The sequence below is a fragment of the Jaculus jaculus genome, chromosome 1, assembly GCF_020740685.1.
Source record: "Jaculus jaculus isolate mJacJac1 chromosome 1, mJacJac1.mat.Y.cur, whole genome shotgun sequence".
NCBI lineage: Eukaryota > Metazoa > Chordata > Mammalia > Rodentia > Dipodidae > Jaculus > Jaculus jaculus.
The window spans coordinates 333,133,078-333,204,131 of NC_059102.1; the positions used below are offsets into that span (position 1 = coordinate 333,133,078).

General features: G+C 48.9%; 1 protein-coding gene and 1 long non-coding RNA gene across 3 annotated transcripts; both read right to left on the bottom strand.

Moving 5' to 3' along the window:
• Positions 1-19,063: 19,063 nt before the first annotated feature.
• Nek2 (NIMA related kinase 2) lies at positions 19,064-33,485 on the bottom strand. Its single transcript, XM_004671291.3, has 8 exons — positions 33,370-33,485; positions 32,623-32,840; positions 31,655-31,895; positions 28,492-28,574; positions 27,424-27,550; positions 26,458-26,677; positions 24,637-24,762; positions 19,064-21,612 (listed from the first exon to the last, which is right to left on the bottom strand). The coding sequence occupies exons 1-8, from the start codon at positions 33,463-33,465 to the stop codon at positions 21,389-21,391; spliced, it is 1,335 nt and encodes a 444-aa protein (XP_004671348.2). The 5' UTR covers positions 33,466-33,485; the 3' UTR covers positions 19,064-21,388.
• A 9,920-nt stretch (positions 33,486-43,405) lies between these two features.
• Positions 43,406-52,353, bottom strand: LOC123459200. 2 transcript variants are annotated; one of them, XR_006636104.1, is made up of 4 exons: positions 52,175-52,353; positions 50,885-50,985; positions 48,761-48,906; positions 43,406-43,542 (listed from the first exon to the last, which is right to left on the bottom strand). It is a non-coding gene; the product is annotated as an uncharacterized LOC123459200 (long non-coding RNA). The 2 variants fall into 2 exon arrangements; XR_006636103.1 differs by lacking the exon at positions 43,406-43,542 and adding an exon at positions 45,550-45,682.
• Between the last annotated feature and the right edge of the window lie 18,701 nt (positions 52,354-71,054).

Sequence of the window (71,054 nt, forward strand, 5' to 3'; positions counted from 1 at the left end):
TTTGCCTCCACCTTTATGAGTGCGTTGGAGAATTGAACCTGGGCCAGCAAGCTTTGCAAGCAAGTGCCTTTAACCACTGAGCAATCTTGCCAGCCCCAGAAGCATCTACAACATTTGAAGAACTATTCTGTCATACCACCTCCCTGGTCAGGCCCCACATGGGTCCTGAAGCCTGTGATTGAGCCTAGAGGCGAAGTTTACTAGGGACCCTCTTCTCTCCTTCCTCCAGGGCACACAGGCTTTCTCACTCAGGTGGGCTGTCCGCCTCTCTGCTTTTCTCTGCCTTCCTCCTTCAACCACTTCACCAAGGAGCCCACAAGTGGGACATTTTCTTTTTAGGTTCTCTGACATACAGGAAATGGCCATCAGTGCTGAGGTTGCAGAATTCCTCTCCCTAGAATGTCACAGCAAAGAGCCTTGCATGGACCTGCTCACAGGCTGGGGTTCTGGGAGGCACTGCAAGAAAGCTGCAAAATGTTTGGAGGCCTAAGCTGAACCCCTACACCCAGAGGGTCCTGAAGAGGAGGAGCTGTTGTGTGAAGAATCCCCCGGGGGCCACATCCTCCACACCATGAGATTTACTGCTTGTAGCAGTCTTTATTTGTCTCCTCCCAACACACACAGTTTATTATAATTTATTTTATTTACTAACCCAGGAAGTTGGCAGCTATCGGCAATTCCAGTGCAGTTTCAGGTGCCAGTGGGAATTCAGAAATCTTGCTGGAGCTGACAGCACAGCGAACTTTGCTAGGAAAGTGCACGCGTGCTTTTGATAGCACATGTGAAGGGCTCGCTCTAAAACGGACATCACTGCTTCCCTTTGCAGCAAACTGACCTGGCCCGCTCAGCACACTCTTTACTATTCCCGGTGTTAGAGCGAGTCTTGTTTTCACCATAAACCCATTACCATCAGAAGATATGCATTTGACACAGCATCAGCACCTTCCCAGCCACCACGGATCTTCTCCTTCCATTGTGCTCTTTAAAATTCTACTTGGAAAGTCAGGCATGGTGACTCCCAACACTCAGCAGGCTGAGGTTGGAGGATGGCCTTGAGTTTGAGGCCAGCCTGGGACTACAGAGTGAATTCCAGGTCAGCCTGAGCTAGAGTGAGACCCTACCTCAAACAAACAAACAAACAAACAAACAAAAAAGAGTGGAGCGACAGAGAGGTGGAAACAGAAAGCACGAATGGGCACACCAGGGCCTCCTGCCACTGTAAACAAACTCCAGAAGCATGTGCCACTTTGTGCATCTGGCTTTACATAGGTACTAGGGAGTTGAACCTGAGCTATCAGGCATTATAAGCAAGCACCTTTAACCACTGAGCTGTCTCTCTAGCTCCTCTCTACCTTATTTAAGTTTTTCTTTTTGTTTGTTGAGGGAGGGTCTCTCTATAGCACAAGTTGACCTGGAATTCACTATGTAGTCTCATGGTGGTCTCAAACAGCAATCCTCCTACCTTAGCCTCCTGAGTGATGGGATTAAAGGCATGTGTCTACATGCCTGGCTTAATTTTTATTTATTTGAGAGAGAGAAAGAGGCAGACAGAGGGAGAGAGAGAATGGGCACACTAGAACCTTCAGCCACTGTAACCGAACTCCAGACACGTGTCACCTTGTGCATCTGGTTTTCGTGGGTCCTGGAGAATTGAACCTGGGTCCTCTGGCTTTGCAGGCAAATGTCTTAACTGCTAAGCCTTCTCTCCTCCTTATTTTCTTTCTAGAGAGAGTGAGGGAGAGAAACAGAGGGAGAGAGAGGGAGAAAGAGAGAGAATTGGCATGCCAGGACCTCAGCCACTGAAATCAAACTCCAGATGCCTGCGCCACTTAGTGTGCATGTGTGACCTTGTAATTGTGTCACCTCTGTGCATCTGGCTTACATGGGATCTGGAGAGAGATCGAACATGGCTCTTTAGGCTTTGCAGGCAAGTGCCTTAACCGCTAAGCCATCTCTCCAGTCCATCTTCACAGCCCATCTCCACCTTAGTTTTGAGACAGGGTCGCTCACTAAACCCAGGGCAGGGATTGCCAATTTCTGATAAACTAGCAATCCAGTGACCCTTAGGACCCTCCCATCCCTGCGCCTCAGCTCTGGGATTGCAGGTGTGTGCTGCCACACCTGGCTCTTGATGTGAGTTCTGGGGATGCAAACTTGGGTCCTCAATCATGCTTCAGTGCCTAAGAACCTCCTGTCTCCACATTTGCTGTTTTGATGATTGCTGCCCCCATTTCTGAGAAGGAAACAAGCCCAGAGAAGCCGGAAGAGGAGTCCATAAGCTTGTGTTAGAAGGAGAAAGGGGAAAGTCAGCCTGCTGGCCTGGGCCATGCCCTGTCTGAACAGTGTTGGCAGTCTGCACAAAGTGGGCTCACAGAGGCCCTGGAAACTTACACACCAAGGCAAGGCAGGGTCACAAGTGGCCACTGGCTCGTGGCGGCGCTGGGGCTGCAGCTGAAGACGCATGGCAGGGTCTGGGCCTTGGAGAACTGAGGACAATGAAAACAGTGCAGCTCAGGCATTTCACAGCTGTGGGCGTAACTCTCTCTACCCCATTGGGCAATTGCCTCACCTTATGACTTTCTTCTGTCTCTACTGAGCAGTTCCGAGCCTTAGTTTCCTCATCTACAAAAGAGAGAGCAATCTTCCCACAGGGTGAGACGTCGGATGCCTACAGCTAGGGCCAGTCTGAACCAGAGGAACTCATCAAAGCCCACTGGTTGCTCAGTGGCCTCCTGAAATGTTGCTCTTCTAGCAGGATGACTGTCCTCAGACTTTCTCAGAAAACAAGGTGGAGGATACAGGCGACAGGGACAGCAGAGCCAGCCTGCAGGACACCACGGCCACACACACGTCACCTGAGGGAGCCCAGGGCTTTGTGTGGGCTCTACAGCCAGATGGCCAGGGATGGGTTTGCATCTGGGCACCCACTTTTTTTCTTTAAATATTTTATTTATGAGGGAGAGAGAAAAAAAGAGACAGAGAAGGAGAAAGAGAGAATGGGCATGCCAGGGCCTCCAGCTGCTGCAAACTCCAGACACATCTGCCACCATATGCATCTGGCTTATGTGAACCGGGGAATCAAACCTGAGTCCCTAGGCTTGGCAGCCAAGCACCTTAAGAACTAAGCCATCTCTCTAGCTCCTTGGTACCCACTCCTCAGGATCCTCGTCGTCTTAAGGTACAGGTGGCCCTGGTGATCTGCACTATAGACATCCCCCAGGCTTGGCATCATGCCAGCATCTGGCACAGCTGAGCCTCAGCCCTGCTGTGTCTGCCAGCCTCCATGTTCATGTCAGCTCTCCTGGACAGGCTGCTTTCACACTTTCTTCAGCTCCTCCTGCCCAGGCGAGCTGGCCTGCTGGAAAAGGAGCTGTTCCGACAGGCCCCTGCGAGGTGAGGTCTCTTCCGGGCTCATGCCACCGAAGCCTGGCACCCAGCCCCACGCTGGCTGCCTGCCAGCTTCTCTTGGCTCACTGGCTTATCACTGCTGTTCGGGAGACTTCTGGGAAGCCTGGCTCCACCTCAGGGAATCTTTGCCGATGGGGACTTGAGACACCTGAGACTTTGGACTTTCAAGAAAGCCCAAGACACAGTTGCCTGCCACAGGCCTGGGTGTGGGGATAAGTGTCACCTGAGTGCCCTGGTTGGCAGCAGGCTCCTCCCACCCCTTGCCAGAACAGCCTGGGCATAGCTTGTAGAAGAAAGCTTCCGTGGGAGGTGAGGGAGGGGTACAGGGCTGCCAGGTCTCTTGCTCACTACTTTAATTTTTCCAGAACCTGTCTGCTCTTACTGGAAGAGTAACATGCAGAGGATTAAGGTTGTCCTGGGTTTCGCGATGGGGTCATGTGATGGCCTGGCTGCTGGCAAAAGCCCCCAACTTAGTGCAGTTTGAGAAGGAAAGAGGGAGAAACACTCTTACTGTGCTCTGCTCTACAAGTAACTTTTCAAAGCACACATTACCTGGCAAGGTTCCCGTACTTTAAAATTGTAAAATAGGCTTCAAAACCCCTTATTAAATCTGGAATAGTAAAATAAGTAGGTTGGTTGTACAGAGATCGAAAAGAATGAAGAAAATCACACAAATGACTCCCATCACATGGGTACCAACAACAGTTCGGTGTCCATGTCACTGTGTTCAGACACACCAGACCCACTAGTTTGTCTTGGGGTGCATTCCAGCCTGAGCGGCTCCCCCACATTAACTTGTGGTAAGGTGATTTTCAGCTCTTTTTGAGACAGGAACTTCTTTCTTCTTTTTTGTTTTTGTGTTTGTTGTTCTATGTAGGGTCTCACTCCACCTCAGGCTGACCTGGAACTCACGTTGTAGACCCAGTCTGGCCTCGAACTCACACCAATCCTCCTACCTCTGCCTCTCAAGAGCTGAGATTAAAGGCATGTGCCACTATGCCCAGGCTATGCTATTTTGTTTGTTGTTCTTTTTTGTTTTGTTTTGTCATTGAAACTCTTTAATGGATTTAGAGCACAACCATATTTGGTCCCAGATATTTTATGTCTCAGTTCTTACATTTTTTTCAAGAGAATTGTTCCAAGATGATTGTGTGGCTAAAGGCCTGTGCTTGCAAAGTTTGATGGCCTGGGTTTCGAATCCCTACAATGCACATAAAGCCAGAGGCACACAACGCCTGTCTGTATCCGGTGCAGAGTCACAGTCATCCCTCATGTGGAAGTCTCCTGTCTACTCAGACTCAGGCCTCCTCATTTGATGCCTCCACTGCAGCAAACCCCCAGGCCTAACCCGGCCACGACTGTGTCCATGTGACCCGAACCTGACAAGAGGGACACTGAGTAGGCCCAGCAGGACTTTGACACCATCTAAAAGAAGTTGCTCTTCCAACTTGGGGTCAGAGAGTCGGATAAATGCTATAAACTCTCAGAAAACTACCCTGGAAGCTGCCAAGCCTAACACTGAGGTCAGCCCATGAGCATTTCTGACTTAAACCAGTAGTCCACGCAGTGATGGGAGCAGAAATCCTTGGGTCTCTGTGATCTTGAGTCAGCCCTTTTTCCTGTCTGAAACTTTATTTTCTCCATGGCAACAGTCTCCACCTAGGCCAGTTACAGCCTTGTTTGAGGGTGGTCAGAGGTGGCTGCTCTCAGGGTGACAGCTAAGTAGCACAAAGATAAGACAGAGTCACGCCAGGCTCCGCTCTGACAGGTGGCGACAACACCTAGGATTCTTAGAGAGCGTTATCAGCTCTCGTGCCGCCAGCTGCACCCAGGAAACTCGGCCTTCGCCCCGGGGAGGCCAATCAAGACCTTCACCAAGCTCCACTTCTGAGGTTATGGGTTTGCTGTGCTGATCCAGCTGAAACCATGATTAAGTGGCTGGATGTCGGAAAAGAAGTGTGGGGTATACAGCAAAGGACACTGTGAATAAAGCAAAAAGGCAACCTACAGAATGGGAAAAAAAATCTTTGCCAGCTATACATCTGATAGAGGATTAATATCTAGGATATACAAAGAACTCAAAAAATTAAATAATAAGAAATCAAACAATCCAATTAAAAGATGGGCTATGGAACTAAATAAAGAGTTCTCAAAAGAAGAAATACGAATGGTGTATAAGCATCTAAAAAAATGTTCTACATCCCTAGTCATCAGGGAAATGCAGATTAAAACTATGTTGAGGGCTGGAGAGATGGCTTAGCGGTTAAGCGCTTGCCTGTGAAGCCTAAGGACCCTGGTTTGAGGCTCGGTTCCCCAGGTCCCACGTTAGCCAGATGCACAAGGGGGTGCACACGTCTGGAGTTCGTTTGCAGAGGCTGGAAGCCCTGGCGCGCCCATTCTCTCTCTCTCCCTCTATCTGTCTTTCTCTCTGTGACTGTCGCTCTCAAATAAATAAATAAATAATTTAAAAAAAAAAACTATGTTGAGATTCCATCTTTACTCCTATCAGATTGGCTACCATCATGAAAACAAATGACCATAAATGCTGGCGAGGATGTGGAAAAAGAGGAGCCCTTCTACACTGTTGGTGGGAATGCAGTCTAGCCCAGCCATTGTGGAAATCAATGTGGTGGTTCCTAAGACAGCTAAAGATTGATCTACCATATGACCCAGCTATAGCACTCCTAGGCATATATCCAAAGGACTCATCTCATTTCCTTAGAAGTACGTGCTCTACCATGTTTATTGCTGCTCAATTTATAATAGCTGGGAAATGGAACCAGCCTAGATGTCCCTCAACTGATGAATGGATAATGAAGATATAGCACATTTATACAATAGAGTTCTACTCAGCAGTAAAGAAAAATGAAGTTATAAAATTTGCAGGAAAATGGATGGATCTGGAAAGGATTATACTAAGTGAGGTAACCCAGGCCCAGAAAGCCAAGTGTCACATGTTCTCTCTCATATGTGGATATGAGCTACAGATGACTGGGCTTCTGTGTGAGAAGGAAAAAACTCAGTAGCAGAGGCCAGTAATCTAGAAAAGAGATAAAAAGGGAAGAGAAAGGAAGGGAGGGGATACTTAATAGGATGGCATTATATATATGTAAGTAGAAGAACAGATCAATGGGGGTGAAAATGCCCAAAATGAGGTCTGGGGAAGAGATTGAGTAAAGGAAAAGTAGAAGGACAGCTAATCAAAATCTAAGAGGATATAAATAAAACATATGTAATCCTACTTTTTTGGACAATGGAACACTCAGGAGCTGTAGATTGTTGCTAGAAAATTTTCAGTGCCAGGAATGGTATATCTTCCAGTGAGTTGTTGGCCAGGGAGATCCCTGATGCCCCCCAAAACATTATAGGCCATTACCGAGGCCCTTGGTATCCCTCCATGAATAGATGGTAAGACCCTACTGCTGAAGATACCATATACTTGGGCTTCAAGGCCACTGAGAAATCTTGCTTGATCTGAGCTGATAACCTCCTCCATGTAGACCAGCTGACAGAAAGCTGGGAGAAGCCATTCTGCATGCAGTTCAATGGGAGAAAGAAATCACCAGTTAAGATACTCATCAGTGGACACTGCAAGCCTTATAACTGGCCAGCCAGGCCAAATGAGCCAATGGGTGCAATAGTGGCACATCTGTTATGGGGGAAACCAACTTCCCTCCAATTGGACTGGAGGCCCACTCCATGGGAAGGGAATACATCCCTGATACTGAAAACTTAAAACAGGGGGAGTCATGAGACCTAGGGGTGTAACATTTGCTGTTGTCTGGCCAAATGTATATACTATGCTTATCAAACTGTCCAGTAAGCACTTCTGTTAATGTTCATACCCTTATATTAATGCTACTCTCACTTTTGGTTGAGAACCTTCTCTTTTCAGATGGCAGTGACCTTGGGACGACTCAGGAGGTATCATAGTGATGGAAAGAAATGATCGCAGTGCTCAGTACTGCAATATCTGTATCACTTCCAAGGCTCAGGGAAGAGGTGGCAGAAAGAATGTAAGAGCCAAAGGAAGGGCAGGACTCCATACAACATTCTCCCTCCAGACACAAAATGGCCTGGATATCCATGGCCTCACAGTGCCTGATACTACCTGCGAAAGACCATCATAAGAGGAGGAAAAGATCAAGACATCAAAAGTAAAAGAGAGACTGATTGAGATGGGGAGGGTGTAAGATGGAGAGTGGAGTTTCAAAGGGGGGAGGGGTGGTATTACCATGGGGTATTTTTTGTAATCATGGAAGTTGTTAATAAAAAAAAAACTGAAAAAAAAGAAGTGTGGGGGCTTGTGATCACAGATAACAGCCTGGGGAGTCATAAAAATTAATAATTAATCTCAGCCTGTGTGAAGAATGGCCAGGAGCCTGAGCGTGGATGGGAGCAGGGACTGGCTATCAGATGCCCAGACAGCCACGGCTTTGTGTGACCATTCACCACCCTTGTTCTGCCCTTATGTCCCCACTGCAAAATAAGGACTAGGTTTTCACAAACTGACTTTGTGACTGAACAGCTCTGCAGATGGTTACAATAAAGCCACATCCCTCACAAGAGACTTCGAAAGTCTTCCAGGTCACCGGCTCCCAGCACCTGGTGCCGCCTGTCCTCACAGCCTCATGTGCTGAAAGACTCTAGAGTCTTGACATGCCAGCCCTTGAATTCGTGTGTGTGTGTGTGTGTGTGTGTGGTGGAGTTTAAAGAGAAGAGGGCAAAACAGCGCCCTCTTGGAAACGTCCTTCCAAACAGAAATGGCTTCTTCTTTCTCCCTAGGGTCTTCCATCCTCACACATCCTCATCCTCAGACCTTCACAGGCAAGGGCAAAACAGGACTACAGGGGGATTAATAGCACTGTTGCTTTTTAATTTTTAATTTTTTTTGAGAGAGAGAGAGAAAGGGATAATAGGCAGGCCAGGGCCTCTGGCCACTGCAACTGAACTCCAGACGCACATGCCACCTTGTGCATCTGGCTTACTTGGGTCCTGGGAAATCAAACCTTGGTCCTCTGGCTTTGCAGGCAAGCACCTTACCGGCTGAGCCATCTCTCCAGCCCTACAGCACTGTTTTGAACACTACTTTCAACACCAAATGTTCCCCCAAAGGATCACGTGCTTGAAACGGACTGGTTCCCAGCCTGCGGTGCTATTGAAAGGTGGTGGAACCTCTAAGAAGTGGGGTGCAGTGGGGGAAGTGGGGTCATTGGGGGCATACCTCTGAAAACCATCACGTGGTTCTTGCTGCTATGCACTCCCATGGTGATGCCACAGGCCCCAGCAGAGAGCTCATTTACCCTGGCCTGCACCTTCTGAAGCCGCCAGCCCAAAGCAACCTTTTCTCCTTATCAGCGATTCATCTCCAACCCCTGGTGTCACTGGGAAGCCGACTAACAGCCACCTCCAGAACTCTGAAAGTGGGGAAAGGAGAGTCACATCGAGTGCTTTTCTCACTTCCAAATTCCCGAGGGCAGACATGAAACCAGTGTTCAAAGACTCTTGGGCAGGGCTGGGATCATCAGAAGTGCTTGCTTCCCAAGCACAAGAACCTGAGTTTGATCTCCAGCACCTGTGTCAAACGCTCCGTATGCCACACGTCCCTGTCACCTAGTCCTGTGTCTGCAGCAGGGGGAGGGGTGTGGAGAGAGGAGAACTGCTGGGGCTGGCTGGTCAGCCAATCTAACTGAAAAAAAAGGCAGCTCCAGGTGAGTGACCTGGTCTCAAGGAAACAGAGGAGGAAAGCGATAGAGGAGGGCACGCAAGGTTCTCCTCGGGTCTCTGCACCCAGGGGTTACACACATGTGCATATCCACACATGCATACACAGGTCACACATACCCCCCACCACACACACAGAGCCAGGCAACTGTAACCTTAGTGCTGGGAATGGGGAGACCAGAGGACGCCTGGACTAAATAGCGAGCTCCAGGCCAACAAGACACGCTGTCTCAAGGGAGATGGCGAGAGTCCTGAGAATGGCATTCGAAGCTGTCCTCTGGCTTCCACACTCATGTTCACACATCTGCATCCATACAAACATGAGCACACGCAGCGTGCACACACATGAACACGTGCACAGATACAAAAGAGTCTCAGACAAATAAATGAGATCTCCCATGCTTTGCTTAAACCATTTCTTCTTTCCTTCCTTCCTTCCTTCCTTCCTTCCTTCCTTCCTTCCTTCCTTCCCTTTCCTTTTCTCTTTCTTTCTTCATCCCTTCCTTCTCTGTCTTTTTTATTTTTGCATGGTGGTGGGATCAAACCCAGGTCCTTACACATTCGGCAAACACTCTACCATTGAGCACATCTCCAGCTCTCTTTAACCCTTCTCACATCACCTTCTCTTTTCTCTCTGCCAGTGGAGTCTTTTGCCACCTCGTGACACTGCTATTCCTCAGGATGTCCTCAGTGAAGTCCTGACCCTCCCAGGTTGGCAGTGGGCAGCCCAGTCCTGTGTTCTGTGTCTTTATGAATCCTATCAATAGTAGCTTGGGTACCAGCTCTCTCCAAAGACAGCCAGGACTGTTGAGCAATACTGCAGATTTGCTAAAAAAAAAAAAAAAAGGGCATCCGCTCTGCCCAATGAGCAAAGGTGTGGCTTGTATCCATGATCCCCACCTGGTTAGTGGGAGAAACATCTGATACGCTAATGAATTAACTAGTTTGGGGTAAATGTTCATTGAATTCCAAAGTTCAATTCTAGTGAGGCATTTTGCCTCTCCCCAGGTCCCCTTGGGGATGTGGCCTCGGGAAAGCTGTGTCATGGCTCAGCAGTGGCGTGCTGGCTTCTCAATGGGCCTCACACAGCTCTGTGCTCTAGGTAACTGTCTTCTCCCTGAGCTGGACTGGTATGTTCTGTCCCTGGTCATTTGGGGGATATCTGCTGTTGGCATCCACAGTGAGGGTGACCTGTGTGTGGAGGTTTGATTCAGGTGTCCCCCATAAACTCAGGTGTTCTGAATGTTAGGTTCCCAGCTGACAGAGATTTAGGAATTAACGCCTTCTGGAGGCAGTGTATTGTTGGGTGCGGGCTTATGGGTGTTATAGCCAGTGTCCCCTTGCCAGTGTTTGGCACAGGCTCCTGTGGCTATTGTCCATCTGATGTTGTCCAGGAGGTGATGCCCACCCTCTGCTCATGCCATCATTTTCCCTGCCATCATGGAGCTTCCCCTCGAGTCTGTAAGCCAAAATAAACCTTTTTCCCCACAAGCTGCTCTTGGTCTGGTGTTTTCTGCCAGCAATGCGAACCTAACTGCAACACTGTGTCTGTTCTCTGGCATAGATGAACCACTGGCCTTTTCCCCTCTTCCTGAAGGATCTGGCACCACCTGAATCATGGCTGTGATTCCTGCTCAGTCCCCAAGCCCTGTGCCCTCTTGACAGGTGTGCCTGGAAACTCCTGGGACATGCACAAATCTGGATCTTTCTATTCCTTTTGTACTATGTGATGGCAAGGGCTTCTTGTCAAACCAAGAGCTCTCTTCTATCCAGCCTCCCACAGCACCCTTCTCTGCCCCCGACTCCTCACATACTAAAGTTCTAAGTGGGGTGGGGAGTCAGAGCACAAAAGAACCTCTGCTATTGCCTTTCTTCTTGAGTTATCCTGTTTGCCCCACCAATGCCCAGCTCCGGGACCTCAGCCTGGAACAGGAAGGACAGCACACGGAACGGTAACCATCACATATCCAACTTCAACCTCCCCGCAATTCCCTGGGCCTGGACGGGTGGGCTCGTATTCATTCTTAACTTAGATGCCATTCTTACTGATGGATAGTTGCCCCCCCACCCCCCGCAGCAGCAGTTCTACCACCAACTTGCAAGAATGCAGATTCTCAGGCCCTGCCCTGGACCCTGGGTTGGATTTGCGCTTCAGCAAAATGCCCAGGTGGACCTCCCACATGCACGGAGAAGTGAGAGAAGCAGCCCTGGCTGATGTCACATCTTGGACACTCTCCTGTCTTACCTCACAGCAATGAGCTCCCTCAGGGCTGGCGCTTGATATAATTATGCCCAATTATCACTTTGGACTCACTCCTGCTTTCACCATTCATTATTATTATTGACATTTGCATCTTATTATAAGCCACTTCAAATCCTCCCTAAAGCCAAGTAGAATGCATTTCTGGGTAGGGACTAGTCTAGGTCTTGAATGCAATTTATCCACTTAGTCTCTTTCAGGATCACTGCTCTTTTTTTACAGGTGAGGAGACGGAAGCTCAGAGAGGTCAAACAAATGAGCTAAATACAGTTTATCTGCTGGCTGTCCTGGCCAGGGGTTCTCCACACTTCAGCCAGTCTGGAGACAATAGAAACCACATGGACATTGCCCTCGTGGCAAACAGACCAACACAGCCAAGAGATACCAGAAGGAGTGTGGACCAGATATGTAAGGTGATTGAAATTCTCTACCAATGCCATGGGGACTGGCCCAGCAAGCTCTATGGGGCAGCTGAACCCTGGCTCGCAATCTCTGTGTTATGTCTACTTCCCCAGCTAACTGACCGTGGGTAGAACTGGGCCAGTGCCATGGGGCAGGCAAGAGGCTCTGAGGGAGTGTTTTGAAGACCTGGACTCACCTCACCTCACAGGCACATTCTCAAGGCAAAGCTACATTCCCACAATGCTGGCCACTCTGGGCAGGGTAGTTTCCCCCAGAAGGGACTCTAGATGAATATGAAAAATGACACAAGGCTGCTGTCTGAAAAAATAATGAAGAAGCTAGGCATGGTGATACAGTGCTTTCATTTCAGGAGAGGGAAAAAGAAGGATTCATGAGTTTGAGGCCAGCCTGAGCTACAAAGTGTGTTCTAGGTCTGGGCTAGAGTGAGACCCTACCTTGAACAAACAAGCAAAAGCAATAATGCTTATAAGATTCAATGTGTTGCTCAGAAAACTTCTGAAAAGATATTGAACAACCTTAGTCATCAGGACAGAGTAAATCCAAGCTGCTTAGGGTTCTCCTCACCACAATCAGAATGGTTACCATCAAGAACAATGCTGGGGAAGTGGTGGGGAAAGGAACCCTTATCCACTATGCGTGGAGTGTGGGCTGGTCGAAGACACTAGGAAGGTCAGAACGGATGGTTCCTGAATAACTGAGCACAGAATGACTGGATGATCAAGTATACACTCCTGAGAGTTTACCCGAAGGGCTCTAAGTCTGCACAGCACAGTTTCTCAGCACAGCCATGTTTATTACTGCACTGTACACAATAGCTAAATAGGGACCTAGCTCAGAGATCCATCAACAGGTGACTGGATAAAGTGAGTGTGGTAAAGCCGGGTGTGGTGGCACATTCCTTTAGTCCCAACACTTGGGATGCTGAAATAAGGACTGCTGTGAGTTTGAGGTCAGCCTGGGGCTACAGAGTGAACTTTAGGTCAGCCTGGCTAGAGTTAGACCCTGCCTTAAAACAACAACAAAAAATGTGATAGATGTGCCAATGGAATTTTATTCAATCTTAAAGAAAAATGAAAACTTGACGTTTTCAGGAAGAACAACAGAGTAACCGAAGCCAGACTCAGAAAGACGAATCCTGCATGCTGTCTCTCATCTGTACAAGGTAAGCTTAAAGCACACACACGATACAAAAATAAAATCAGAGTCAGAAAGACGAATGCTAGCATGTTTTTTCTTCTCATGTAGAGTCTAGACACACACACGTAGGACATGAGAGTAGAATGGAGACTAGAGGGAAGAAGAGGTCTAAAGAGATGGGGCATGGAGAGCAAGAGCGCATGATGGGATATATATGTCATAAAGGCAGAAGGGGGAACTGTTGTGGGGAAAAGGGGAACCAGCAAGAGGCAGAAAGAGGATGGGGGAAGGCAGTGGGGGTGAATCAGAACAAAGTATAATGATATGTATGTATGAAAATGTCATAGTGATACCCAATTCTTTGTATGCTAACCAAAAAGACTTTTAGAGACCAAAAAAAAAAAAAAAAAAAATCTCACTTGTGTTTTAAGTGCCTGTACACAAGCACACACAAGCCATGCAGAGAGACACCCCTGCTCCACTTGCACATGTGAAAGAAACACAGATTGTAAAACTACTACTTGGTGGCGCACACCTTTAATCCCAGCACTCGGGAGGCAGAGGTGGGAAGATCACTGTGAGATCGAGGCCACCATGAGACTACATAGTGAATTCCAGGTCAGCCTGGGCTACAGTGAGACCATATCTGGAAAAACCAAACCAACAAAATTAAAATAAAACCACCAACACAAAAAGCTACTTCTAAAAGAGTTAAAAATGTGTTAATTTCCATAATACATTCTTCCATCTTGTTAGGGTTTTTTCAATGATATTATCATTTCATATTTTTAAAAATATTTATTTATTTGAGAGAGAGAGAGACAGAGAGGCAGACAGAAAGAATGGGCACACCAGGGCCTCAAGCCACTGCAAATGAACTCCAGATGCATGCACCACCTTATGCATCTGGCTTATGTAGGTCCTGGAGAATAAAACCTGGGTCCTAAGCCAAGCACGGTGGTGCATGCCTTTAATCCCAGCGCTCGGGAGGCAGAGGTAGGAGGATCACTGTGAGTTTGAGGCCACCCTGACACTACATAGTGAATTCCAGTCAGCCTGAGCTAGAATGAGACCCTACCTCAAAAAAAAAAAAAAAAAGCAAAACCAAACTGGGTCCCTCAGGCTTCACAGGCAAGTGCCTTAACAACTAAGCCATCTCTCCAGCCCTCATATTTTACTTATTTATTTTTATTTTCAATTTTCTTTAATTATTATTATTATTATTATTTTGGATTTTCAAGGTAGAGACTGCCTCTAGCCCAGGGTGACCTGGAATTCACTATGTAGTCTCAGGCTGCCCTCAAACTCATAGCAATCACCCTCCTCTGCCTTTCAAGTGCTTAAATTAAAGGCATGCACCACCACACCTGGCTTATTTTTTTAAAAAGTAATTTAAATATTTTAAATTTTATTTATGAGAGGAAGCAAGGAGAGAGACAGAGAGAGAAAACAGGTACACCAGGGCATCGAGCTACTGAAAATGAAGTCCAGACGCTTGTGCCACTTTGTGCCTCGGGCCTTATTTGGGCACTGAGGAATCAAACCCCAGTTATTAGGCTTTTGCAGGTTAAGTGCCTTAGCACTGAACCATTTCTCCAGCCCAAATTTCATATTTTAAAGAGCAGTTTTTGAAAATGTAATAAATAAAGTCAGCCACTTTGAACAACCCCTGCGAAAATGTGACTGGGATTCCAGAACATCTGGTTGCATTAAGATGGTGGGTGAGGGCTGCACAAGGAACTCAGACAGGTGGTCTCAGCGCCTGGCAGAGGAGGAAGCCCGGATTGCGGCTGAGAGAGCCTCGCTCACCACCCTCCTCCCCCACAAGACAGCCAGTGTGTGTATCTCGGCAGGGCTCTCAGATAGAGGGTCATTTGTGTCCAGTGGGTGGGCGTAAGGGTTTCAGCAACTGGGGAAGCTGTGGCTGTGGTTTCAGATTTGAGATCACAGCTCAGGGCTAAGCAGAGTGCTGATCTAACGTGCCTGAGACCTTGGTTCAGATCCCCAGAGAAGTGGCAGGGAGGGGTCAGAGCTGAGCTAGGCTGGGGAGGGGAGGGCTAAAGGGAGTCCAGAAATGCAGCTTACTTCAGGCAAGACACAGAGAGAGAGACCGGGCACTCCAGGGCCTCTAGCCACTGCAAATGAACTCCAGATGCATGTGTCACTTTGTGCACCTGGCCTTACTTGGGCAGATGCTGGAGGGAGGTGGCTCTGGGTGGTGACGCTGGCCAGCTTAAGGGTCTTGGGCATCTGGCCTGGCCTTTCTTTCTTTTTTTTTTTTTCGAGGTAGGGTCTCACTCTGGCCCAGGCTGACCTGGAATTCACTATGGAGTCTCAGGATGACCTTGAACTCATGGCGATCCTCCTACCTCTGCCTCCCAAGTGCTGGGATTAAAGGCGTGCTCCACCACACCCAGTAGCCAGGTGTGGTGTTGCACACCTTTTCACCTTTTTTTTTTTGATTGGCCTTTTGAAGGAATGGAAAGCTATATGAGGAAGGCGGGAGAGAGGCAACCCAGGCTACAGCCATCCCCCCCCCCCCCCGTGTCCTGCTCCAAAACCACCCTTCCCCACACCGTGACAACCACCTCTCCCAGCACCACGCCCGAAAGGCATCAGGCTTTGTCACCTGCCCTGTGTTCTCTCCTAGCCACTCACATGTGTGTGCTGTAAACATACGTGTTCAGATGTGCACACCCTGTGAAGCTGACGTCCAGCGACCTCCTGTGGGGCTCTTTTTTTGCTTTATTTTCTTGAGACAGTACATCATTGAGCCTGGGGGCTACCATTTTTTTTAAGTTAGGCTGGTTCACCAGCCCTACAGAAGTGGGGTTACACACAACACAACAGACATGCTTGGCCCTGCCCAGCTTTTCATGTGAGTTCTGGGAATTCAGATGGTTTTAGGCTCTCTCAGACCTGCATGCATAAGGATCCTTGCTGGCTGGGCCATATCACCAGCCCTATGCTTTAGGGTATTTATTTATTTATTTATTTAAGAGATACAGAAATAGTCAGGGGGAGAGAGACAGAGGGAGAGAATGGGCATGCCAGGGCCTCCAGCCACTGCAAATGAACTCCAGATGCATGTGCCCCTGTGTATCTGGCTTACGCTGGTCCTGGGGAATGGAACCTGGGTCCTTTGCAGGCAAGTGCTTTCACTGCTAAGCCATCTCTCCAGCCCCTTGTTTTGCTTTTTGAGACAAGATCTCATGGCTCAGTTCCAGGCTGGCCTTGAACTTACTATGTAGCCAAGTGTAGCCTTGAACTCATTCTGGGATTACAGGCCTGCACCCCTATGCCTGGCTGGACTATTTTGGTTTATCATTAAAGGAAACTCCAAAGCTCGCTACTGTCCTATAGCAAAGGACTCCTGTTAAGAACATGAGTTCAAGGACAAACTCCATTCCCAAACCAGCTGTGCTCTTCCCACCTGTGACCTCTGAGCCCTTTCTTGGTGTAAAATGCAGACTCCCTTGATGCCTGTTTGTATACAGGGGTATTGTCAGACAGAAGGATTAACACCCTGAGATAACTTCCTGCCACCCCACTACCACCGCCCAGGCTCACCATGGACGGCTGGGCTCGTAAGGTAATGGCGCCACCTTGCGGTGTGTTTCTGACCAGGCTACCCCAATGGCTGCGCGGGCTAAACCTGTAAGCTCTGCCAGTCGTGAGCAGGGTGCTTGCTGGCTTCTATTAGAGCAGTCAAGAAAGCTGCTGCAGGGCTGGAAGCATGGTGCTTTAGCAGTTAAGGCATTTTCCTGCAAAGCCAAAGGACCCACATTAGCCACATGCACAAAGGGATGCACGCATCGGGAGTTCGTTTGCAGTGTGCGCCAATTCTCTCACTCTCTCCCTCTTTGTTGTAAGAACACAGCCTGTCCAAGACTCCCTTGACACCACCATCACCGACAAAACACCTGCACGCACCCTGCTGTCGAGGTGAACAGGAAACCGTGCGCTACCATTAGACCCATCCCCGCCCACGTTCAAGTCCCGCAGGTTCTACCTCTTCTCCGTTTTGCTGCGCCCCATCTCCCCTCCACTGCCCAACAGCTGAGCCCCCCAATCTCCTCTTAGTCCCCCTGCCCTTCCTTCTGCTCCCCTAAAATTGTACTCCCCACTTCTCTCCCTGCTTTGTTGTTGCAGCGCCCCTGGAGCTCACCAGCCCTCACCCACTTAAGGTCAAGGTTAAGGGCAGAGGCCCGGGTCCAGGGTCCAAATAGCCGCCGCTCACACGCGTCCTCAAGGAGTGGGATGGGGGTGAGTCTGAGACGGAAAAGCCAGTAGTCTGTTGGCACACCACAGATTTCAAAATGAAACAGAAACTTGCCATTAAGGCAGGAAAGGCATTTGGGTGGGTGAGTGGGCAGTGTAGGCACCGTGTAGAAGGGCCTGTTCCGGGTCCCTGCTCCGGGGTCCGTGTCTGTGGCTGCAGTCTACAATTTCTCAATACCTGTGTTTTCAAATTTGTTCTCTGCAAGAAACCATGATGGACAAGCAAGCAGGGGTTGGGACTGGGGACTTTGCAACAGAGCACACAGTCCCGCTTCCCACACCAGACACCTGGAATAGTTCTAAAAGCACCTTTGCCTCCTGGGGCAATAGACCCCACCCATCCTCCATCTCACCCTCCCCTCATGCCAGTGGCCTCTCAGCAGGCCAAGTGCAGAGACCTGGACACGTGCAGAGGTCAGCGTTAGGCCTCCCGACCCGGGCCGGGCAGCAGCATCCAGCAAGCGTGCTTGTCTCCGCCCCGGCAGCATGGTGTGTCTGCAAAGTGACCGCTGCAGGCTGCCTGGGGGCTCACAGGCCTGGGGGTGACCCGTGCCTGCCGCAGGCCTTTAGAAGACCTCACATGGTACTTCCTGAGGATTTAGAGAGAACTGGGCAAGAGTCACAGGTCAGCAATGCCTGTTGTGGGCTGAGTACATTTGTCCCTTCCAACTTGAAGCACTCTCCAGGGACAAGCCACCCAAGCTAAATACTCTGCATTTCCACTTTTTTTTTTTTTGCATTTTTTGGCATTGCAGACTACACTGAACAGGACAATCCTCATCAATGTGTATATTGGCCTTCACTTAGAATGTTCACTGGCAAATGACTCCACATTAAGCAGAGAGAAAAAGGTTTCTATCTCCAATGGCACCTTGTTTTCCGCTTTTCAAACAAGAGCCCACGTGTTCATTGTAGACTGGGCTGGCCACCACCAGACTCAACTCTTATGTCAGAATGGCCTGTAGGGTTGAGGGGAGTCTGCTAATGTTATCATTTGCTCTGGCAGAGCCACATTATCGACTGTGTGATAAAAGTGCACTTTTGAGGGAGCTGTTGCCTCTCACTTCTTAGCCCTCCATCCTTATTTATTATGCTAAAAGAATGAGCAATGCCCAGAAAATGTCACATGCAAAATGTGATGAGTAATGACAGTTAATCCATGTCCCAAGTAGACAATTTTTTTTGTTTTGTTTAATTAACTTATTTTTTATTGACAACTTCCATGATTGTAAACAATATCCCATGGTAATGCCCTCCCTCCCCCACTTTCCCCTTTGAAACTCAACTCTCCCCTCTATCTTTTATTTTGATCTTTTCCTCCTATTATGGTGGTCTTGTGTAGATAGTGTCAGGCACTGTGAGGTCATGGATACCAGGCCATTTTGTGTCTGGAGGAACACGTTATAAGGAGTCCTACCCTACCTTTGGCTCTTACATTCTTTCCACCACGTCTTCCGCAATGGACCCTGAGCCTTGAAAAGTGTGATAGAGATATTGTAGTGCTGAGCACTCCTCTGGTCACCAAGTAGACAAATTTTTAATCCACTTAAGGCCAAAATAAGTTTCCTTTGAGGGTGGAGGCATATTCAAGGTCTGCATGTGAGTCAGGTTTCTCCAGCGGCACTGCTGATTGGCAGCTGCCTGTGAGGCATCACAGAACCTTTCCCACTGGATACCAGCAGCACCCTCTCCTACGCTGCCCGCAGCTCAGGGTCAGTGGGGGGGGGGGTGAGTGCCACTACGGCACAGCAGCAGGAGGGACGCCCGAGCACCAGATCCACTCTTCCCTTTCCTCCACTCGGAAACCAACATATGCAACAGACATAAATATAGAAATAAAAGAATCATTTTATGCTGTGGGAAAGAGGCAGGTAGATGACAGTCAGTGGAATAAAAACAAATAAAAGAATATAGACATCACAGTGAGGCATTTCCAAAAAGGTAAAACAGATTTGCATTACACTGGAACATTTGTAAACAAGATGTCTTGGTATTAACAAACAATCCATATCCATTAGGTTTCCTCAGCTCAAGAACACTTAAAAAGAAAGACAGAACTACTAGTTTACTGCTGAAGCTTTTCTGCTTTTTAATGAGGTTTTCTGCCTGATTCATTTACTGTCCCATCCCATTCCCTTCAGAAGAGATGAGACACTCACCATGTGTTAAACATTTTAGGGTGTCACTGTGCATCACAGTTAACAAACTGCCCTGCATGGCGTGACAAGGATCCTGAGACATTATGTGAATGAAAGAAAAGGGAACATTCCTGTGCTGAAGGGAAGATGAAGGTGCTATCATCATGTGCCATCTGAGGCGGGACTTGCTCTTGGAGCCCCTAGATGTGGGGCCTCCTCTTCTGCCCTCCCACTCACTGTCTGGGCTTCCACCCAGCATCGTTCATTAGCGCAAACATCCTCTTTTGACACGGTCTGAAGGAAACTGTGGACACAGAGCAGCTTTTTGGCACTAAAACAGCAGACCTGGCCTTCAGTAACATGCATTTGTTGTTTGTTTGTTTTTGTTATTTTGTTTTTCAAGATAGGGTCTCACTCTAGCTCAGGCTGACCTGGAATTCACTATGTAGTCTCAGGGTGGCCTTGAACTCACGGGGATCCCCCTACCTCGGCCTTCCAAGCACTGGGATTAAAGGCGTGCACCACCACACCCAAGATATATTTGTTAACAATGTCAAAAAGAAGCTTAAAATTCAGCATCCAGGCAATTCCTAACACTCCTTCTGTAGCTTTCAATTCTATAAACAATACAGAATTCATGCAATGCATTGGAGAATTCAAGCTTGGTAAGTTACATCCAAGCAGGTTATTAAGTTATATACACAAAAATTAAATGAGAAATACAGCAGTTAGGACGCAAGGAGCATCTGGCATTAACAGAGACAAATGGCATTTAAACTGCTCTGCCCTTCCCCTGGTGCCGTGCTTCATCTGGCAGCCCTCGCTGGTGTGGGTCCTAAGGAAGCTGCGGCATTAAGACAGGCCTAGACATGAACTGTCCCCTCTCAAGAGCCCCGAGGGACTGCTGGGCACACAGCAAAGAAATCCTTGTGTTTTTCCCCGTCATCTTAAAAATAGACAAATTTTCTGAGGTCAGGGCTGCAAACATGAGATTTAAAACAGAATGGCTTTGTGGTGTTTACTACAATTCAGCTTGCGGCTAAGAGCAAAAGATAACATATAATAAAAATAATCTTATCAACTGACTCAGAAGTCATCAGTATAATCTCCCAAACCTGCCTTTTAAGTGAACATCAACCATTTATTCAAAGTTATACAAGAACTTGAAGAGCTAAGGTCTCTGGGACACAAAGCCACGTAAGATGGCTACACACCTCAGCTGAGCATGTGCAGGGAACAGGCTGAGTCAGAAGCCTCCTGGGGTAGCAGCATGTTGAGGGTCAATGTTAATGCCGACTGCCTCATTACTAATGTCAGGATCCTTCTGAATGCTCTCAGTAGTTTCTCTGCTGTGCTGACAGTCTCTTTTACACTGGAGCCATCCTAGCAGACATTTCTTTGAGATACATCCGCGCTCTTGTGGTAAAGCTCTGCCCTCTTTTGAGCTCCTCACCTGGACTGTAAGCCACTTTTATTCCCAATAAGCATAATGGTTATGTTGAACTGGAATGTGGTGGGCACCTTCTAACCAAGGCTGTCAACAGGGTGACAGCATCTGTCCACCGGTCACGATGCTCTTGAGAAAGGTGCGTGGGTGCCCCAGCCATGGATGCTCAGTGCTGGCATACACAGCCTCCTCCTGCTGCTCATAGCTTTGGGTTAACACCAGACAAACAGCTGCACACACACCACTCACTTACATAAAACTTTGCAGGGCTCTTGGGTATATCATCTCTTTCTAGCATTATTTTCCCTCAAGGTCTAAAATGCCCTATCTCATATTCCCAGTAGTAATCACACAGGCCAGTCAAGTAGGAAAGGATCATTCTTTCTATAAAGGGTTCACAGAAGAAAAAGAAATGAATATGCAACCATCTCATGCACCTGCTGTTGAAAAGAGTGAAAACAGCTCCAGCAGGACACTTACTGAAGAAAAGGCGCAGCTCACAGAAGCACGCGTGAAGCTGCAGCAGCGCAACGTCACGGCAGCGGGCAGCGGCTCTGCGTTTCTGCAGGCCTAGCGCATGCCCAGGATCTGTCTGCTCTTCAGCTGATAGTTCTTTTCCATATCCGACAAGGCTTGAGCCCGCAGCTGCGCAGCATGCAGCCTCTTCTTCAGGTCCTTGCACTTGGATTTGGAGGAGAGCTGACTCTCGTAATTCTCACTCCGCATGTTCTCTTTACTCTCCCCGCCAAAATGAACTTTCTTCTTGATCAAGGAGGATGGGAGATTAAATAGTTCTTTACAAAGAGAGAGGGAAAAACAGTTTTCAGGTACCTGAGTGAGAGTTTAGTTCCCAGATAGGATTTACCTTTCTGGGGACATCTGAAACCCACATTCTTGCCTTTCTCTGGGATGGGTGGTTGGGGCACAGAACTGGCAGACGCCAACCAGCTTTTTCTTTCTTTCTTTCTTTTTTTTTTTAAAAAAAGCATGGTCTTTCTATGTAGCCCATGCTAGCCTTCAAATTCCTGGTCCTCCGACCTCATCTTCCTGTATAGCTGTGACTATAGGTTCATGAGTCACCACCATGTCTCAACTTAATATTTTACTCATGCAACAGACAAGATAATCCTGAAATGTATCAACTTTCAAATAACCACTGTTTTATTCTCTTACCACTCTTTTCTTAAGTTTAATTAAACACACTGGGGATTATGGGCCACAATACAAGACACTGCAAACAGTTTTACTTATCTCTAATGTTGGAAGCAAGTGACATTCTAAGAAGGATATGCCACTTGCAGAAGAATCTAGAAGCAGAGCCTATCTTATGGAGGACACCTCAGTCGAGAGCTCAGTAAACTTAGCTGTTTCAAAAGCAGGTTAAGCAACTACAGCGTGTGTGTAGGTGAGCCAAGAGCCCTGTGTGCACTGCTCCTCACAGCAGTGACAACCACACTAGCTGAGAAGAGTGACACTATTCACTACTGACAGGACTACTCAGGGGTGCAGTTCCAGAACCTTCCTAATTTTCCTTTGTGCTCATTTAAAGGACATGTTTCACTATTTGCTGAGCTTATCATTTGGGTCATGGTGAACCAACAAAGGCCCTGAGCTAGGAGAAGACAGGAGACAGGCTGTAAACAAGTAAGTGCAGATGTGTGCTGTGGGAAATGGCAGAGAGAGGGAGTTGGTGAGCTGTGTGAACGAAGAAAGCCTAGGAGGTGACTTCTGAGCAAAGACCCGTGGACGTGCAGAAGGAAGCTATGTGGATGAAGAGGCAGGAGCAGGCTGGTTCAGGGTGGCCCTGCTTTCCAGAAGTCCCCACGTCCTCCTCCACGCCCTGTTTTGGCTTCAAAGCTCATGAAACTGCCATCAGACCAGCGTAACTCCACTGTCTCTGGTGCACTCACCTTTCCTGACTACTAACACCTGGGGACTTTTCATAATGGCTGAGGTGTGGCAGCATAAAAATGCTAGGGTTTTTGCTTGAAAATGTAGGGAAAAAGAGTTTTGATGACAATACCCAAAGGAAATAACACACAGAAAAAAATTTGAAATATAGTTTTAAAAATGGTTCAGCAGGAAGACTCCACATACTTGGGCTGCAAGGCCACTGAGAAATCCTGCTGGAACTGAGCTGATAACCTCCTCCATGTAGACCAGCTGACAGAAAGCTGGAAGAAGCCATTGTGCATGCAGTTCAATGGGAGAGAGAGAAATCACCAGTGAAGATACTCATCAGTAGACACTGCAAGCCTTACATTTTGCCAGCCAGGCCAAATGAGCCAACGGGTGAAATAGTGGCACATCTGTCATGATGGAAACCAACTGCCCTCTAATTGGACTGGAGGCCCACTCCATGGGAGGGAATACATCCCTGATACTGAAAACCTACAACAGGGGTAGCAATGAGCCCTAGGGGTGTAACGTCTGCTGCTGTCTGGCTAAATGTATATACTGTGCTCACCAAACTGCCCAGTAAGCACTTCTCTTAATGTTCATTCCCATATATTAATGCTACTCTCACTTTTGGTAGACAACCTTCTCTTTTCAGATGGCAATAACCTTGGGATGACTCAGAAGGCATCACGATGCTAGGAAGAAGTGACAGAGGAGTGCTCAGCACTGGAATATCTCTATCACACCTTCCCTGGCTCAGGGTCCATTGTGGAAGAGGTGGCAGAAAGAATGTAAGAGCCAAAGGAAGGATAGGACTGCTTACAACGTGCTCCTCCAGACACAAAATGGCCAGGATATCCATGACCTCACAGTGCCTGACACTAACTACACAAGACCATCGTAATAGGAAGAAAAGATCATGACATCAAAATAAAAGAGCAAGTGATTGACAGGGGGAGGGGATATGAAGGAGAATGGAGTTTCAAAGGGAAAAGTAGGGGGAGGGAGGGCATTACCATGGGATATTGTTTACAAACATGGAAGATGTTAACAAAAAAAAAAATGGTTCATCAGGGCTAGAGAAACGGCTCAGCAGTTAAGGCACTTGCCTACAAAGCCAAAGGACCTTCGTTCGATCCCCAGTACCCATGTAAGTCGGATGCATAAGGTGGCACATGCATCTGGAGTTCGTTTGCAGTGGCTGGACGCCCTGGCGCGCCCATTCTCTCTCTCTCACTCTGCCTCTTCCCCTCTCTCAAATAAATAAATAAAAATAAGATATTAAAAAAAAATGGTTCAGCTGGGCACATAACTTTAATCCCAGCAGTTGGAAGGCACAGGTAGGTGGAGCAGCATGAGTTTGAGACCAACCTAAGAGTGGACAGTGAATTCCAGGTCGGCCTAGGCTAGGGTGAAACTCTACCTTGAGAAAAAAAAAGTCCTTTTTTTAATTTTTTTATTTTTACAGGTAAGGTTTCACTCTAGCTCAGGCTGACCTGGATTTCACTGTAGTCTCAGGGTGGCCTCAAACTCATGGCTATCCTCCTACCTCTGCTTCGCAAGTGCTGGGATTAAAGGCGTGCGCCAGTACGCCCAGCTTTTTTTTCTTTTTAATGGGGCTGAGAATGGCACTCAAGGCCTTGTGCATGCTAGGCAAACACTCTACCATTGAGCTATATTTCTGACCCACTTTAAAAAATAAATAAATACTCAAACACCAACACGTATTCTGATACCATATAAATACTGAAAAAATCCTATTACTCACTGTCTCAGGCCTATGAACTTACGAAACCAATCACTGCTATAATTGAATTTCATTTCCACTGGTGCATACATTCAATGAAATTCACGTTAAAATTTGAGAAGTCAAATAACAGAGCCACCAGAGCCACTCTGAGGGTGGCTCTGACTCTCACCTGGACCACTTGCCAGAGACAGCAAGCGCTGCTCCTTCCGCAGGCCGCAGCTCCTCACCAGACTCTCGGCCCGGGCCAGCTTGTCCTCGGCCAGTCTCTCTCGGACACAGAGTTCACGCTCCTTCTCTTTAAGAGGGAGGAAAAGGAAGCAGACCAGTGAGCGCAGAGCTCCAGCTCTGAGACAACTCACCTCTCGTGATTTCCTCTCTCATTGCCCGGTCACCCGCAGTCACACTCTGGGGTTCACTGGGCTCTTACTGGGTGACTGCCTGTGCAGGGTTAGTGCTCCAGCAGGCCTCGGGTTATCTCACGCCTTCCCGTAGGACTCGTCCAAGCATGTGTGGGAGGAGCTCACGTGGAAGCCAACTCTACTCTCCACAGAACACGGGCAACAGTTCATTTTCAGGGACTCTCTTGGCCTCACAGGACAAAATCTCCTTCCCATTCAGTGACAGCCCCACACAGGAGGGAAGACCACAGCCAACAACTCAGTTTAGTGGCAGGGTGTTTTCGTAGAAAACCTTTGCACACTGGACTTAAGGAGTGGTTCGGGGGTGGCGGAGCAGCGCACACCATCTCTATCTCTGCATGTTAAAATGAAGCCAAGAGCCTCATGCTGTTGCCACCTTGTAATCCTAAAGCCTCAAAGCAGCCATCATCTCAGCACAGTAATTAGGTGTTTACTGTCGAAAACTCATTAGCAGGGCCAGGGAGATGCTCAGTGGTTAAAAAGCCTTGCCACTTAAGCATGAGGGACTGAAACTGCCTAAGTTTGAATCCCCAGAACCCATGTACACAGATGGGCCATGACCAAGTATGTCTACAGCCCAGTCTGTGCGGAATCACTGGGGCCTGCTGACCAAGAACAGCAGCTCTGGGTTAAAGGAGAGGCTGCGTCTCTACGAAGTATGGAGATGACCAATACAGAAGGACACCCTTACACCCTCTGGTCTCTGTATGCACACATGAGGCACATGCATCTGCACAAACACATGTGCATACAACACACCACACATACTCTAAACATATACATACACATGAGGAAAAAGCCTCACCAGTAAGCAGAAGTAGTGGCTCACACCTGTAGTCTGAGCACTGGGATGCTGAGGGGGACCATCAGGATGAGGCCAGCCTGGGCGGCAGAGTGAAATCCGGTCTCAAACAAGACCTCAAAACCATTAGCATCAAACCCATTGCTTCCATTAAGTTCATGTCAACACCCACCAGATATTGTGTGTGTTGAGAAGGCAGAAGTCAGGGTTTCATAACCAATGGGGCATCTTTTAAGACCTATCTTTACAATGGAAAACTTTAGGGTATTTAAGCATAAAGATGAGAAACAATTCTTCAACAAAATACAACAGCTGTCATGATCAGACCAGCACAGGGAAACAGGGAACGTCCAACAATACAGAAGGACGGCAAAAGACTCTGGAGAGAACGTCACCATGAAGGTGGCAGCAGGTCGACAACCCATTTGGTTTTTCAAAGGTTTTTCAGGCCTGGTGGCACAGGTCCACAATCCAAGCTCCCAGGAGGCTGAGACAGCACGACTAAAACTTTAAGGCCAGCCTGGATTACAGAATGAGTTCAAGACATAGGCAACTCAGAAAGACCCTGTTTCCAAAATCAAAGTGAGAGGTTGGGGATGTAGCTCATTGGTACAGTGCTTGCACAAGGCCCTGGATCTAATCTCCAGGACTCCACCCCCACCCAAATACAGGTTCTAATGCTATCCCAGGGCCTACACGAACAAACCCTTCATTCTGAGACACACACACATGGGACAGCTGCTCAAGGCGCTTCCCCACGCTGACGTACTCTCCAGGCTCTCCTCCCGTGCTTGGAGGGCCCGCTCCCGCTCCTGCAGCCGGATCTCCATCAGCTTCAGCTCACTCAGCACCGTGCTGGAGTCCTGCAGCTTCGAAGGCTCTACTGAGCGACGGCCCCTCCTCTCAGGATTTCTTCTTTGCTCTTCTGTAACCAAGTCTGCTATCAAAGGATTCTCAAGAATCTCTTCAACGGAAGGTCGCTGGTAATCCTGGAGTGAAAGTGTGGCAGTCAGATTAAGACAGAATACTAAGAAAAGCAGCTACAGTACAAGGGCAAGAGGCAAGGCTCCTTCAGAGACCAGTCTTAAACACCTGGACAAGTTAAGTTTGCTGGACATGAGGCTCTGGGTCCACAAGCTGATGCAGACTTCAACGTACCTGCCTCCTCCTTGCCCCTCCCCTAGGGAGACTGGCTCCGCCTCTGCAGTCCTCGGCTTCCCGGGTGCACATGCTGGTGGCCTCCCTGGGGTCTGCTGTAGTGAAGCCTCACCCTGTTCATCAATAACCTCTCCAACCTTCCATCCTGCTACTTCCCCTAGGTCCTTCTGCACAGCCCTCAACATCTGCTGCCCCAGTGGCCAGAGTGTGCCCAGTTAACTGCTCTTTTATGCAATTATTTCCCTCTACTCCTCCCTCCCTCTCTTATTTCATCTCTCCAAGAGCCTGAAGCAAAGTATATCTCCTGCCCCGTTCCTTACCACCTTCCCCTTGCAATGGACAAGGACAAGAACCTTTCTGCAACTGCTCCTGGCCACCAACTATCTGTTGGTGTGGCAGAGGACAGGTCAGCAAGGTTGTGCAACTTGCCACACTGACAAGTTTTCACTGTGTTGACAGAACTGACTAGCTAAAATTACTTCCTGTTCCTTTGGTCTCCATTGCTCTATGAGAAGTAACATGTATGACAACATCTAACTGAGATAAAAACATCCAGTATCAATCCTATAACCTTTACCTTTAAACTTAACATCCTTGTAATAATGTCATTCAATTCATCAGAATATCGGTATGGAATTCGTCTGAATCTGCCTTCTCTGATTTTCCCAGCTAATTCTTTTTGGTTAAAAGCTGTAAATGGAGGCCTGGAATTTTAAAGGGGGTGGGGGAAAGGAAGAGAAAAAGAAATCAATAAAATTTAAAAACACAACAATAAAAATATATAATAGGAACCAACACAAAAGCAGCCTGGGCTCCAGTTTGACTTCTAATTCCCACTCCTGAGATCTTCCCCTAGGATAGCACTATCCATATTTTGGGGGGAAGGAGCTCTAGAGTGGGGGCTGTCCAGCACATTCTAGGCTACACTGAAGCATCCCTGGAGTCTACCCACTAGAAGCCAATAGCACTTTATAGTTGGGACAACCAAAAATGTTTCCAATGTTAAATGCCCCATGAAGAAAGTAAAATTCCTCCATTTCCAGCAAACCACTGTTTTACAGAGCAGTTGGTGGGGGGAACGATGACAAGATGCAGGAAGAACTGGAGCGCCCTTGCTGTGCCGTGGAGTCTGGGCTCCCCCCTCCCCATCCTTGCTTCACTTCCACTTTGTCCTCACAGTAACCCCCTTACCTGCCTGACTTATGAACTCTGCCCTTGAGCTAAGGGTCAGTCTAACTGACAGGGACCGTCTAACCAGTCAAGATCCTTGTACAAAGCAGGACCCATCCTCAGAGCTTACATTCTCTCCTTGTAAATAATTGTGTGTGTTTCAAGCCAGTCCTTCTACCTTAATTTTAAAAGCTATATAATTCCTTCAGACTTGAACATGCTTTTAGTAGCATGATGCTCAAAAGGCTGAACCCAAAATGGATGTGGTACTGCACGCCTTTAATCCCAGCACTTGGGAGGCTGACACAAGATGATTGTCATTAGTTAAAGGCCAGCCTAGGCTACAGAGTGAGCTCCCAGTCAGCCTGGGCTAGAGTGAGACCCTGCTTCAAAAAGAAAAATGAAAAGGCTGAACCTGGAGAGAGGCGACAAATAGCATAAGCTTTAAATAGGACTCTACCTTTATCATACTTACATCAATGCACAGAGCTCATAGAGCAGGCAGCCCAGGGACCAGATGTCTGACTTCTCATTGTAGGACATGCGGTTCATTTGTTCCTAGACAGGGGAAAGGTAAGAAAAGTCAAAGGAAGTGAGTGTTTATTTTAAAACTTAAACAAAATAAACCTAAGGGCTGGAGAGATAGCTCAGTTCATGCACAAAGCCCTGGGTTCAATCCTCAGCACTTCATAAAACTAGGTGTGGTGAGACACACCTGTAATTTCAGTACTTGGGGGGGAGAGGCAGAGGAGCAGAAGTAGTTCAGGGCCACCTTTGGCTACAGAGCAAGTTCCAGGCCAGCCTGGACTATGTTAGGACCCCAGTCTCTGAACTAAATAAAAATAACCCTGAGACAAAATGGAGCCACAAGGTTTGGCAATAACCATCCAAGAAAGAAGAAGAAAATATTTCAGATCAAAAGACTAACTCAGCGTATACTACAATAAGTAGCTTTACTTTACCCTTTTATTTATAATGAAAAAAGATAATATATCATCTCAGCATAGTATGTCATATCAATCTAGTCACTGAATTTTTACATTCAAAAGTGAAAATACTACGGGCCAGACACTAATAATTCCAAGGTGAATAAGAGGGACCATGAAGGTATTCATAATCGAGAACACCAATTTATTTTGTCTTGTTTTCTTTAAAGATAATAGTCTCTATGTTGTCCAGTCAGGCCTCAAGTTCCTGGGTTCAAGCAATTCTGCCTTATCATTTGAGTAGGTGGAACTTGCATACAGTTGTGGACACCATACCCAACCAGAAATTCCATTTTAAAACAATCAGAAGTTGGGCATGAAGGTACATAATTGTAATCCCAGCACTTGGGAAGGAGTGGCAGAAAGATTGAGTGCTCAAGGTCATCCTCAGCTACACAGCAATTTAGAGGCTAGCCTGAGCAACATAACCCCTGTCTCATAAAAACTAAAACAGTCTCTCTATCTGCCTCATCCTCTCTCTCTCTCTCCCTTCCTGCCTCTCTTAAATAAATAAAGTATTTTTAAAAGGGCTGGAAAAACAAATAAATGAATAAAAAATTTTTAGAAAGGGCTTGGCAGTTAAGGCACTTGCCTGCAAAGCTTGAGGACCCAGGTTCAATTCCCCAGTACCCACGTAAGCCAGATGTACAAGGTGGCACATGCGTCTGGAGTTCATTTGCAGTGGCTGGAAGCCTTGGTATGCCCATTATCTCTATCTTCCTCTTTTATGTATTTTTATAAAACCAAGACAAACAAACAAGTAAACAAAGAAAAAACTCCAGTCATCAAACCTGCACCTATCTCACATTTAAGTAGATACAGACATACATATCTAATTGAATTAATCATATATATCTTTTCTTAGTCCACAATCAATAACTGTCTACCAAGTAGGCCGGGCATGGTAGCACATGCCTTTAATTCCAGCCCTTGGGAGGCAGAATAGGAGGATCACTGTGAGTTTAAGGTCATCGTGAATTCCAGGGCAGCCTGAGTTAGAGCAAGACCCTACCTTGAAACACATCAATCAATCAATCAATAAAGAAACAAACAAACAAACAAACAAAAATAACAGTCTACCAGAACTCTTAGTCTCAACAGGGGCTCCAAAAGCAAGTACCAACATTTGCAGAAGGGTGGTTACTGTGAGCTAGCAGATGAATTTGAAACCACTTCTGGACAATTAATATATTAGGGGAACTGATCTAATTACACAAACAGGTGGGAAAGAGAGGAACAAAAGAAGTACACAGGTTTTTAATTTTTCCAGGAACCACTTGTGGATAGTTTTCTTCACTTAAAGGCTTTCTACATGAAATCTGATATGGTGAGAACATGGCACTGTTCTGACCACGTCTAACCTTAGTCAAAACAATCAAAAACCTGTAGGGCTTTGTACTATAATAGTCTAAAGAGCTAGAAAATTCTAGAAATGTTTATGAGCTACTGAAGTATGGAATTCATATCTGTTCTTGTCTTATCTGCTCAGATTTCATCCAGAGACACATCAATGCTGGCCCTTATTGAGTCCAGTTTTTGGGTTTTTTTTTTTTTTGAGGTAGGGTCTCACTCTAACCCAGACTGACCTGCTGACCTGGAATTCACTATGCAGTCTCAGGCTGGCCTCAAAGTCACAGAGATTCTTCTGTCTCTGCCTCCCCGAGTGCTGGATTAAAAGCGTGCACCACCATGCCCAGCTACTTTTTATTTTTTTATTTAAATGTTTGAGAGAGAGAGAGAATGGGTGTGTGCCAGGGCCTCTAGCCACTGCAAACGAACTCCAGATGCATGTGCTACCTTGTGCATCTAGCTTTACATGGGTACTGGGCACTTGCACGTTAGGCTTCTAGGACAAGCACCTTAACCGCTGAGCCATCTCTCCAGCCCTGCTACAGCTTAAGCCATCAGACAACATCTAATGGCAGCTTAAAACTGTTATGCCCTTTACCTCAGCTATTTTGTTTTATGATCTCCACTCCAAGTGAACAGTCAGAAAGGAAGAATAATTCATGCAAACATGGGCTTAGCAGCGGGCTGATAATGGTGGGAAATTCTAGTAACAAGGTGTACAGCCAACAGAGGAACCGTAAGTCAAGGCAGCCTCTCTGTAACTCACCAGGGAAGAGGCAACAAAAAAGAACAAAGAACATGCACCAAACATTAGAACCTCCCACAGACAGATTCCAGAAGTGAGTTCCCTGCCCCATCTCTAAACACAAGACTCCATCCAGTCTATTAAAATTGCTGTGTCTGAAATTAAGAGGGGCAAAGGCAGAGCCCAGAGACCTTCCCAGAGAGCCAAGTTCACTGCATTTGAACATGGGTCTCAGGATTCTGTATGTCAAACGCTCCTGACAAGTCTGATGTCCTGTGCCCAGTTCGCATACGTTGGGAAACAGTGCTGCGAGGGCAGAGGTATGAGCCATTTCATCTTTGCACTCCCTGAACTCAGCACCTAGAAGTCAGTCAAAAGAGCGTGAGCTGAATTGATGACAGAGGGGAACAGCGGGTCAAGTAGTCCATTGGGAAAAATATCAACTTAAAAATCAAATAGCATTATGAGTTCTGGGCTATTGGGTTTATTGATAAAACAACCCCAACTTCAAGTTCCTTGTATCTATTTGAATCTTAGCATAAAATATGTCTACTTACAGGAGACATGTAATAAGGTGTGCCAACAAAAGTTTTGGCAAAACTTGTATCATGGTTTAATATTCTAGCTAGCCCAAAGTCTCCAAGCTTGACGTTCTGCTTGCCATCCAGGAAGACGTTGGCTGGTTTCAGATCCCGATGCAGCACAGTATGACCACCGTCACTTCGCCTGTGACACTCTTTCAGGGCCAGAGTCAACTGAGTCATCACTCGAAGAACAAACTCTTCATCTAAGTATTGTCTGAAAACAAAGCAATTATCTAGCTTTAACTCCTGAATATAATTCTTTCGAGTATGGGATAAGGTCAACTATTTAGCTTTTAAAGTGTACAAATATGGAAACAAATAATTAGGCATGGAACAAGGGTGTTGAATCACCAGTGATATTCTGAAGTACTGTGGACCCATTACAAGAGCATGCAGCCATATTAAGGACTTTGTCCCTGCGCCCAATAGAAGATGCTTAACAGCAACAAAAACAAAATCATTTTTTAATTTTTATTTTATTTAGGAGAGAGACAGAAAGAGAATATGGGCATGCCAGGGATACCAGCTGCTGCAAACGAACTCCATATGCATGCAGCACCTTGTGCATCTGGCTTACCTGGATCCTAGGGAATCGAACCTGGGTCCTTTGGTTTTGCAGACAAGCGCCTTAACCACTAAGCCACCTCTCCAGCCCAATACCATTTTTAAAAACTTTTTTTTAAATGATTTTTATTTATTTATTTGAGAGTGACAGAGAGAGAACGAGGCAGATATAGAGAGAGAATGGGCTCGCCAGGGCCTCCAGCCACTGCAAACGAACTCCAGACGCGTGCGCCCCCTTGTGCATCTGGCTTACGTGGGTCCTGGGGAATCGAGCCTCAAACCGGGGTCCTTAGGCTTCACGGGCAAGCACTTAACCGTTATGCCATCTCTCCAGCCCCCAACACCATTTTTAATCTTACAGTTAATATGACACTTACCTGTCCTTGGTCCCCTTTGTAATTACACTTGCCAGGTCCCCTCCTTCACAATATTCCATTACAATGTATAGGGTAGTGTTGGTCCGATCTATGATTCGATCATAGTAACGGACGATGTTTGGATGTTTCAGTTCACGAAGCAGATTGACTTCAGAGACGAGCATCTGCTTCTCAGCTTCTGTCATGGAGCCATAGTCTAGCTCTTTCCAAACTAGAATCTGCAATAACAGATCAGGATATGACAAAACAAACACACACACACTGCCTCCCACTTCAACATATGATACAATTCACAGTCATCGTGATAGTTAATCTTCTCAACTTGATGGGACCTAGAACCACCTAGAGAATAATCCTCTGCGAGGAAGTTTCCAGACTGGGTTAACGGAGGTGGGAACACCCACCTTAACTACGGGCAGCACCACGCCACGTAAGGCAGCGAGCGGGCAAGGCAGGGCATCCGGGGCCTCGCTGCAGTGACCAGCGCCTCGAGCTGCGGCCCGGGCCTCCTCCACCACGACCCGAGCCTGGACCCCACACCGAGAGCCAAATCAAGCCTCAGACGGTGACTGACAGCAGCCGTAACTGGGCGGCGGCGCCGGCACACCGAGAGCTCGAGCTCACAGCGCAACCTCCCGCTGGGCGGCGGCAACCGGGACGGGCGCACACGCTCTCCGCGGCAGGGAAGCGGTCGGGCCGACGAGCCGTCCTCCCGGCGCCCGCCGCGGCCCCGCTCCCGACCCTCACCTTGCCGTCGCTCCTCCTCCGGATCTTCCGGCAGCGGCCGTAGGAGCCCGTGCCGATGCCGTGCAGCACCTCGTAGTCCTCCACCCGGGACGGCATGGCGGGCCGCGCCGCGCCGAGCCGAGCCGGGACGGGCAGCGGGCAGCGCCGCGCCGCTCGCACCGCCGCACCACCAACCGTCCGCCCAGCTCAACCGTCGCGGGCCGCGTCCTCGCAGCCTATTGGCGGACGGGGAAGGGGCTCCGCTTCTCTGATTGGCTGAGAAAACACAACACCTCAGGCATGCTGGGAAGGTGTGTGTCGCTAGGCGACGCGTTAGCGTCAGCGTCGGCGCCCACGTCCGCGCTCGGCCTCCCAGGGGCGGGCCCCTCGGCGGAGCGCGAGGGACCCGGGCTCCTTCGTGAGGTCGCCCGGGTGGCCCAGCTCCAGGGACCGCCGGCACTCCGACTGACCTTTGCCCGCCGACCCTTCACACTGCCCTCCTCGCCCAGCTTCTGATGCCCGCCAACCTGAGCTGGACCACTGAGTACAGGCGGAAAACAGGCCCTCCTCGAAGACGCGCGGGGACAGCTTCCCACCCGGCCGTGCCGGGGCCGCACTAAGCATTATACAGTCAATATCACAGTGTGTAAAGGAAGAATTCATGTCCCTTCCCACGAGGGCATGGGTGCCCAGGAAGGTTGAAACCATTTGCATTAGGCCCAACAGCCACACACACACACACACACAAATTGATTTTAAAAGAAATGAGTGGGTATTGATAGCAATGACATAAAGTTTACACATAAATTCAGGCTACAGTTAAACTATGCTTCTGCACACTAAATTTAGAAGAATGAGGAAGGCCCTGAGTTTTTGGTGAATCCAGGAGAATATGGTGGTCTAGGCATGTAGAGATGGTCAATTTACCTTTAAAGCTCTGTGAAAGGCTGGAGAAATGGCTTAGCGCTTAAGGTACTTGCCTGCAATGCCAAAGGACGTGGGTTCGATTCTCCAGGACCCACGTAAGCCAGATGCACAAGGTGGCGCATGTGTGTGGAGTTTGCAGTGGCTGGAGGCCCTGGCGCACCAATTCTCTCCCTCTCTCTCTCTCTCCCTCTCTCCCTCTCCCTCTCTCTCTCTCTCTCTATCTCTATCTCTATCTCTATCTCTCAAGTAAATAAAAAGTTTACCAAAAAAAAAAAAAAAAAACCTCAGTGAAAGAAAAAAATCACTAGGAAAGACTACTAAATACCTCATCCGGGCTGTCAAACACAGAATTAGAATTAATATGCCATTGATCATAACCTCCAGGCGAACAATTTTCAGCTCACCCAGCCAAATGGAACAGACCTGCCTTTACCTTGGAGAGGAGACAAGAGACCTCCATCCAGGACTGTGGAGATAATGTGCCTTACCAGGAAGCTAATAATTTGGTGACACAGAAATAGGTCAATTTTCTTAAAATATCTGTTCATCATGGGATTAAAAGGAACCCAATATCCTAGTAATAAGAATTATAAGCCTTGTGTTAAAAAATAATTTATTATGTGCACTGAATATAGAATAAGCTAATTGGAATTGCTGGCCAGCTGAATTTTAAAATTAGCATTCAAGGGCAATGTGTTACCTTACAGAAGTAGGACTAATCCAGATCTCAGAAGTGGTGTAAGCAGCTGAAGTCAGTGACATCATACGTGTGCGTGCGTGCATGCGTGTGTGCGTGGTGTTTTAGTGCCTCTTACAGATTGATGTCCATGGAGCTCACTGACACCATTTCCAAACCCAGCCTGACCCTTCTCGCTGCTGCTTTTCTGCTCTCATTCCTTTTTTCCTAATTTTTACATATTTATTTATTTATTTCTCTCTCCGTGTGCCCGCATGTGTGACGCTCAGAGGACTTCAAGGTGACTGTGCTCCACCTTCTTTGAGACAGCGTCTCTTTGGACTGCAAATGAACTGCCAGACCACAGAGGACCTTCAGACCAGTTGGCCTGGGCGCTTTGTGATCTTTTGGCTCTGCCTCCCATGGTCAGAGGGGCTGGGATCACAGATGCACATGGCCCTTTACATCCAGCTTTCCTTGGCTGCTGGGGATTTGAATATGGTGGGCAGGCTTTGCAAGCACGCACCCTTCACAGCTGAGCCATTTCCCCAGCCCTGCTCAGACCTAACACCTTTCTCAGTTTCTCTTCCTTATACCACCTTCACACCTGTTATTCTTTTTGCCTGGAAGTCCATTTGTACCCACAACCCCATCATTCCAATCATGTTTGTCCAGTGGAAACAACTTGCCCTGCAAGACCCACAACCAGCTCTGTTGCTTCGACTGTGAGGAACCCCTCTAGTATACTTCAACAGCTCATTCCTTCAGACCCAGTGTGCACATACCATGTGCATGTAAACCGACACCAACTAGTTATTTGTTTCACAGTAGTTGAACCCCAAGTTGCTTGCAGCCAACTTAAATCCTGGGACAATAGAGGCATTGAATACCGCATTGTTAAATGAAAATCGGAGAAAACCACTTACTAAGAATTATGCAAAGTTCTGGAGTGATCTTGAAGTGCTCGATATTATTATTATTGTTGTTGTTGTTGAGGTAGGGTTTCTCTCTAGCCCACACTGACCTGGGACGCACTCTGTTGTCCCAGGCTGACCTTGAGTTCACAGCAATCCTTCATCTCTGTCTCCTGAGTGCTACGATTAAAGGTGTGTGCCACCATACCTGGTTTATTTTATTTTATCTATTTGCAAGGCAAGAGGGAGGGAGAGAGAGAATGGGCACGCCAGGGCCTCTAGCCACTGCAAACAAACTCCAGATGCATGCACTACTTCATGCATCTGGCTTTATGTGAGTACTGGGGAATTAAACCTGGGTTGTTAGGCTTTATAGGCAAGTACCTTAACCGCTGAGCCATCTCGGTAGCCTCATGAAGTACTCAAATTTTTGTTTGTATTTTTCAAGGTAGGGTCTCACTCTAGCCCAGGCTGACCTGAAATTCATCATGTAGTCCCAGGCTTGCCTCGAACTCACTGCAATCCCCTACCTCTGCCTCTGAGTGCTGGGACTAGGGTTGCTCCACCATACTCAGCCAAAGTGCTCAATTTTTAAATGTCATCAGTTCTGGGGAGAGCCTTGATATCTGGAAAGCAGCCACTGCAGGAGTATGAAAAGATAGCCGTGGCATGTGTTCATTCAACAAACGTTTGCTGAGCACTTACTAGGAGCCAGATTCTTGTGCAGGCAGCAATATGCTGAGGGTTCACTAAGGAGACAGCGGAGCCATGGTGGCAGCGACAATGAAGAGAATGGTTTAGGAGTGGTATGACAAATCCTAATTCCTAGCCAGAATCAGCCCACGTCCTTGAGAAAGGGAATGTTAAGGATAGTTTGGCAGAGACGAGTAGACACCAGAGCAAACATTGGTAGGTCAGAGTATATGCTAATCCCTGACAGACATGTTGCAGGAAACACCCTTTCCCACCCCCATCACTACTTTCCTCCCTTCATTAATCCCCTTTCTGTCTTTGAGATAAGGTCGTATTATAAGCCTGGTCTACATGACTGGGACACGCTGTAGCTCAGGCTGGCCTTGAACTTGCAATCATCCTGCCTCAGCCTCCCGAGTGCTGGAAGTGTGCCTCCATCCACTTTATAAGACTCAGCTCATGCCAGTTTTCCCCTTGAAATGTTGCCTGATTGATTCCAACCCAGGCAGTCAGTCTCCTGACTCCTCTCACGAGTGGCTGACTGAGCTCGGTACTCCTTTAGAATCTGCCTCAAGCTAGGCTCAGTACTCCAGCTCTCATGCATATCCATTGCCCCTGCCCCACTGGCACAACCTGTCCTTCAACAAATAGGCAGCCAGGTTTAGGGGCTGGGGCAGTGGCTCAGTGGGCAAAGCGCTTGCCTCACAAGCATGGTGGCCTGGGCTCAGATTCTCCATGTCCATGTGAAGCTGTGCCTGGCAGCGCAGAACTGAGCAGGCAGATCCCCAGGACTAGGGGGATAACTACTTTGCTGAATGGTGAGCTCTGGATTCAGTGAGAGATTGTTTCAACAAAAAGACCGGGATTGATAAAGGAAGACACGCTATGTCAGTCTCTGGCCTCAACACAACACACATATGCATGCATATATACACCACACACATGGGAATTTTTTCTTTTAATGCAGGCCCTGCCAGGCATTGGGTGCTGAGAACAGATGTCATGTTGTCAATTTCCATTTGCAGGTGGCGAGATCTCAAGTGAGGGATTATCTGCACGATGTGTTTTGAGCCCCAAGTATTAGAAGAGTAGGAGACAGCTTGGCTTTGCCACGGCCAAAGGCGAGCTCAGGACTTTTGCTCTACTGCGGCTCTGTCCTGTCTTCCTCGTGTTCACCGCAAGTGGATTTGATGTTTTGTCCATGGCAACACCCTCAGCGCCTAAAAACATATCAGGCACTCAGGAAGCACTGGGACACTGGCTGAATGAAAGAAGCCATGCCCCATTGCTCTAAACTTCCTGTTTCATGCTACTTTAAAGGCCCCGTGGAGGCTGCACGGCTCTGCTGCCCAGAGCCACCTGTAGGGACCTGTCTTTACAGGAAACCCCAATATTTGCCTACTGAGGATTTTAAATCAGACATTTTGTGAAGAAGTCTTCTCTCCAAGATTACTTGGAGCAAGTTAAAGTCAAGAATTATGGAAAGTCTTTAAAGTCTGACTGAATATTTCTACAAAAAAAGATAAAAAAGGAATTATTGGTTGATAACCATCAGAAGCTAAGGATTTTTTTTTTTCTAATAGTGCTGGAGAGCCTGAAGTTGTGACACGTGCCTGTAATCCCAGCAGAGCCAGGAGGATTACCACAAATTAGAAGTCAACCCAGTGTACCTACTAACAAGTTTCAGGCTAGCCAGGTCTACATAGCAAACCTTATCACAAACACACAAACAAACACGACTGAGCCAGGCATGGTGGTGCAGGCCTATAATTCCAGCACCCAGGGACACCAAAGCAGCAAGGATTGAAAGTTCAAGGCCAGCCTGGTCTACATGACTGGGACACGCTGTCTCAAAAAAGTGTTCAATATAGAATACACTCAATAAATAGCCATGTTCTTGAGAGGAGAGCTAGGTGTGATGGAGATGGGCTCTCATGGTGGGCACACAAGACAGAACACAGGCCAGGAGGCAGCTTTGGAATTGGTTACCAGCAGCTGGAAAAAGTTGATGAGAAGAAATTGATCTTTGAGGCTGGTGTTTAGCTCACTTCAAATTTGCGCCTAAGACTCCACACTAGGGAAAAACAGATTTCTGCTCCACATAAGGAAAGACTTTTAGACAAAGCCCTTTATAAATCACGCATAGTTTTTATGTGGCTTGTAAGTCAAGATACCCTATTTGCTGTCTCTAAGAATACTAATCATATAAATTAGGTTATAAAAACTGGTCTTGGCACTGGAGAGATGATTTAGCAGTTAAGGCACTTGCCTACAAAGCCAAAGTTCCCAGGTTCAATTCCCCAGTACCCACATAAAGCCAAATGCACAAGGTGGCACACACCTTTGATCCCAGCACTCACGAGGCAAAGGTAGGAGGATCAGTATGAGTTTGAGGACAGCCTGGAACTACAGAGTGAGTTCCAGGTCATCCTGGACTAGAATGAAACCCTACCTCTTAGACAGCCTCCCCCCATGTTAAAACTGGGGCTGAGGATATGGCTCATCGATTTAAAACAATGTCAAAACTAACAATGGACAATAAGTCTGAATATCTGGGTCCCTCCTCCCCAGAGTCACATTTTGAAATCTGACCCTTAAGGCAAAGGTGTTACAAGGTGGGATCCTTTGGGACAATTTGGTCATGAGGGCTCTGCCCTTGTGAATGGGGTTAGTACCCTTATAAGAGAGACTTGTGGGGGCTATTGGCCCGTCCACCACATGAGGACACATAAAAGTCACCATGGGTGAGGAACAGCCACTCACCAGACTCCTTAACCTTGGACTTCCCAGCTCCATGACTGTAAGCAACGATTTTCCATTATTTATAAATGACCTGTGGCAGCTTAAAGCAACTGCTTCGCGAGTTGTGTAAAGAACTCCAGGAGCTTTCAAGGCACAACCTAGTTCGTCCACCAGGGGGCGGCATGGTGAAATTGGGGGAACCGGTGGATTTGTACCTCTGTCTTCAGCAGCCCTGTGACCTGGAGGAACCATTCGGCCTCCCTAGCCTCTATGAAGTAAAAGATCTTAAAGGACCCTCCCATGGCTCCTGTAGTAGCTATGTCTGCCTCAGCTTTCCCCCATCCATTCTCTGTTCTGGACTGTTACCATCAGCATTTATTGGGCAACAGGCGTGGTGACAGGTGCTGGGGATAGAAAGGCAGAAGACAGCTCTTGATCTAGCCTAGGTACCCTGGGAAGGTGAGGCAGGTCTAGGCCATCTTTCTCTGTGTAGCATGCTGCTGTTTGCCTACCATGTTCAAGGGACCCAACAGAGAGGAGCCAGACTGAGAAAAATAGCAGGTACGTAGGTTGGGGCAAAGGTTCCTGGGGAAGTGACGCTTGAACGAGTCCCAAAGGAAGAATAGGGATTAGAAGGGAGACTGGTCGAGGCTTGGAGGCCTGCAGGTTGAGCAAGCTGTGAACAGGCAAGCATGAGCAGATGCGTGTTCTAGGAAGACCATGCTCATTGTGGGGTGCAGATAGCCTGGCAGGAACCCAGAGGTATCTGGGATTGAAGGAGGCGAGTTCAGGGAAGTTTGGGAAGTAGGGACATCAGATGAGACATGACAACCACCTGTATGCAAACAGGGAGGACAAGTCCCAGGTTAAGGGACCAGACAAATGGCCTTTAGCGCAGAGGCAAAGGGGGAGGAGAGGCGGGCCGGGGATTCTAACTCCATCTGCACGTAAGAGGAAGTAGCCGGTGGCTGCTGGCTACAAGGTCTCAACTGTGTGGTCTAGACTGAGACACAGCAGATGGTGACAGGAGCTGGTGTAGGGACAGACACTCACTGCTGGTGGCGAGATGAGCAGGAATTGGGGAGGGAATCCTGAGGCTGTTCTGGGCAGGAGAGGAAAGGAAAGGCAAGAGAGGGCTGAAGAGAGGCTGAGTGGTTAAGGCACTTGCCTGCAAAGCCTGAGGACCCATGTTTGACTCCTCAGATCCCAGATCTTGTGTGAAAGCCAGGCACACAAGATGATGCATGCACAAGGTCTTGAATGCACACAAGGTGGCACACATCTGGAGTTTGACTGCAGTGGCGGGAGGCCCTGGAGCACCAATTCTCTCTCTCTCTCTCTCTCTCCCTCTCTCTTTCATAAGAAAACTAAAAGGAGCTGGGTGTGGTGGAGCATACCTTTAATCCCAGCACTCAGGAGGCAGAGGTAGGAGGATCACCATGAGTTTGAGGCCATCCTGAGACTACATAGTGAATTCCAGGTCAGCCTCGGCTAGAGTGAGACCCTACCTCGAAAAAAAAAGGCATGGGAGGTGAGTGGTGGAGAACAGGGCACCTAGGAATAAGGTGCAAGCCACAGAGAAAAGAGTCCAAGGGTGGCCCTTGGTGCCAGTGTGGCAGCGAGAGTGGATTTGAGACATGTAGACACAGATCCTGCATTAGTTGTCAGAGAACACAGTGATTCCCCAAGAGCACTTTCAATATGCACTGGGATAGCAGCCAGCCACAGGGATTGCAGTAGGGCCAGATGGCGAGGGAGGGCGGCAGTGTGTGTGGACAACCTGGGCAGCCGTCCAGGGCAGCCACAGGCCTTGCCTGGCCATCTGCTCTCACTTTGTCCCTGCGTTGCAGGAAAACTAGTCCTGCCCAGAGGCCTCCTGCCCTCACTGGCACCTTCCTGTGGCATGAGCTGCAGGTGACTTCATGTTATACACATATACACGTCACCCTATAAACCTGCCCACACCTCCCCTGCATGGCTGGTCAGCGATGTCCCTGTTGGGCTGTGCCGCAGCGAAGGTGTTGGCCACTGTTTGTGTGAACAGGGGCAGGTGAGCGGGTGGCTGAGCTGTTGGCACGGGAAGCCTGGCATGCATTTGCTGAGTGTGACGAGGGCTCAGAAGGAAGTTGAACAGGGAACTTTGTTTTGGTGTTAAGGGCACAGAACCAAGGGGCTTGGGCACCAGCACAGGTCTGTTGCATGCAGGGCCTCGCCCTGCAGCCTGCTAGGAGCTTGGGCCCGGAGGAGCTCCAGGCCCTCTTTGTTGTTTCTTGGCATGAACCCTGGGATGCAGCCCTGTGGGCCGGCAGTCTCTGAGCTGTTGCCTTTGGAGAGGGAGAACATTCCAGGGCCATGGCTGAAAGAAAAGCTGCAAACTGTGGTGCCGGGTCTCGGGCCAGCGCAGAGCTCTGTAGGCAGGTTCTGGGCAAGTGTCACTCACCTCACAGTGGGAAACTGGAGGTCTAGATGTTGGATACTTGTCACAGAGGGGTGAGTGGCAGATACAAATTGGATTCATCTGGCATTGAAGATCTGGAAGGCTAGCTTATGTAGTTTGTGGACTTTAGGATGGAGGGCTTTATAAAATAAGCAAACAACAAAACCCAGCTTCCAGTTTGAGTTGCCTGCTATGAGTGATGTCGCAGGCCTGGCATGTGTCCTCTTCCCGGAGTCACCACATTGCTCCTCTCGCAGGGACCACACAGTGACCTGCTCGACCAGGGCCCCATGGGGGATGCAGCCGCTCTGAGCTCCTCCTTCAGGGGCACGCAGGCCTCAGGCTGCTGCTCACTTCTGCTCCCACAACTGGGTGAGACCACAGGGGCTGCATAAAGCACACTTTTCTCCCAGGACAATGTGAGGCCTGAAGGAAGGAAGGCTTGTGGGGACCCGCTTCGAAGCCCCAGAGAAGACAGCTCTCGGATTCAAGCGCAATTCTCCTTGCGGAGTCACAATGGAGGACCCAATGTCTAGGCCTCAGCAGCCTGCAGGGCTTTCTCCAGCCTCCTATGACACTGCCCTGGGAGCGTTTCTTAGGGCAATCGCTTTCTCAAGCTGGCCTCTGGGGCATCTTGCCCTGGATCAGTTCTTGAACCTGTGTTCAAATGAACAATTCTCCTGTGAGCTCCATTCAACAGAACCAGGAGACTGAGGCCAGGCACGGGTGTTCTGTGAGGGCCGCAACTCCACCTTCCCGCAGAGGAACAGGTCCAAGTGGCTCCATGTAATGTCCCTACCACCCTCCTGGCCATGCAAGATCTCTCTCTTTCTCTCCCCTCCCTTATGTCTCTCCTCTCTCCACTCCTCCATCTCTGTCCTCTCCTCTCTTGTTTTTCACTTTCCTCTCTTTCTCCCCTCCCTTCTTCTTCAGGTCAGAGGCAGCTAAAGGAAAGTTCAAATAGAGGCCTTCCCCATGGGCTCCTTGACCTGACTCCCTCCCTCACATTATAGAACTGGCCCCAATCAAGTTTGATGTGCCATGAAGAGGGCTCCCTCTTCCTCTCTACTTCCTGAGGAAACATATAGAAACCCCTTGGGGGTGATTAGCCACAGGGCCTCCAGTGAACTTTAGACTTCTTTCTTTTCTCCTAAAGTTCTTTGTCGGGTATTATAAGAAAGGACATTGTTACCTTTCTCCCAGAATACACAGCTTGAAGCCAAAGCACAAGGAAATCAGAGATGACCACACCAGGCTCCCATAGTGTGGCTGTGTGAACCAGATTTCTCTCCCTTAAGCTCACAGGTTTTGAATGCTTGGTTCCCAGCTGGCTAAAACATCCCTAAGCCTATCCCCAGAAACACACCTTCTCCAGAAAGGCTTCTCCTCCCAAATTGCCACAAGCCCCTGGGGACCAAGCACTCAGAACACATGAGTTTATGAGGACATCATATTCAGATCACCATAATCCACCTCTGGCCCCATACGCTCACTATCATCTCAATGTAAAAATGTACTCAGCACAACTTTAAAAGTTTCATAGATTTTTAAGTTTATTTATTTATTTATGAGAGAGGAAGAGGAGGGGAGTGAGAATAAGCATGTCAGTGCCTCTAGCCACTGCCAACAAACTCTACTATGTGCCTCTGACTTTCATGGGTTATGGGGAATTGAACCTGGGTCCTCAGGCTCTGCAGGAAAGTGTCTTAAACACTAAGCCATCTCTCCAGCCTAAGTTTCATAGCTTCTAATCAATCCCAACACTGTTTCCAACATCTTCATAGTCCAAAGTCTTAACTGTGAGCCTGTAAAACCAAAGCACAAGTTAAATACACATAATGGCCCAGAATAAACATTCACACTGCAAAAGATAGCATTGGACATAGCAAGGAATATCTAAACATCTAAAGTAATATCTAAAACAAAGTAATATCTAAAACAACTAGGGCAGTACCAGCTTTCGCAGCTCTGTGTTCATCTGGACACACAACAACGTCCCTGGGCTTTCAGTTATACCACTCCAGCTGTGCTGCCCACAGCGCTGGCATCCTGGGCCAACAGTTCTTCTTTGCAGCTGTTCTATAGTCCTGGCAGCTCCAAAATCTTGGAGTCTCCACTGAAAACCATGGTTCATCCATCCTCATGGCTCCATTGGGCAGCTACACAGAAACGTCAACAAGCCTGCCTCACATCACCCTGTGGGCATTTCCAAAACACAAACTGTATTGCAAATCCAATGACCCTTCTTGCTCACATTTGTTATACTTCCATAGGTGGGCTACCAAATGTTTTAATCTGGAGGGTGGGAATAAAGATGACTTTGAATTGCATTTGACTTCAGGCCACCTCCATGTTCATGAGTGTCAGTGTGGTAGTTTGAATATATATATCCACCCATAGACTCAGGTGTTTTATTAAACTTGTAATTTGGGGGCTGGAGAGATGGCTCAGTAATTAAAGCACTTGTCTGCAAAGACTAATGACCCAGGTTCAATTCTCCAGTACTCATGTAAAGCCAGATGCAGAAAGTGGCGCGCAAGCTAGGTGTGGTGGTGCACGCCTTTAATCACAGAACTTGGGAGGCAGAGGTAGGAGGATTGCCATGAGTTTGAGGCCACCCTGAGAGTACAGAGTGAATTCCAAGTCAGCCTGGGCTAGAGCAAAACCCTACCTCAAAAAGAAATAAAGAAGAAAGAGGGCTGGAGAGATGGCTTAGTGGTTAAGGCTCTTGCCTACAAAGCCAAAGGACCTAGGTTTAACTCCCCAGAACCCACATAAGCCAGACGCACAAGATGGCACATGCATCTGGAGTTTGTTTGCAGTGGCTGGATGCCCTGGCGCACCTATTCTCTCTCTCTTTCTCTTTCTCTCTCTCCCTCTGTCTGACTCTCTCTCAAATAAATAAAATATTTTTATTTATTTGTTTATTTGATATAGAAAGAGGGAGGGGGAGAGAGGTGTGTCCCTGCTGCTCCTGGCGTGTGCCTGCTGCTGCTGGTGTGTCCCTGCTGCTGCTGGCGTGTCCCTGCTGCTGCTGGCGTGTCCCTGCTGCTGCTGGCGTGTCCCTGCTGCTGCTGGCGTGTCCCTGCTGTTCCTGGCGTGTCCCTGCTGCTGCTGGCGTGTCCCTGCTGCTGCTGGCGTGTCCTTGCTGCTCCTGGCGTGTGCCTGCTGCTGCTGGCGTGTCCCTGCTGTTCCTGGCGTGTCCCTGCTGCTGCTGGCGTGTCCCTGCTGCTGCTGGCGTGTGCCTGCTGTTCCTGGCGTATGCTTGCTGTAGTTTTTCTCTCTTCCTGGAAGTATGGAAGCACCTTCTGCCACTAATGAAACTTCCCCTGGATCTGTAATCTTGACATGAACCCCTTCCTTCCATAAACCGTGTCTGGTTTGGATATTCATCCCGGGAATGTGAAACTGTCTACAAGAGTCAGCATTCCTCCTTGTGTCCCAGTGCAAACATGTGGCCCAATCTCAATGGTGGTAATCTCTCCAATTGCAGCTGAAATGGACTTTTGTCGCCTGCTCAAAACTTTCATTTCTTTCTGTGCCATATCCTTCTCCTCTATGTTCTGTAATCATTTTTAAATTTAGCTTTGCTTCTGTTCCCAGGACATGGGAAGAGCACATCCAGTCTCTCATTGTTTTATTCATTTGAAACAAGGTTTCAAATCCTTCCATGTTCCTCACACAAATCAATCCCAAAAGACCAAAAGCTTTCTAGCAGCAATGACCCCACTCCTCTGTTACCAAATTCCTGCTATAGTTATACCATTTTGTAACATAGTGATTTGAATCAGACGTACCTTGTCAGCTCATGTGTTCTGAATGATTGGTCCCCAGCTGGTGGCAGTTTCGGACAGGGAGGAGGTGTGTTCTTGGGGGCAGGCTTAGGGGTGTTACAGCTGCCTTCCCCTTGCCAGAGCTCAGCTCACTCTCGGTGCTGTCTGCTACCTGCTGTCACAAGAAGGGTGTTCAGCATATGCTCTAGAAGTATAAACATTCCCCTGCCATCATAAAGCTTCCCCTTGAGACTGTAAGCCAACTATAAGCTCGCCTCCCATCAGCTGCTTTGGGTTGGGCATTTTGTCCTAGCAATACAAAGGTAACTACAACACAAATTATCCTTAAAATACATTTTATTTATTTATTTATCTTATTTGAAGTAGAGTTTCACTATGTAGCCCAAGTTGGCCTCAAACTCATCATGTGATCCAGGCTGGTCTCACGCTTGTGATTTTCCTGTCTTAAATTTAGCCTTCTAAGTTCTGGGATTTCACTATGTTAGGCTAAAAACATGTTTTGGGGATTTGGGGAACGTTCATTTGTGTATGTGTATGTGTGATATATGTTTATGTATGGGCACATATGTGTTATGGTGCAAGTGTGGAGGTCAGAGGACAGCCTCTCCTTCCACCTTATATGAGACAGGGTCTCTCTTCTCTGCTACTGCAAATTCCAGACTTTGGGAGTTTCCTGACTTCCACTGCTGTATGTGTGTTGGGATTACAGAAGTCTATGCAACTTGTATCCAGGTTTTTGTGGGTTCTAGGGATCCAAACTCTGGTCATCAGGTTTGTGTAGCCCATTTAATTCCTGAACCACCTGCCCAGCGTTTAGAACAATTTTTTAAATATTTAATTTTTATGTATTTATTTAAGGACAGACAGAGAAAGAGTCAGAGAGAGAAAGAGAATGGGCATGCCAGGGTCTCCAGCCACTGCAAGGAACTGCAGGTACACGTGCCAGCCACCTTGTGCATCTGGCTTATGCCAATACAGGGGAATTGAACCTAAGTCTTTTGGCTTTACAGGCAAGTGCCTTAATCACCAAGCCATCTCTGCAGCTCAAAACAATTATTTTTAATTAGAGGATATACTTTGCACTTTTGTTTTTCTAGAGGACTTTGTGATAAGCAGGGAAGACTTAGTTTCAGGATGACTTGGAGATTCTCTATACAGCTTCTCAGCCCCTACTGGGCTGTGGCATGGTGGAGTTTCTTTCTGAGCATACGTAACAGGGTAGGGAACCCAGGGAGCTGAGACTACAGCCAGCCCATGTGGCTGGTGTGGCCTGCAGAGCTACGCTAAGGGTAGCGTTCACCACACCAGCCCGAGGACTTACACTCCCTTTCATAACCCACCATGGCCATGAGTGCGCAGTTGCTTCATTCTGGTTTCCCAGGAAACAACACTGAGGCTCAGTGGCTAAGCCCCTGCCTCAGGCTCTATGCCACTTCTCATCTAAAACAGAGAAAGCACAAGTGTTCATGCACCCTAAGACCCCCAGAGGAGTGGCTCAGCAAGTTCTGAGGAAGCCCCTCCCCAGCTCAGTCCAAACCCCCACATCCAGACCTCCCAGAGAGCTTGCGGGAGAACAAGTCAGAGTCCTGAGCCTCATTCAGCAGGAGTGCATCCTGCAGATGGGCCAGTGTGTGCCCACATGTTTATGCCTGCAGAGGGAAGGGCCACAGGTAGGGACCAGAGTCACTGTGACAAGTAAAAATTGTCATCCCATAACCCGGCTTTCAGATTAAAGGTTTACCACCAAATCGGGCATGGTGGCACACGCCTTTAATCCCAGCACTCAGGAGGCTGAGGTAGCTGTGACTTCAAGGCCAGCCTGGAACTACTGAGTGAATTCCAGGTCAGCCGATGCTAGAGTGAGACCCTACCTCGAAAAAACAAAACAAACAAACAAACAAACAAAAAAGTTTACCACTGAAAAAGAGAAGCCAGACAAAACCGAACCAGTGGACAGAAGCCAGCCCTACCCAGCAGCAAACAGGTGCAAGAGAAAGAGGTTCTGGGCTCTCTGCATAACCTACCTTTCTTTCTTTCTTTCTTTCTTTCTTTCTTTCTTTCTTTCTTTCTTTCTTCCTTTCTTTCTTTTGTTTTTCAAGGTCGGAGTTCACTCTAGCCCAGGCTGACCTGGTTCACTATGCAGTCTCAGGGTGTCCTTGAACTCATGACAACCCTCTTACCCTTTGCCTCCCAAGTGCTGAGATTAAAAGCATGTGCCACTATATCCACCTCATTTGTACTTTTATTGTAAGATGTTGACCTTACAACAGGTCAAAAGGTAGAGGGGCCATTTCTACTCTTTACGGTAAGGTCAAGGAAACTGAGCCTGTAGAGAGGAATTTGCCACACCGAGAGCACTAGAAAACAGCAGAGCTGGGCTGGCACTCAGCTCTCTTGGACTTCACAGTTCAAATCTTAACCTCCGAGCTACCCTGATTTTGATATATGTCATATTTCAGAAGCCTCCCTGTGACCTGTCTCAGAGGACACAGTTGATCATAGCATCTCGGGATCTTACTGACTCAGAATCAAAGCAAAGTAGGTCAGAATGCAGACGCTGCAAAGAGCAACTGCTGTCTCTGTGTGCAGCACCCTCCTGGCAAGGTCAGGAACTTTCCCGGGCACTGTGTGTCTCCAGGGAACGACAGAGCCCTTGAGCCTCTGTCACAGTGAGAAAGCGAGGGCAGGCAGCCGCCAGCTCCCTTCTGACCCGTATCCGATAGCACACGCAGGGTGGAGACAGAGCTGAGCCCAGAGCAGGCTACGCGTGCCAGGTGGGGCTCCTGGGCCCCTGCACTGGGTGATACTCCCGACAGGCATATGGGCAGGCAAGCCGGGGCAACCTAGCTGCACGCTCAGGACAATGGCTGTGGGCCTGAAAGGAGAGTGTGTGTTTCTGATGGTCTGGATGGTTCTGACGAGTCTGAAGGAAGAGCTGCAACCAGTCAGACGCCTAGTTTGTGTGGGACGCTCCCCCCACCACCGCCCTGACTTTGGATCAGTTTCTGACCCCTTCCCGCCACGTGAGGCACCTTGTTTGTTCCCCCTTGAAGCACTGAGCCTCTTTTAGCTGTCTGCTTCCCCATTTCACCTCAGCTAATCCTGCCAGGTCAGGGCTGTGCACTGGGTGACCAGGCACCCAGCTTTGCCTGGTACTGCCCACATGGTTACACTGAGTTTGCATTCCAGCAAAGCTCTGGGCCCCAGACAAAGCAAGACAGCTGCTCACCTTAGCTATGGAGAGTTCTCCTGGAAGCACACTGAGCAGTTGTTTGGTCCGTGGAGAGTAGGTAGGCAAGGCCGGTCACCTCTGCCCTTCTCTGCCCTTGCCTGGGCCTGCCTCTGCTTCGTCCCCTCTGAAAATTCACATGAGGGCTGGAGAAATGGTTCAGTGGTTAAAGCACTTGCTTGCAAAGCCTAACAGCCCAGGTTCCATTCCCCGATGCCCAAGTGAAGCCAGACACACGACGTGGAGCAGGCGTTTGGAGTTCGTCTGCAGTGGCAGGAGGCACTTGGTGCACCCATACTCACGCTCTGTCTTTATTTCTTGCTCTCAAGTGAATAAAATATTTTTTTTTTAAATTTTTTATTTATTTATTTGAGAGCGACAGACACAGAGAGAAAGACAGATAGAGGGAGAGAGAGAGAGTGGGCGCGCCAGGGCTTCCAGCCTCTGCAAATGAACTCCAGACGCATGCGCCCCTTGTGCATCTGGCTAACGTGGGACCTGGGGAACCAAGCCTCGAACCGGGGTCCTTAGGCTTCACAGGCAAGCGCTTAACCGCTAAGCCATCTCTCCAGCCCGAATAAAATATTTTTAAAATTGACATTGAGCTCTAATCCCCAGTGCAAGGTGTTCAGAGATTGTAAACTCAACCTGACTATGGTGTTTATGGGGGGGGGGATGGGGGCACTTTGGGAGGTAACTAGGATCAGACAAGGTTACTGAGGTAGAACCCCATGATTGGATCCTGGTGGCTTTATGAGAAGAGGAAGAGTAAGGCGGGCGTGGTGGTGCACACCTTTAATCACAGCACTACAGAAGCAGAAGTAGGAGGAGCACAGTGAGTTCGAGGCCAGCCTGAGACTACATAGTGAATTCCATGTCAGCCTGGGCTAGACAAAGAAAAGAAAGAAAGAAAAGAAAAGAGGACCAAAGGACACACACACATGCATGTATGCACACACACTCCCGTCTTTCACATGATACCCATCCTGCCTGGGTACTCTCCCATTAAGGCCATCACCAGATGCAGCTCCTCGACTTTGGATCACAACTATGAGCCAAAAAAAACCCTTTTCCTTTAAAGTTCCCCCAGTTGGTGGGTATTGTGCTTCCATCAACAGAAAGCACACAGTGCAGTTCTTCGCTTTGAGACAGAGTCTTGCTGTATTGCTCTGGCCTTGAACTCAGATCTTCCTGCCTCAGCCTTGGGTAGCTGGGATTACAGGAGTGACCACTACACCCGACTATGCAGTACTGAGTGGGATCGTGTGTGTGTGTGTGTGCGCGCGCGCGCGCGCACGCACGCGTGTGCTGCATGCACATGTGAGTGGAGGAGAGAGAACAGCCTTGTGCTGTTCATCAGGAATGTCAGCCCGCTCTTTGGAGTTAGGATCTCTCACAGGCCCAGAGCTCACCTACAAGCTCCGGGGCTTCTCCTTTCTCTGCCTGTCCTGTGCTGGGATTATCTGCCCACCACTATGCCTGGAAGTTTTATGTGGGTTCTTGGGTTTGAACTCAGGTCCTTATGCATGCATAAAAGCAAGCATCTTAAGTGGATCTTGGGTCTGTCACTATGAGGACTCTTGAGCCTGTCTTCTGTGCTGGGAGACTGCACGCCAGAGCCTACAGAGGACACCACCACTGCAAAACAAGAGAATCACTGTTGTGGCAAAAGCTTTAGCATTTATCATTCATTTGCCATCTGCTCACCAAAATGTAATCTCTAACTTAAAGCAAAGTATGTTCTCTTCAAGGTCGACTTGTGGGTATGTAGAATGCTATGTGCATGGCTGCTATTTAAAGGACCTTGTAGTGGCCTCATGCCTTCTTCCCACCTTAAAGCTAGAAGAACTGAGTTTGGACAGAGATGAGTAGCGTACTTTCTAAGACATGAGAAATGGAAATCAAGGTGAGGCAGAAAACCTTTTGTTTTCTACTTCATTTAAGAGCATATTCACACAAAACTAGAAGCTCTTATCGTAGTCTAAGGCCTCTTAGGTCTTCCTGAGTGATGTTATTAAGAATATCTGAAAGTGTATAATCCTCTTCAACAATCTGAAAAAGATTAAATATATGAGAGAAGCTTTTCAACAGTAGCATAATAATGCTTTTGAATCACAAATTTACCTTTTTGTTTGTATTTGCATCCACTCCTTGTAGTTGCAACCAATTTATAAGATTTGTGTCTATGCCAGGCCCATCAGGAGATGTTGTGTTCTCTGTAATACCTGTAGTTATTAGAACTGTTTTGTAGTAATGTGTAGCCATAAAATGCTTCAAACGTGAATGCAATGAAATATCCAGAATGTGACAAGAAAAAGAAATGAATTAAACTTGGATGATTCAGCAGCTTTAAAAAAAAAAAAAAGAAATATGAACAGAGCAAAGTATACAAACATGGGGATTCTCTAAAGTGAGTGAAGATCTGAGGACATAGCTAAACAGAAAACTAATACTTGCTGGCAAAGGATGCTACATTTGTGAAGGAATGACAAGATAACAGGGTCTGAGCTAGGGACAATCAACTGCAGATGGGCCCAAGGAGCTCAGCAGAGGGTGTGGTGGTGAGGTTTCCTGTGTAAGATTATGAACCAGGTCCATGGCAGCATCAGCTCCCAGCCCTGGTGACAAGGGCACCTCCACGCCTGCTCAGCCAAGGAGCGCTGGCATAGGGACGGCATGGCTTGTCTTCATGTAGGGAAGGACAGTCAGCCAGACAGGACTGCAACTTGCAGCAACTCAAGAGCCTCAGCTGGAGATTGGTCAATATGCCAAGCTGGTGCGTCGGTGGGGGGGAGGGGGCGCCTTCACTCCTTTAGCAGAGCCAGAGTTCCCAGCATGTGTCAGAAATGTAGCCTCTGGCCTGCTCCAGCTCTCCTCGAACCGCCCCGTCCTTCAGTGCAGGCCCTGGGGTTCACCAGCGGTTCTGGAGGGACAGCTTCCTGCTGAGACATCTGGCGTGGGCATCGGCTGCTCTGAAGACACACTGCAAGGGAGTCCCCCACTGCAACTTGGCCATGTGGTGCCCTGTCTGCCTTGAGACTCTGCCAGCAAGAAGGCCATTGTCAGATGTCGTTCCTTGAGCTTGGACCAGAACTGCAAGCCAAAATAAACCTCTTTTCTTGAAAAGTCACCTCACTCTTTACAACTTGGCGTTTGGGGAGGCCAGTTGGAAACCAGCCCGGCTGTGAGCAGATGGCAGCCTTGGCGGTGGGAAGCCCGCCGGAGGCTGGGGGCACTCCAGCCGGCCTTTTCTCTCTGAGAACACAAGGGAGAGGCAGAATTCGAGGAACAGCCTCAATTCGGCTCAAATTTACATACTTAAAAAGACAATGATTGCCAGATGTTGGCATCTGGGCTATTATTAGCAGAAGTCCTATGAATCTCAGATTAGGAAAAAATAAGCCTGGGTCATACCTGGCATTTGCTGCTTTGAGGCCTCTGGTGAAGGTGTGGGCTTCTGTAATTTGGGGAAGACCAGCAGGTCTGTTGGCATTGGGCGTCTTGAGCGCCTGTCACCACCGCGTGCTCTCTTCGTCATGCTGCTTGTCACCATGAGAGGGCGCCCTTGCCTTCCTGGCTTTGAAGGGGACTAGAGGCTGTGTGTGTGTGCGCGGGTGCGTGTGTGCGTGCGTGCATGTGTGTGTGTGTGTGTGTGTGTGTGTGTGTGTGTGCGGGCGTGTGTGTGTGCATGTGTATGTGCGTGCATGTGTGTCCGTGTGTGCGCACACATGTGTGTGCGTTCATGTGTGTGTGCGCGCACGCGCGCGTGCATGCACACTGCACGTGGGGAGGGAGGTGTGGATTAGGAGAGTGGACTCAGAGACCTGAAAGCCCTAGGGAGGCCGCGATGACCCCATTACCAGAAGAGCAAGAGCAAATGGCTTCTTTTCATGGAAAGAGGTGTTCCAGGAAGAGCTGCGGGAGCCGCTCAGGCCGTTTGCTCGAGCGCACGCTCTCTTCACGTCCTGCTCATGACTGACCTTGGGAAGTGCCCGCAGACGCAGATTGCGGCCTCGGGCTTGGTGGGGCGCTGCAAGGGGTGCTGGCGGTGACCCCACACCGCTCCAGACGAGGAGCTGCAGCTGAGGAGCGAGAGGCGAGCTCCGGAGGGCCACCGAGCAGGATGGACGTCCCGGCGGGTCGGGGGCGGGTGGAGCGGCGGGGATCGCCCCGGCCCCGCAGTGGGGTGTGCCAGGGCCACAGGCCACCTGCCCGTGGGCGTGAGGCACGGCCCCTTGGGGTGCCCGGTGCCTGCCACAGAGCCCCAGGCCCCGCGCGGGGAAAACCCGTGCCCCGGGCGGCCCTCCGGGGCTGGCACCCTCCAGCCCCTCACACGTTTGGCTTGTTCTGCCCTCTGCGGTTTGGTGAGAAAGCGCCATGAACCCAGCCAGGCCGCTGCCATCGTAGAAGATGCGCTGCTTCGGGAATTTCTCTCGGGGAAGGACAGGGGCTGTCCCCGCCTCTCCTCGGCTGCAACGGGAACCGCAGGGCTGTGACTCACACAACAAAGCTCCTTTGACTCGCGGCTCTGCAGGCCGGGGAGCCTTCGTGCTTCCGCCACCCAAGGCGGAGGAGCCATGGGAGAAGGGAGCGGGACCAGTCCTCCCCATGAAAGCAGCAGCTTCCGTCCACTTGACAAGGCCTCTTCCTCCCACTGCAGGGCAAATAAGTTTTGGCTTTGTTTGTTTGTCGAAGTAGGGTCTCACTCTAGCCCGGGGCCGACCTGGAATTCAGTATGTGGTCTCAGGGTGGCCTTGAACTCACAGAGATCCTCTTACCTCTGCCTCCTGAGTGCTAGACTAAAGGCGTGCGCCCCCATGCCTGGCTCCACCTTATTTTCTGAGACAGGATGCCCCGCTGAAGCTGGAGGTCACCAGTGCAGCTAGACTTGCTAGCCAGCAAAGGCCAAGAATCGTCCCTAACCTGGGATTTGGAGATCAGGTGTTCTAGGGCTGGACAAGGGAAGCCTGTGGTACAGGCTTTCCCCACAGTGACCAAGTCCCCAACCCCAGCTGAGAGTACTAGAATTTAATTCCATGCGCTCACTTCCCACCTAAAAGTAGTATCTGAGCCCACAAGTGAAGGCCTCAGTCACTATGACAGGTGCCAGCCGTGGTAGATGCTACCCTTCCTGTCCTGCCCAACCGGACATCTTGCTGTCACACCTCCCAGATCTCAGGGAGCACTGCCTGCGCTCCCTGGCTCATTATAAAGCCTGCAGTCAGGCTGAGGCAGACGCCAGGCATGGGCAGGTGAGGTGGGGTGCATAAGTGGATGTTTCTGTGTGCCAGACATCCACGGTCGCAGCGACCTCCTCAGCCCTGCTCACTCACCCACATGTAGTGAGGTACACCCAGGTCCCAGACACAAGGTTCACCACAAGCTCATCAGGCCTGCGGTCTCATCTCCTGTCATGGAGCCTAACCTTCCCTTCCTGGAGGTCCCGCCCACTCATCTCCAGTCTTTCTGGTGACTCATCTGGCCTAGAGGCAGTGACAGATTATCTGGGAAGGAGGCAGGTGGCACGTGGGGTCATGAGCAGGTGAGTAATAGTGGAAGCCCTGTGTGGATGAGGGGACCAGAGGAGTGGGGAGGAGGGGACCGGGCAGATGGAGAGAGGCGAGAAGAGGGTCACTGGTGGCTATGAGGGCACAGTGGTCTCTGGCTCCGTGCCTCCTTGTTTTGAACCCACACTCTTCCTCGTCACTATAGTATGAAGGTCTCTCCCATGAGTGGTTTACATAAGTTACATAAAGGCGCCTGTTCTCGTGAGGAGCTGGCGGTAGAAGGGATGACATGAGGGATCTAAACCTGCCTAAAGAAAAAGCAGACCACAGAAGCGAGTTAGCGGTGACCCTGCCTGGAATGATGTTGAGGGAGGGGCAAGAGGGGAAGGGCCTTGAAATAGGCCACCTAAGGTGCAAGGGAAGATGGATGCACTGAACACCATCTTCTCAGGCTGGCCTGATGGGCCTGTGCCCCAGAAATGCCCTTCCTTCCATCCTTCCTTCCTTCCTGTGCCACAGGAAGGAAGTGGCAGTGAGCGTTGTAAGCTGCACCAGCAATGGAAAGTGCCCAAAAGGGAAGTCTGAAATGTAAGCAAAACTCCTTCCTCTGACAAGTTTTGCTCTTGCCAGAGCTACAGGGGGCCGGAGCCCCCCGAGGCAGCTTGTTGGAGAGCTAAACCCCACACTTGTGGCACCTGAGTGTGGTTCACGTCACACCTCAAGCCCTCAGCTCTTTTCTACCAGCCTCGGGGATCCTGAGCGTATGAACGCCCACGTACACTACCTCCCCGATCTGAAGGAACAGCACCTTTGGCCACCTACTCAGGTCCCCCCAGGTCTTCCCCCTCAGAGGGGAAGAAGCAAAGCCAGTCAGCCCCAGTTTAATTCCCCAGCACCCACATAAAGCCAGAAGCACATAGTGGTGCATATGTCTGGAGTTTGTAGTGGCAAGAGGCCCTGACACACCCACACTCTTACAATCTCTCTCTCTTTCTTGCTCTCAAAAAAATTAATAGTCTTTTTTTTCTTCTTTAAAGTCATATTGGGCTGGAGAGATTGTTCAGCAGTTAGGGCCCTTGCCTGAAAAGCTAAGTTTGAGTCCCCAGTGCCCATGTAAAGCCAGATGCTCGGAGTGGTGCATGCGCAGAGTGGTGCATGCATCTGGAGTTTGCAGCGGCTGGAGGCCCTGGCGTGCCCATTCTCCCCATCTATCTGTCTTCTATCTCTTTTTCTGCTTGCGCATAAATCCATTAAAAATATATATAGAGAGATTTTTTGGTTTTTCGAGGTAGGGTCTCACTCTAGCCGAGGCTGACCTGGAATTCACTATGTAGTCTCAGGGTGGCCTTGAACTCATGGTGATCCTCCTACCTCTGCCTCCTGAATGCTGGGATTAAAGGCGTGCGCCACCACGCCCAGCATAAAAAATATTTTTTAAAAAGTCATGTAAACAGAAAAAAATATGTTGGGGTTCTAATCTGAGTACCTCAGAACAGAACCATCACAATTACGTTTAGTCTGAATGAGGTTATTTCAGTGGGCTCTAACCCAATGACTAGAATCCTTATAAAAGGGAGAATTGGGAGACAGAAACAGACAGATAGATACACACACACACACTCACTCACAGATCAGGAATACTATGGAAAGATATCCACAGGCAGAGACAGCCAGCAGGACTGGGAATGTGGGGGGGGGGAAGAGGCCTGGGGTGGACTTTCCCTTATAGCCCTCACCCCCCCCCCTCGACTTCCAGAACCCAAGGCCATGCATCACACACACCCTTGTTAGACCAAACAGTGGGTGCACCTCTGTCCACATTACTGCCAGGGAAGGCCCGCCAGCTACACCTTCACGCCAGCCACGTTACCCCAGCTCCACCCAACCAGTCTCCTTTGCCCCTTCCACGGCCTGCATTTGCTAATTCCCCTCTTTATCTGCTTGTCCATCTGTCCATTTGTTTTCCTGTCCCCAACCTCTGTGCTAGCCACTGTTCTGGGTTCTGGGGACACAGCAGGGACTGAGGGATGGAGGTAGTGGAAGCAAAGATCATTCCTTCATTAAACAGCCCAAATTGGCACTGTCTCGACAGGAGCAGAGTCACTACTGGGGTCTCATCACCAGGTGGACCCTGACCGTCCCTGTTTGGAAGCCTACGCACACTGGCTCCAACTATGCAAAGAATGGCCTTGTGGTTGGGCTGGAGAGATGACTTAGCAATTAAGGTACTTGCCTTAGAAGCCTAAGGACCCAAGTTCGATTCCCCAATACCCATGTAAGCCAGATGCACAAGGTGGAACATGCATCAAGAGTTTGTTTGCAGTGGCTAGGGGCCCTGGTACTCTCATTCTCTTTTGCCCTCCACCTCTTTCTGTCTCCCAAATAATTAAATTAAATTTTAAAAAATGACCTTGTGCAGTTTGATGTTTGCTACCATGAGAGCTGTTCTGAGCACCACCGTGGGAGTCAACTGCTGCCTCCTCTGGGAGAGGGAGCTCTTGGGCCAAGAAGGCAGGGATGCATGACAGCCCTCAGTGGCTGCATTTCCTGGATAAAGTCCAGGTGATCTGCAGGAAGTTTGGGGTGTGTGTGCATTGTAGGGCAGTCTACTAGGGCAAGGCCTAATCCAACAGTGTTTCCGAGAAGCTTTTGAAAAGTGCAGCCTGCGGACCTGTGAATCAGGAGTCCTGGGGCAGAGCCCAGTTGGGCTTCTGCATTGCCTCCCAGGGACACAGACACTCCTGGAATCTGAGAACGCTGGTCACCACGAACATGCTTCAGGGGACAGGCAGACTCCCATTTGAGGATGGCCTCTGGCTTACTGAGGCTTAATCTTCTCTGTAATAAGGGGATTAAAAATAGCCTTTACCTTTCAGTACCAGCTTCTAAAACTGTGGGGTAACGTGCGTCAAGTGTCAAGGAGGGCTTTGGTGCAAGTACCACAAACGTAAGCTAGTTACAACTTTATTATAATGAATGTGCTCCAAGGTGTCGTGGAGAGCAGGCCTCCCTCCCATAGCACGGGGAGCACTAGGTGCTGGGAGGTTACTTAGTTCTCTGGGTAACTGGAGCTCTCCCTGGAATTGTTTGGCTGACCCGCTGGCTGCCTCACCCTCTGCCCAGCAGGCTGAACTGGTGAGGCCAGAGATGCTGCTTGGCTTTGTGCCTCCTGGGCATGAAGGCTTATGGGACAAAGGTTGTCAGGAATCTGGACCTCAACTGGCCCCAGGAACTGCAGCCTGAAGATCAGGTTGCATCGACAAATGTCACCAGACACCAGGAGGCACAGCACCAGCGCCTCCAGCGAGATCTGAACAAGGAAGGGCATGGGCAGAAATGGGGGAGCAGAGGGCACCAGTGGGCAGGTAGGGAGTGGGCAAGATGACAGATGGGTGCCCTTGCAAGGGTGGGCTCCCCAGTTCTCCAAGGAGGACCCTAGGCCCCCAGAGGCTTCCTGTTGCCAAGGAGAGTTCAAACAAACTCTGAGTGTTTCCTGTGGCCTCTGATCATTTGTTCCTTTAAGCACCTGTGTTTGTCTCCCCAAATAAGAGGCTGTTCTAAGCCATAATAAACCTCCGAGGAGAGTCAGCTCTGTGCTGTTGTGGACAGCTGCCCCAGCAGGTCAGACAGGCCAAGAAAGATACGCAAACACACAGCTCCCTTCCAGGACTTGTGTGCCCTGCCCTTCTTCTCTGCCAGGAACTTTCAAGGGTAATGCTGGAAGGGCCTCCCCTGTCATTAAGACTCCCAGAGTTGGCTGCACAGGCAATCCTCCTTCCACACAGGGCCCAGGCACAGCCTCAGCAAGGGAGACACAAGTGGAATTGCCCTGGGACAGGAGTAGCTGAGTTTCTGGCTGGGTGTGTCAGGGCCATTCTGTCCCCGATAAAGAAAGCCACATATAGGCCAGAGCAGGGATCCCCTGTTCTAGGATGGAATTCTGGGCAGTGGTGAGGTGGTGACCTTGGATCCTGAGCTTGTGTGCTCAGGGATAACCTGGCTGGCTGCAGACAGGTCTCTCTTTGCAGTGGGCTCTGGTTCCTTCCTCCACCTCTGCAGAGATAACTGGCAAGTCTTCCAGAATATTCCCTGAAGTTTTCTGACTTCTTCACTGGTCTTCCTGAGGCAGGGCAAAATAGGTAATACCCCAGCAAGAAACGTGCCAAGAAAGAGGGGAAGGAAGGGTTCTATTCCTGTGGAACTTACATGCAGATATTATGTTCTCTGGTCTTATTGTCTTCTGTTTTCTTATTTATGTATCTCTGTTTATTTATTTGAGAGAGAAAGTGAGAGAGAGAATGGGTGCACCAGGGCCTCCAGCCATTGCAAATGAATTCCAGGCTCATGTGCCACCTTGTGCATCTGGCTTATGTGGGTACTGGGGAATCAAACCTGAGTCCTTAGCCTTCACAGGCAAGCACCTTAAACCACTAAGCCATCTCTTTAGCCTTGTGTATCTCTCTTTAAAGATTTTTATTTATTTACAAGGAGGAAGGGAGGGAAAGAGAGAGACGGAGACAATGAAAGCTCCAGGGCCTCTTGCCACTGCAAATGAACTTCGAATGCATGCACCACTTTGTGCATCTGGCTTTACATGGGTACTAGGAAATCGAACCCAGGCTATCAGGCTTTGTAAGCAAGTGCCTTTCACCACTGGGTCACCTTTCCAGTGTAATAAATATCCCTTATTGCCTGGATTTTTGAAACCCACCTAAAACCTCCTGTGAAGAAAGTAGACTTTAAAATGGTGGACTCATCCTCAGTGTAACGGGGAGTGATGTGTGAGCAGGAACCTGCCCCCCCACCCCCACCAGGACTCAGTCACCTCTAAGACACATGAGGCTAGGTGGAGGTTTGAGGTCTCTATGCGCTCAGCTCCCAGAAACACCCGCATTCTTGTTCCTACCCTTTCTTCCCGTCCCTGCCCACTCAGGGATGGGATGCCTTTCTCCCCTGCTCCTTTGCCTTGAGGGAAAGGGTGTGCGCACTCCTTCTGTGGGCCCCTCACTGAACACAGGCCCTAGCACACCTCCTCACAGAGGCCTCGGAAGGCCTCTCTCAGTGTGTCTCAGTGTCAGGCTCCTCTGGGCCCCAGGCTTTGGGGTAGCCTCCACCGTTGTGCTGTGACTTCCTCTCCCATCTCCCCCTGACACACGCACCCTCAGCACCCTATTGGCTCTGCATCTGTGTCCTCAGGAAAGCCCAGCACGGGCTGCCCGTTCCTCTCAACAATGACTCTGCAGGACACCTCCTGCAGCTCCCTTCTTGTTGCTGGCACAAAACACCCAACCACATACATGCAGCTTATGTGAGGAAAATAATCATTTTGGCTTACAGTCTCAAGCGAATCTCCATGATGATAGGGGAAAGCATGAGCAGAGGCTGGACATCAGCTCTCCACAGCAGGCAGACAACAGTGGCATGAGAGATGAACCAACCTGGCAAGTTAGGGGCTAATGAACTTCAAGGTTCACTCTGAGCAACACACCTCCTCCAGCAAGGCTCCACTTCCCAAACTGCCGTCTCCTGGGGATCAAGCATTCAGAACACATGCGTTTATGGGGAACACCTGGTTCAAACCATCTTAACCCCATGGGCGTGTCACGGAGGGCTCTCAGCTCCAGGCTCCAGAGCTGTGTGATCTGAGGATTGATGATGCCTCCATCCCTCACTGTCTTCGGGGGACTGGTTCCAGGAGCCCACCACCCTGAGGTCTAATACAACCTACATCCATCCTCCAGGACATGTCAAACCATCTCTAGTGAATAGTTGATACACTGTATTATCTAGTAAATAATGACAAAAAAAGATGCTGGCACAGGTTCAGTACAGAAAAGCATGAATGTGTAGTGTATGTCAGCAACAACACTAAAAACATTTTTATTAATTTGTTTGTAAGGAGAGAACGTGTATGGGTGCACCACAGCCTCTCGCCACTGCACGTGGATGCTTTCACCGCTTTGTGCGCCTGGCTTTGTGTGATGCCTGTGCTAGAAGGCTTCGGAAGCAAGCTCCTTTAACAGCTCAGCCACCTCTCCAGCACATTTTTGTTTTGAGGCAGGGTCTCACTCTGGCTCAGGCTGACCTGGAACTCACTATGTAGCCCAGGCTGGCCTCAACTCATGCCAATCCTCCTACCTCAGTCTCCTGAGTACTGGATTAAAAGTGTGTACCACCATGCCCAGCACCAAAATTACATTAAAACAAATTCTATGCAGGGTTGTCTAAGTCTGTGGACAAAGAGTCCATGGGCGTAGAAAGCCCTTCACACACCACTCAGTGCTAAGGACGGCCAGCCTAGGAGCCCCTATCCGGGCCTCAGTCTGCCTCCGCTAATTGATGTCCCTGTTTTGTTCTCCTTGCTGGGACAAATCACCCACCCAGAAGTGGTCTATGGGAGGAGAGGGCTAACTTCAAGTTTACAGTTTTGAAGGGAAAGAGTTCGACTTACATATCTTTTGTTAACGTGAGTATATGCTGGCTGAGAGCGTTAAAGCTGAGGAGAGAAGACCCTGTTTTTCCCCCCTTCAGGCCCATGCACTCTTGAGGAACTACCTCACCATGTTCCAGCTCGCAGCCGCATCAGCTGTGCGTGAAAAGCCCCTTGTCTTCACGCGCCAGCCTTTGCCTGGCTGGGCTTAACCAGGACATCCTCATTGGCATCGCAGCGCCTCTCATGATTCTGTGTTTTTCTCACAACTCATAACTTTGAGCATCTTCTTCTTCTTGTTGTTGTTTTGGTTTGGTTTTTCGAGGTGAGGTCTTGCTCTAGCCCAGGCTGACCTGGAATTCACTATGGAGTCTCAGGGTGGCCTCGAACTCACGGCGATCCTCCTACCTCTCCATGCTGGGATTAAATGTATGTGCTACCATGCCAGACTCGAGCAACATTTTAAAAAAAGATTTTATTTTTATTTATTTATTATAGTCAGAGAGAGAGAGAGAATAGGTGCGCCAGGGCTTCTAGCCACTGCAAAAGAATTCCAGACGCATATGCTACTATGTGCATCTGGCTTATGTGGGACCGGGAGAATTGAACTTGGGTCCTTAGGCTTTATAGGCATGAGCCTTAACCACTAAGCCATGTCCCCAGCCCACAAGCATCTTTTTTAAACTAAAGTACTTTTATTTGTATACATATGAGAGAGAGAGAGAGAGAGAGAGAACATGCAGACAAACTCCAGACACATGCTTCACTTTGTGCATCTGGCTTTATGTGGGTGCTGCAGATATGAACCCAGGCCAACAGGTTGTGCAAGCAAAAGCCTTTAACTACTGAGCCATCTGTCCAGTCCCGTTTTGAGTATCTTCTATGGGCTTACCTCTCCTCTGTTAGTCTCATTTGGTGAAGAGTCAAGTAGAATCTTTTCCTATTTTTAAGGTTTATTTGTTTATGATTAAGTTTGAGAATTAAAAAATATATAATTCCTAAACTTGGCATGGTGGTGCATGCCTTTGTCCCAGAACTCGGGAGGCAGAGGGAGGAGAATCAATATGAGTTTGATATATCCGTTTTTGTTGTTGTTGTTGTTTGTTTGTTTGTTTTTGGCTTTTTGAATCAGGGTCTCACCTTATCCCAAACTGGCCTCAAACACATGATGATCTGCCTATGTCAGCCTTGCAAGTGCTGGAATTATAAGCATGAACCACCTTGTCAGGCTAATTCCTTTATTAGATATTAGAACTGTCTTCTCATTCTCTTAACAGTGTCTCATGAGAAGCAGAACATTTTAACTTTAAGGAGAACAATTTATTAATTTTTTAAAAAATAGCATGGGTCACACTTTGATATCATAGCTAAGTAACCTTCACCGGAGACCATTAAGGTTTTCTTATGAGTTCCTCCAGATATTTCATAGATTTGGGTTTACACGTCTTCTGTTTGTTTGTTTGTTTTATCCCGAGGCTCACTGCGCAGCCGTGGCTCTCCTGATACTCACTTGAACGTGTGGTAGTCCCGCCTCAGCTCCCTGGAGCAGGTACAGCTGGGCATGCCACGCCAGCCACGGCTTCGGTCTCACAGTCAGTGTTTCTGTTTCTGTTTGCTGATTTGAGACAGGCGTTTGCTACGTGACTCAGAACTCAAATCCGCATTCCTCCTGTTTCAGCTTCCTGAGTGCTGGGGTTCTAGGCAGGTGCCACCACCCAATGAAAATTGAGTTTTGACACATTTTACATTTATTCATATGGCAAAAGTATGAGTAAAAGTCTGTTTGCAGGTGTATATCCATTTATTCATCACCATTTGATCAAGACCTTTCTGTGCTGAGTTGCACTTGTGCTTTTATGAATACCTGTGTGAGTCATGCTCATTCCCTGTGGTTAGTGTGACAGATCTCCGCGAACTGGATAGCGAAAGGCAACGGTTTGATTTCCTCCTAGTTCTGGGGGCCACACGTGTGTAGAAGGCTTCCTTGGGGGCACTGTCTCCTTGTTCTGTATTCAAGGCCTAAGTGAGTCTGCCTTTGAACTTCACATGACCTTGGTGTGTGTGCACTGGCTTCGTGAAGATCGAAGCCTCATGTCACTTATCTGCTTCTGGCTGCGGGAGATTGGCGATGGTTTGAGGAATGAGCAAGCAATGCCGGGGAGGCACGCCTCTCGGCCGCGCTGGCGCAGGATTGTCGGGCTGACAGGTTCGAGGGGAGTTTGAACAGCAAGGCACGTGTTCAGCTCTGGGCCAAGCTGGGGAACCGGTGGCACGTAGCTCAGTGCCCATCAGGGGTGTTGATGTCATTGTGGTCTGGAGTGTAAGACCGGAGGAGCACCCAGAACACACACAGGCACACAGAGACCACCTGGTGGAGATGGGAAGGATATCAGGTGGCCACATCCACGTTCAGATGTACAAATGGACATGTAAATGTCTAAACATGTTGAGTCGCATCTCACGCCTGTTAAGTGCACGTGAGAACATGCACACAAGAGTGATCTTTGCCTCTCAAATGCCATAGCTGAGTGTGATAGCAGGTATCAAATGGCAGGTGGACAGAGCTCTGAGCCAACACAGGGGCTGCCTCCTGATAGGCAACATCAAAAGGACACAGGAGAAGCTGATGTTGGGCTCCCCGCCTCTCTGTGCCTCCCCCTTCTCTCTTCCCCACATACACGCACGAGGCCCTGGCGCCTCAGGAGTCTGCGCGTTCCCGCTGTGCTCTGCACTGGCGCTCAGGGGTCCTCTGGGGAGGGGCAACTTCCTCGCCCACTCCTCCCTGGTCCGCAGTCCCGCCGCAGTGTGGGTAGTGCTGGCCTCTGACTCATGCCTACACGCCTCCTCTGAACTTTGCTCCTGTTGTCCCTAATGACACTGATATGTGGGTGTGCATGCGTGTGAGACAGATAACAGGCTCTATGGGCCAGGAGCTTCCTGAGGACAGAGAGCAGGGCTCCCACTGCAGGCTAAGCCTCTCTGTAGAGGATGCCATACCCCTCCTGGGCCCTGCCAGCTCGGAGGCAAGCACGCTTTCTCCTCGTCTTCCAATACATTGAGGGCCTGAAGCTAATGTGCTTCCTGAGCAACCCCCAGCTGCACAAGGCATCCCGCACAGGTCTGGGGTGAGGCCCCAGCCCCTGGGTCTCAATCCATGGCAGGCACAGAGGCTGCTCAATCCCAAATATGCCACCCAAGGGCCGAGTCCTCTCAGGTTTCAAACCCAGGGTATATCCAAATCACTGGGCCCTGGTAAGAGCCTGAGATTTCCTTAATAATTTACACCCATGCTCCTCCAGTTACAGGATCTCATGACCTTGAACAAAGGGAGCGAACATTATCCAACAGAAACCTAATCTCCTGGGCCCGCCACCAACAACAAGGGAACAGTCCAAGGATTACCTTGAACTTGGCCAGCGAGTTACGGACAGCAGGATTTCGCTGGAGGGCCAAAGAACTGGGAGGCCCTAACACCAGCAATGGGCTCCACTTACTGGGAGGTGGAGGATAATGGAACAGAGGAAGCCTGTGCTTTGGGGCCCATGGAAATATGACAGCGGCCTGAGCTGCCCAGCCTCGCTAGCTCACGGGATGCTGAATGCCTGCAGCCTAGATCCTTGGGGGCTGTTCGATGCATGCAGCTCAAATGCCTGAGGACTGTGGAGCGCATGCAGCTCCGATGCCCGGTGCCCCTTATATCACATTGGAACTGCTGTTGGTGATTGATGTTAGTCCCCATCCACCTGCGGCCTTGCCCTGCCCTACACTCTGGATTTTTCCCTTCCTTCTCCACAGGCTCTTTTCTCGGTATAGACACACGCTCGGTGGGGCTTTCAAATCTTAAAGCGAGCCCTCTTTAGCTCCCCAGTCTTGGCCGTGCTTTTGTTTTCCCTCCTAGGTTAGGCTCCTGACAGCGTTGCTCCCTCGCCTTCTGCCGCCGCCCCTGGTCTTCCTAGGAGATGTGCAAACTCAAAATGCCTTCTGAACACACAGAAACTGCGGGCCTGTTATTCATCAGACATTGCATAGCTCTTCTGTGCCGCATGGGGAGGACAGCAAGGGCGGAGGAGCTTTGGTTGGATGGTAGACAGAGGCAAATCAACGTAGATGGTATAGTTGCCACAGGATAGAATGGAGCTGGGTCCAGATATGATGGGAACCAAGGAGTAGCATGAAACTGGGAAAAGAGGAGCTGCTGGTCAGGAAAGGTTTTCTGGAGGCATTGTGCTGGAACCAGTGTTAGATAATATATAGACAGAATGTAAGAAAAAAATTGGATGGGGGTATGATGGCACACACCTTTAATCCCAGCACTCAGGAGGCAGAGGCAGGAGGATTGCTGGGAGTCTGAGGCCAGTCTGGGTCTACAGAGTGAGTTCCAGGTTAGCCTGAGCCGGAGTGAGACCCTACCTTGAAAAAAAAAAAGACAAGAAAACAAAGAAAGAAATTGGGAGTTTTGATTATGGATTTTTTTTTCTTTGCACCCTCTCTCTCTCTCCCACCCTCTCTCTCCCTCTCCCTCTCCCTCTCCCTCTCCCTCTCCCTCTCCCTCTCCCTCTCCCTCTCCCTCTCCCTCTCCCTCTCCCTCTCCCTCTCCCTCTCCCTCTCCCTCTCCCTCTCCCTCTCCCTCTCCCTCTCCCTCTCCCTCTCCCTCTCCCTCTCCCTCTCCCTCTCCCTCTCTCTCTCTCTCTCTCTCTCTCTCTCTCTCTCTCTCTCTCGTGTGTGTGTGTGTTGGCCAGAGGTTGATGTCAGGAGTATCCTTCTGTCACTCTCCACCATATTTTATTGAAACAGGATCTCTCACTGAACACAGAGCTCACCAATTCAGCTAGTTTAAATAACCAGCTTGCCCCAGAGGTCTGCCTGCCTGGGCCTCCCAAGCACTAGAATTACAAGTGCACACCACTGTGCCTGGCATTTTACCTGGGTGCTGGGAATCTTTCTCTTCCTCCATGCTCTGGGGCAGGAGGGGCATGACTGCTGCCAGTCCCAGATTTACATAATCCCAGCTTGTTAGCCCCAGAAGACAAACTTCCTGTATCTTTTGACGAAGTCATCCTGGGCTCAGGGTAGGCCCTAAACCCAATGATGATATTCTAAGAAGAGAACACACCAAGAAACCAAGGGAAAAGGGCAACTGAAGAGGGAGGCTAAGGGTGGAGGGACACACCAAGCCAGAAAACGTCAAGGACTGTGCAAGTCACCAGAAGCAAGGAGATAGAAGAGGACGACTCGCCGGCACCTTGAGTAAGGACTCCTGGTGGGTGGAAGGAAGCGTTTCTGGCTACTAGCAGCTCACAGTGAAGCCCCAGGAGACGAACGCATCAGATAAGACAAAAAGTGGAGAGCGCAGTGTCCTGTGTACTTAAGGAATGTTATCATAAGAGGCAAAGCGATTACACAGAACCCACTAAACCTGCAGTCATATCTCCTGATCATGCTGTTCCCACAGTCTAATCTAGGCCGCTCCCCTATACTTGGGGGCCATTTAATTTTTTTAAAGGGCTGGAGGGATTGCTTAGTGGTTCAGGCATTTGCCTGAAAAGCCAAAGGACCCAGGTTCGATTCCCCAGGACCCACGTTAGCCAGATGCACAAGGGGGCACACGCGTCTGGAGTTCATTTGCAATGGCTGGAGGCACTAGCACGCCCATTCTCACTCTCTTTCCTTCTTTCTCTGTCAAATAAATAAATAAATAATTTTTTAAATTAAAAGAATTAATTTTTCTTTTTTTGGAGAGGGAGAGAGAAAGAGGAGAGTGTCACAGAAAAGAGAGAGAGAGAGAGAGAGAAACAGAATGGGTGTACCAGGGATTCTAGCAACTGCAAACAAACTCCAGATGCATGCACCACCTTTGTGTATTTTATGTGGGTCCTGGGGAATTGAACCTGGGTCCTTAGGCTTTGCAGGAAAGCACTTTAGCAACTAAGCCATCTCTCTAACCTCTTGGGGGTTGTTTTAAACAGCAAAATTACCAAAAAAAAAAAAAAACCCACAGGAAGGCTGAGAATGTAGCTCAGTGGCAGAGTGCTTGCCAGCATGCAAGAGACCCTGGGTTCAAGCCCCAGCACACACATAGGCACCCAACTACAGCCACTGGTTTATCTCTTGTGTGCATGCCTGCCCTGCAGCTTCAAGGTCCTCACTGAACAATGGCAGACGTTAAATGGGTCTAGTACCTGCTGTAGCTACTGTGTACCGAGTGCTTGCTTTTGCACAGGTCATTGTCCCAGGCAGCCAGGTGCCTGAGGTATGGAGTTCTGTGCACATGGGTGGCAGGCACAGCCATCCATGCTCTGATTTTTTGGGTGTGGCACAGCTACTGCCAGAGCCCAAGACTGGCAGCCTGTTGTTCCCCTTCCTTCCTCCCCACTGTCAGGAGGCTAGAACAGGCCTTAAAAGCCCAGCATTTCCCCCTTCTCCCCACTGTCTGGAGGCTAGAACAGGTCTTAAAAGCCCAGCATTTCCCCCTCCTCCCCACTGTCTGGAGGCTAGAACAGGTCTTAAAAGCCCAGCATTTCCCCCTCCTCCCCACTGTCAGGAGGCTAGAACAGGCCTTAAAAGCCCAGCATTTCCCCCTTCTCCCCACTGTCTGGAGGCTAGAACAGGTCTTAAAAGCCCAGCATTTCCCCCTCCTCCCCACTGTCTGGAGGCTAGAACAGGTCTTAAAAGCCCAGCATTTCCCCCTCCTCCCTACTGTCCGGAGGCTAGAACAGGCCTCAGAAAGCCCCGCATTTCCCCCTCCTCCCTACTGTCCGGAGGCTAGAACAGGCCTCAAAAAGCCCAGCATTTCCCCCTCCTCCCCACTGTCTGGAGGCTAGAACAGGCCTAAAAAAGCCCAGCATTTCCCCCTCCTCCCCACTGTCCAGAGGCTAGAACAGGCCTTAAAAGCCAAGGATTTCTAGACCCACTCCTTGGGCAGCATCAGCTTTGGTCTTCTCACCAGGTACGCAGCCCCAGCAGTGGAAATCTTGTGCAGACACTTCATGCCATGTCCTTACACCGGAAGAGCTATAGCTGGGCCCATGCAGAAGTTGGATACTATTACTCAGGAAAGATGAGTTCCCTGAAGCTTGTGAGCAGGGCTTGGAGGTGTACTACAGAGGGTCATCACACCTTGGCCTCTACTCTTACCTCCTCACACTCTTTCCCCACACCCTGCCTCCCTCTGCTCTCTTCTGGTGGAATCCCTCAGGGATTCCCCAGATGCCCACCAGCTCGGGTGACCTCACCCAGGCCCTGCTTCTGGGTTTATCTCTCTAGCTTCAACACAACCCTGAGCTCCAAATGCATGTCTTCAGTTACTTACACAACACATACTATCTAGTGCCTGACACTGATTTGTTTATAATTTTCCTGCCCCAGTCATTCCCACTCAGTAAACTGCACCACCATTCACACAAAGGTTTTAGGTTGCCTTAAACTCATGTCAACCTTCTGAGTGCTGGGATTACAGGCATGCGTCTCTCTCTCTCTCTCTTTCTCCCTCTCTCTCTATGTGTGTGTTTTTAAAATTTTTTAAAAATATTTTATATTGCACTGGAGGCCCGCTCCATGGGGGGGAAACACATCCCTGATACTGAAAACTTAAAACAGGGATAGTCATGAGCCCTAAGGGTGTAACATCTGCTGATGTCTGGAAAAATGTATATACTATGCTTATCAAACTGTCCAGTAAGCACTTCTCTTAATATTTATACCCTTATATTAATGCTATTCTCACTTTGGGTAGAGAATCTTCTCTTTTCAGATGGCAGTGACTTTGGGATGACTCAGAAGGTATCATAGTGCTGGAAATAGGTGACTGGAGTACTGAGTAACATCTTGATCACACCTTCAGGGTCTAATGCGGAAGAGATGGCGGAAAGAATGTAAGAGCCAAAGGAAGGGTAGGACTCCGTACAACATGCTCCCTCCAGACATAAAATGGCCTGGATATCCATGACCTCATAGTGCCTGACACTACCTACACAAGACCATCATAAGAGGAGGAAAAGATCATGACATCAAAATAAAAGAGAGACTGAGTGAGATGGGGAGGGGATATAATGGAGAATGGAGTTTCAAAGGGGAGAGTGGGGTGGGGGAGTGAGGGTACTACCATGGGATGCTTTGTATAATCATGGAAAATGTTAATGAAAATTGAGAAAAAAAAATTTTATATTTATTTGTTTATTTGACAGAGTAAGAGGCCTTCCCCTCACACCTCTCCACAGTGCCTCAACCCTCTTCAGCACTTCAGACCCCTCCATAGCACCCCATTCTCCTCTACAGCCCCATCCCGTCTCACTTTCACTCTAAGCTTTCCAGTTTCAGTCTTGCCTTACTCCATCCTTCTGGTTTCTGTTTTTATTTGTGTATTTGCAAAGAGAGAGAGAAAAAGAAAATAAATAAGTTAATGAATATGGGCACATCAGGGCCTCTAGCCACTACAAATGAACTCTGGATACATGGGCCGCTTTGTGCATCTGGCTTTATATGGATATTAGAGAATCAAACCCTGGTCGTCAGGCTTTGCAGGCAAATGCCTTACCTGCTGGGCCATAACTCCAGCCCCTCCCTTCTGGTTTGTATCATTCTTCCTGTGACTTAACTTATTTTGCTTTCATTTCTGAAACATACAACCTCTGCCACTACAATGACACCATTACCCTGTGGTCTTTGTCCATGTTGTGTTGCTCTAAGAGAGTGCCTGAAACCGAGTAATTTCTAAAGAACAGAAGCTTCCTTGGCTCACAGTTCCGGGCCCTTGGAGGTCAAGACTAGGGAAATTGCATCTGGTGATGGCCTTGCTGCATTGTTCCACGGCAGGAGGGCAGAGGGCATGGTGGAGCACATCTGTGCCCGGCATTTCGGAGAAAAAGTAGGAAGATCATCAGTTTGAAACCAGCCTAGGCTACACAGTGAGGCTCTGTCTCAAAAAAAAAAAAAAAAAAGAAAAAAGAAAAAAATCAAAAAGGCTGGGCTTGGTGGCACAGTCATAACCCCAGCACGTGGAAGATTTAAGTAGGACGATCATGAGTTTGTAGACCAGCCTGGACTACAAACCAAGTTCCAAGCTAGCCTCATCTGCATAGCAGGACCTGGGCACACATGAACAAGAGAAAAGGGATCAATCTTAGCTTTTTATCAGGAACAAACTCCCATACTAAACAACTCCCATATTCCAACACTCACCCATTCCCACATTCACAATGGCAGCGCCTCCTGACCTGCCCTCTCTCCATACTGTTGCATCTGTTGCATTGGGATGAAGTTTTCCACACATGAACTTTGGGGGACACATTCCAACCATAGTGCTTAGCTAGTAATACGGGTCATTCTCTGTGCACTAACTCTCAGGTGTCCCAGAAAACATCCCAAGATCTCGTCTTTGCTTTCAAGCCCACACTAAGCCCAAAATATGGGTGCAGTGCCAAGTTGAGTTAGAGAGCTTATTTTTCCAATAAGAGAATAAGAGCACCCTGTGTTTACACAGCACATGACCATTGTCTCACCCTTGAGTAGACCCTTTCACATGTAGCTGACCTCTTGAGAGCTCAGCAGGCAGACAGAGCAGATATAATAACCCCTTTTGTCAGATGAGTCATGTGAGACTCTCAGAAAATCCAGGAGTTGGCCCCAGGCTGCAGAGCTCCTGAGACTTGCACTTGGAAGTTTCTGGCTGTGAACCAGATTGGGAGCCCTCAAGACAACTCCAAGCCTGTTCCAGCATCTCATTCAGATTCCAGACGGACAGGACTTTCCTAAGCTAACAAGTTCCAAATAATGAAGTCCACTAGGTATGCCAGAAAATCAGCCAAGGAACAAGACAAGGCACAAAAGCAGAGAAACATGGCTCTTCAGGTCACATTTAGATTCCACCGGGCTGGGTGTGATGATAACCTTTAATCCCAGCACTTGGGAGGCAAAGGTAGGAGGATAGCCGTGAGTTCAAGGCTACCCTGAGACTGCATGGTGAATTCCAGGTCAGCCTGGGCTAGAGTGAGACCCTACCTCAAAAACAAATAAAAGACTTCATGGATATGAATAATTCCCTCACAGTTGTAGGTGGGAACATTCCCCGCACAGGCCCTGATGGGGACATTCCCCTCACAGGCCTTGCTTCATTTGACTTCACATTAGTCCTGTGAGGGTCTTTGCAGGGATGATGACTGTGCAGATGTAGAAACTGAGGCAGCTGCTGATTGTAGGATGGAACCCTGAGATTCTTATTTCCTAGGCCTGGGTCCTTTTCCTCACAGATGATGGCACTCACACTCCTGTGCCTCTGCTGGCAGGTTCGGAAGCTGCTGTCTGCACAACGTGCCAACCAGTTCCTCAGAACAATGTGAGGCCTAGAAAGTGGTTTCGAGGA

Excerpts from the sequence above, each read along its gene's own strand:
- Nek2 (XM_004671291.3), bottom strand. The coding sequence starts at position 33,465 with ATGCCGTCCCGGGTGGAGGACTACGAGGTGCTGCACGGCATCGGCACG. Across the intron at positions 28,575-31,654 it reads CACCTTATTACATGTCTCCT|GAACAAATGAACCGCATGTC; the intron begins GTAAGTAGACAT and ends TCCCCTGTCTAG. Across the intron at positions 24,763-26,457 it reads ACGGGAGGAGAGCCTGGAGA|AGAAGGAGCGTGAACTCTGT; the intron begins GTACGTCAGCGT and ends TCCCTCTTAAAG.